At 46.5% G+C, this 71,555-nt stretch overlaps 1 protein-coding gene across 1 annotated transcript; it reads right to left on the bottom strand.

Moving 5' to 3' along the window:
• Positions 1-28,032: 28,032 nt before the first annotated feature.
• Positions 28,033-45,715, bottom strand: Xkr5 (XK related 5). Its single transcript, XM_057752718.1, has 7 exons — positions 45,636-45,715; positions 43,350-43,533; positions 37,265-37,449; positions 35,974-36,183; positions 34,443-34,612; positions 33,177-33,288; positions 28,033-29,694 (listed from the first exon to the last, which is right to left on the bottom strand). The coding sequence occupies exons 1-7, from the start codon at positions 45,691-45,693 to the stop codon at positions 28,580-28,582; spliced, it is 2,034 nt and encodes a 677-aa protein (XP_057608701.1). The 5' UTR covers positions 45,694-45,715; the 3' UTR covers positions 28,033-28,579.
• Between the last annotated feature and the right edge of the window lie 25,840 nt (positions 45,716-71,555).

Here is a 71,555-nt window from a genome sequence, read left to right as displayed (position 1 = left end):
GATGGTTTTCTAGGTGCTTCCAGACTCTAAGCTGCCGAAGTTGAGAAGTCTCAGCTTTGGGAGTTGAGAGGGATTCTGAGCCATGTCTGGGGAGTGGGTAGCTGGCTCCTATGGGATAGTGATGGGCAGCTGCTGAGGCGCAATCCCTAAGGCACTAACATTTTTACACTTAAAATACCTAATGCCCTCTGTCTGGAAAGACAATTCAGTGCCCAAGTTCAATTCCCGGCACCCACATGGCAGCTCACAGCTGTCTGTAGCGCTAGTTCCAGTGGTGTAAATATATATATGCAGGCAACACGTACTTAAAATGAGATTAAATTTAAAAATCTATCTACTGCAGTTCATCCACATTACAAACACAGCACAAGGTAAAGATCAGAAAAAGGTGCAGGGCACAGTGCCATGTGGGGACTGTGACTGGGAGCCAGGTGTCCACAGGCCACCCTCTGTAGGCAGTGTTTAGAAGGTCAGAGGAACCAAGAAAAAATTCCTACTTTGTGTTTCCGGGAGAGGATGCCCTGCTAGCACCTTGACTTGGTACTTCTAGTCTCTAGAACTATGAGACACTAAACACTATGTCTGAAGCCGTTCGTGATACGATGTTTGGGCAGCCCAAGGGAATGCACATAGATTTTTGGAAAGAATTCTTAATTTAGCAAAGTGTTAAAAACTCTTTCAAGAACAAAATTAAGGGAAGTTAAAAGTAAACCTAAGAGGTTAGGTCTAATGAACAATATCACTCATAGCAAACTTATTGGGCCAAAATGAAACCTACTGCCTGCCAAATACCATTTATTGGATTTCCAGGTGAAATTCTAAAAACAGTTAAGCACAGGAAAGCTGTTGTTGCAGACCTCAATTGTTAAAGTGATAATAGTGTTTGCACACACTTTTCTGGATAGACTGGGAAAGTATTGTTTGCTTTCTAAATAGGAGCCATTCCTCTTTAAAATACCCAGGATGCCTTTAAACAGTAAAAGAAGGTTGATGATTGAAGATTATTACAAATAATAGTGGGTTGATATAGATGCATCTATTGACTGCTTACTTCATCTAGAGAAAGAGAAAAGTGGGGAGATCTGGTCATTTGAATTCTAATGTCTTTCTCTGTTGGTCAGTTAAGGTCTTTCTAAGTGTCAGTCTCAGGGAGAAATATTAGTTATTAAGGATACCAAAGGCTGAGGTGGGTGGTGGTGGCACACACCTTTAATCCCGGTACTTGGGAGGCAGAGGCAGGTGGATCTCTGTGAGTTCAAGGCCAGCCTGGTCTACAAGAGCTATTTCCAGGACAGGCTTCAAAAGCTACAGAGAAACCCTGTCTCGAAAAAACAGGAAAAAAAAAAGTAGAGCCAGACTTTGATGCCTTTACTCCCAGTACCAGGAAGGCAGAGGCAGGTAGATCTCTGAGTTCTGGGCTAACCCGGTCTACATGGTGCTGACCGGCTTTCTTCCTTTCTCTGTTTTATTGTCTGTATCCCCAGCCTATGGAACAGTGCCACCCCTACTCAGAGTGGGTCTTCTCTTTTCTAGACACACCCACAGGTGTGCTCTCCTCATGGTCTCTCAGGAGTTCCTCGAGCTAATCAAGCAAACGATGAAGACGGACCCTCACAAATAGTTACTGAACTTTGAACTCCCAACTTGTGTATAGCATATGACAGAGAACAGAACACTTCATGCTCAGGTATGGATTTTCCTCTGAAAAGTCCCTTTGTGACCAGCACAATCTCTCCAAGGCGCACCCATGTTGTGGCATACTCCTCCCTCCCTAGGCTCCTCCTGCCTCAGCTTCCTGGAGCCGAGACTGTTGAGAGCAGGCCTTCAGCCTCCTGGTTTTTGTTAAGCTCAGTGGGGCTCCATTGCATGGACAGACCTGTGAAGCTTAAGCCTCCTCTCCCCGTTGGGCCTTCATTTGCATACACAGCACCTGTTGAGTGTTGTTTGTTTTCAAGGTCTGATCATTTATTTGTTATTCTTAAGGCTTATTTTTGATCTGACTCAGATTTGAAGTTGAAGCTTACAGGCACAGGAGAGCCTATGCCTCTTGGCAATCTGTTTCTGGTGGTTTTCTTTGTCTTCTTTCATTTTCTTGACCAAATAATTAGCATCTTCTGCAACCCCCTTTGCTTTTCTTAGTGCCTTGGTTCCTTAGTCAATTGTTGTGTTGCAGGACACGGGGAGTAACAAGACAGCTGGCTCTTGGGTGCTTTGGTTCTGAGCTTCCTACCTTCTTTTCTTAATGGCTTTCTGGTAACTTATTGGTGGACATCATCTACTTTATAGAGATTGAAAAGCTTTCCGGTTCTGCTAGCTCTTTTGGGGCTCAGCCAATGAGATGCAGTAATATTTGTCAGTCCAGGAATATCATTTTCTCAATTTTTTCTTTTCTTTTTCTACAATAATCAAGTTGAGAACACTAAGATTGGCACCCACAATGCATCTTTGAAAAGACTTGTGCTTCCTCGCCCCAGTTCTCCTTGGTCTATAACCAAGGAGATTAGCCAAGAATGCCCCTCACCGAACAGCAGGAGTATTCTGCCAGGGTCAAGACATCTTACTGCGTGTGAAAACCTTGTCATTCCCGCCACTGATTTAACCACATAACCCGTCCACTCTTCACCCAGAGCGTCAGCAGCTACTTCTGAGCCATGTGCATCTAGTGGAAAGTGTGAAGCTTGTGGTCACCGCCCACTCCGGTGAGTTTCTGGCAGCTGATGGCTTAGAGGGAGCTGCTCAGCTTCGTCTTAACACAGCCAATGGCCTTAGAGGTGCCATGAAATTGCTGCGATGTGTTCCTGAAACCCTGAGCTCCAAGGGCACCTGGGATATTTCACTCATAGTTCTGCAGCAAGTTCTGTTCTGTTCTGATTTCAACATAGGGTTTCTCTGTGTAACAGTCCTGACTGTCCTGGAACTTGCTTTGTAGACCAGGCTGGCCTCGAACTCACAGAGATCTGCCTGCCTCTGCCTCCCAAGTGCTGGGATTAAAGATGTGTACCACCGCCGCCTGACTGTACAGCAAGTTCTTACTCTAAAGTTGCCATTTAGATGTGATGCCTTCAGCTGGGGGTGGTGGCACACAGCTTTAATCCCAGAGCTTTGGAGGAAGAGGCAGGGCCATCTCTTGAGTGCAAGGCCATGTTGGTCTACAGAGCAAGCTCTAGGACAGCTAGGGCAAGAAACCCTGTCTTGAAGAACAAATAAATAGCCGCCCTCCTCTACAGCCATACCACCCTGAAAATGCCTGATCTAAAAATAAATAAATAAATAAACAAACAAATAAATAGATGAAATACCTTCATCCCTAAGAATTATTTTATCGGGGCTGGAGAGATGGCTCAGTGGTTAAGAGCTTTGCCTGCTCTTCCAAAGGTCCTGAGTTCAATTCCCAGCAACCACATGGTGGCTCACAACCATCTGTAATGAGGTCTGGTGCCCTCTTCTGGCCTGCAGACATACACACAGACAGAATACTGAATACATAATAAATATTTAAAAAAAAAAAAAAAAAAGAATTATTTTATCTTATGCAGCTAAAAAGAGAAGTCAACGGAGTGCTAAACACTGTTAAAGCTTGAGATCTTTCAGGTGGATGTGGTGAGGGTGGAGGCAGGGGGTGGGAGGGCACAGAGTAACTAGCCTAGCCTAACCATTTGCTGCATTATATCATTGTCCTTTGTGTATCAAATGGGACAGAATGGGGTCTTAAGACCCCCATGGAGGGAGGCTCAGATGTTCAGACACGGGTCATTGGATTCCTGGTTACCCTGTTAGGAGCTGGCCCAGGTTTTTCCCTTCCAGGGAAAGAGCCTTGCTGGCCAGCACAGGTTATAGCAGGATGACGGTATTTTGGCTGCATTTGACTCTCCTGCAAGTGCTTGCCTCTCCAGGCCAGCCAGCCGAACTTCAGCACAGCACAGAGTAGGTGAAAGTCACTGCTCCCCCACAGTCAGGTCCAGATATGGGGCTGGACTTGTAGTGGCCTCCAGGTCCCCCATTCTTTATGCTTGGCCTGGGATCGGGGTACAGCAGACACCTACCCGTGGGCTGAGATTCTCAGGACGCTTACTGGACAATGCAGCTTGCATTTCCCTTTCCTTAATTGCCCCATTCCTCCTGCACGACACTCCTGTGCCAGGCACAACTGCCCTTCCTGCTGTTTATGCCTTTCCCATATTTGTGCTCTAAGTGCCCCTCCTACACAGAGCGTGGGAGGTGTGGAATTTCATAAGGTGCACTACCGCCTCTCCACCCTTCTACTCCACTAGACCAACTCTGGCAGTTACACACATACAAATACACATATACACACAGTCAAACATGGTCACACTCAGATGTACACCTAGACACAAATCTACACACTCAAACACCCTCAAACACACACCCCCCCACACAAATGCAGTAATACTGTCAGATTGAATACACCCAAATATTCAGACACATAGACATATCCCTACATATGCACACATCCGTGTATTGAAAAAAAAAAAACCCATTCACTCAAATATAATCACATATTACCACAGTCACGCCCTCATATACACCCATATCCGGACACTTCAAGCATGTTCACACATCTGTGCAAGCATACATTCACGCACTCAGACGTGCCCTCCACTCTCATACATTCACACACATGCATAACACCAAACATATGTAAACACACTCTCTGATACATGCGCACACACAGTCGCTTGTACACACACTCAGATACAGAGCACAGCAATAACTTGTGTCACCAGCTGTGGTAAACCCTCAGGCCAGGCACATAAATCGACCTTCTCATTGTAGCAATCCAAAGGGAGCCTTTACCCGTCCGTCACTTACACTCCCCTTTGTGCCTGTTCCTCAGCCTCTGCCCTTGTGGAGACCCAGCCTAGGCTCTTCACCCATGTGCCTGCACTCACGACTGCTCAGCAGTCTGCTTCTGCTTTACCCAGAGCTCCTCTGAGGGAGCCCCCCCCATCATAGAAGTGCCCCTATCAATGCCACCGCCTTCCTCCCATTCTAGAGAGGGCTCGGAGTTGGTCACCTCCAGACGCTCTGGCCAGAGCACCTTGCGGAGATCATCAGTGGCGTTGTGTGGTTAGACTGGACAACCTTCCCAGTCCACATAGGCCTTGGCTCACCTGCCGCGTTTGGTGCTGCTGCTCCCTTGTACTTCATGACGCTTCAGGGAGCCACTCAAATCTGGTGTAGCCACTCCTGTTTCGTGTGTGGCTTTTCCTCTTCTCCCCAAAGTCATTAGGGGCTTGGCCTGTCCCTTGTTCCTCAAAGACCTCTGGGCAAGTGAACCCCAGATTTGAATCTCCAGATCCAATTTACCCCCGGAGGATGCCGTTGACCCAATCTGATGCCACAGTTTCACCCCACTCCAGTAGGTATCCCACAAGGAATGCAGTGGATACATGAGAGGTGTTGCTAGTGAATTCTTGTGGGTTACACCTCCCAAGTCTTTCTGGATATGGGTGAAGTAATGTGTGGATTCACTAGGGATGCCTCGTGTGGTGCTTTGTTAATCCCAAGTCGTCTGTGAAAAGGCCAAGTGTACTAAATCATGTATCTATCTGTTATCCCTTTTATCTCAGGGATCCTCTTCCGTAGACACTGTCTTTCCACCTCCGTGCCTACTCCAGAACCCGAGATACAGCAGGCTTGGGATATGTCTGCTGAGTGAGTGTAGAGCTGTGTGTCTAGAGCTGATCTGAGTCCCAGCACTCTGGCTCTCTGTCTCCTGGGAGACAATAGCATCCTCTGTATCTCGAGGGTATAAGCAGAGAGATGAAGTGGAGCTGTGACCGTTGGCTACAGCTTAGAGTTTCCTTTATAGTCTTTGTCAACGGTGTGGCCTGGTAGCATTTTCACTTATGCTTTCCTGTTGAGGAGCGAGCCATATTCGTGGCTGTAACTGCATTGCACTTAGGATCACCAGATGTTTCAGCTTGGGTAGGCAGATTCCTTGATGAGTTGCAAAGGACCAGTGAAACATGATAGGTACCAAGAGAAGGTGCGGGTATCTGTGGAGAAGAGCGTAGTTATGGGAACTGAACGGTAGACAAATCTCTGGAGAAGTGAGTCACCAAGTCTTGGTGGTAGGAGTGGAGTGGGGCTTGATTTCCAGAGGAAAGCAGGAGCCTGTAGTTAGGAGGAGATGCATTTGCATGCCTGATGATAGCAGCCTTCAGTTTAGGATGGTGTGTGAATCCCACGGGGATCTAAAGAAAATGTTCTCTGTGAACTGAAGATATTAAGACCGAGTGCGGATTCCCTCAAGACAGTGCTTTGGCTTTTATCTCTCATATTTTGTTTCATTATATACTCCAAGATGACCTCAAATACACATCCTCCTGCCTTAGCCTTCCAACAGTTGGAACAACAGAAGTGTACCAGCATGCCCAAATGAGAAATGTGTCTGGGCGAGCAAGCTTGCTCACTGAGCTATTCTTTCAATGATAGCTCAATCAATAACAACCAGAGTGATTAGGCCTTTGATTGGGAGCCAAGACTTAAGCCCCAGGCAGCTACATTTAGTAATTTAACTGTCTTTCCCCCAAACCCATAACCTACCAAAGCAGTAATTGTCCCTATCTCCTCTTTCCTTCCCCCAAGGGGACTGATGAACTCTCTACTTGGCTCCAACCCACAGCCACCCACATCTTGACCCTGTAAGGTTTTTCCTTGTATACCATCCCAGGCACGAAACTTGACCACGTGGTGTATTTTCACGGCTCCAATTTTCCATTTTCTCCGCCAAGATGAACTAACAAAGCTTCCAAAACACTTCGCAGAGGCAGCAGCCACACAATGCTGCACCTACAGGCTTCTTGGGGAGACAGGATGCAGATTGAGGTGTTGTTAAGGGGGAGGGGGCTGGAAACCTGAGTGTCTGCAGCAGTATTAACACCTCCTTGAGATGCCGCCCCTGCGGAATCAGCTCCTAGTGATTGCTTCCTGTTCCCCGCTGGCACGGAGCACGACTCCAGCGCAGCAATACCTCCCCTCGGAGTTTTTCCAGTTGATGTCACATTTCCTAAGATCGGCCATCGTGTCCGCACCCCCCCTCCCCCCCCGCCTACCAGTGCTCCCATTCTCAAGTTCCATGAGGCAGAGATTTTATTTGGTTTTGTTAGAAAAATTAAAGGCCTGGGTATGAATTGCTGGCAAAACTCCCAGAAACCTGAGGTCTTTGGAGGCTTTTTTTTAAAAAAAAAAAAAAAAAAAAAATGAAGGCATGTTGGAAAATTAAGTGCCGTAGGTAGAGTATGGGCAACTGACATGAGAACTAAATGTTCAGACCCTTAGAAAGGATCGAGTCATATTTGCATCTACTCTTCGTGTGTGTGTGTGTGTTCACGTGAGTGCAGGTGTATATATGCATGTGCATACTTGTGCATGTGGAGGCCAGGGGGCAACATCACTTGTCATTTCTCGGGTGCCATTCATTGCTACTTTTTGAGACAGAGTCTCTCATTAGCTTGGACCTGACCAAGCTGGCTAAGCTGTCTGGCCAGTGAGCAGGCAGGATCTGTGTCCACCTCTCAGTGCTGAGGATACAAGCATATGCCACCATTCTCTGCCTTAAAACCAAAGTTCTGGAGGGGGAACTCGGCTTCCTTGACCACCCAAGGAAGGGGTAGATTGGATAGCACTGGAAAATTCTTCTAGCTCAAGGTCAGCGCTTTCCTGACGGTTGTCTCCCCAGCCGTGTCCTGGGCTCCTCATTAGTTAAGAGTGGCTGTGAAGATTAGGGGATACCATGCACAGATGTATGTGTTCTGTTTTGCATAGAGCATCTGGCAGAAGGGACAGACAAAGATAAACTTTCCTGGGTCAGGGCAGCCATTTTTGTGGCCTCTACCTGTGTGGCTGGAAGCTGAGCAGTGGCTGTACACTGAGTGATAGGGACCCCAGACTAGTTCTGCCCTGGAGGAATCAGCTACCTAAAGGGAACGGGAAGAGTAACACAGAGCATGCTCTCTGTGCTAGTGATCCCACAAGCTCAATCTTGCTTGATTTTTGAAGCTAAAAATTCACTGAGAGTTTAATACAGCAAACATCATTTTAGATGTTTATGTAATCTCAAAACGACTCTCATGTACTGGCTTCCGGCCTATTCCGGAAGACAGAACCAGGGGAACATCACCAGGAGTGGGTAAACTAGCAGGAGGGTGTTTTGATTCCACCCCATTCTTCTGGGAGGTCAAGTGACTCCAGTGACTTTTTATTTCCCATACTGAGTTTCTAAGTATTATATAGTTTCTTTTCAAATGGGAACAGTGTCTTCTGGGACATGGCAAGTAGAGATGAGGAAATGTCTCGAACATTGAAAGGTATTGCAAAGATGGCATTGTGATAGCATTGCTGCGTGGCCTGGCCCTGTGTGAGCGCCACCTGTCATTTGGGCGCAGTGTGCCCTAGAATTGCTTTCCTTGTTTGTTCTCAGACAGACATGGTTATTGATTGAAAGAAAAAAGATTTATTTGGTGAGTCCCCAAGTAAAGGAGACTCTAGTGTACTTGGTGAGTGTCTATGCTCAGCTAGCGCTTTCTTTTATAAAGGATGCTGTTCAGCTGTTGATGGACATCTAGGCTGATCCCAACGCCATGTGATAAGCATGGATGCCCATGTACCTCTTTAGAAGGTTGTAGAGTTCTTCTGGTAGATGCCCAGGAATAGTATCGCTGGGTTATATGGTAGCTGTATATTTAGTTTTCTTGAGAAGCCTCCATACTTACTTCCACTGAGGCTGTACCAGTTTACATCGTCATAATATCGAAGAATTTCTCTTTCCTACACCCTTTGTCATTTGTCTTCTTGACTGTAACCATTCTGGCTGCAATGGTATATACATGCCAGAATTTTCTTCAGCTGTAAAGGGAAATGCGACTGTGAACTGTGCAGAAAAATGTACAGAACGGAAAAACATTTTATTAACTGAGGTGCCCAGATGAGACACATTCCATATCTCCTATGAGGATGCTGCCTCATTAACGATGCGTGGGAGGAAATTTGGGTAAAGGCTAGGAAACTGGAAGGGGGCCAATGAGACTAGAAAAAAGAGGCTTTAAGGGAGGGGTAAGGAAGACAACAAAACAATGTACAAGTGGGGAGAAGGGGGCGGGGCAAAGGCGTGTAGCAGAGAATGGGAGGACAGGAGATGAGGGAGGAACAGGGGGAAGGGGAAAATCAACCAAGATAAATAGGTACAAGAGTCCCATATGGAAATTTGTCACCTTTTAATTTTAATTTTTTAATTCAACAAATGTCAAAAGGAAAACAAAACAAAGAAGTGCCACTGACAAGGGGTTTGAGAGTCTCGATCTTCAGTGTCAAGTAGACATTACTGCATCTGGCATGTCTTCTACAGGACAGAAATCTCCAGAGAGTGGGGATAGCCTTGGATTTCGGACTGTAGGAGGAAAGACTCTGATGTGGCTGCTGACTGCTGCTCTCTCGAAAGGGAGCTAGGTACTGTTAAAGAAATCGGTGGAAATCTTGAGCTGTAATAAATAATCAATGCTAACATATTTTTATTTATTTTATTTATTTATTTTTCTAACATATTTTTAAATGTCTGTCGCTTGGTCCTTTCCTCACTTGGTTGGGGAGCAATGGGTCTCTCTATGCATCCTGCTTTTGCAGTCATCACAGAGAGAAAATAAGATTGGAGACTCATCTGTGTTTTGGAGCACCCAGGGTGCACTGTTGGAAGTGAGCAGCAGAGGATCCATACCTTGAGTTTTAGGAGCTCAATGGCTGATTAGCAGCCACCAGGGGTTGTGAGGAGCGAGGAGCTAGTGGACAACGGCAGCATCTTGTGTGGCTTCATGGACAGTTCACAGATAGTAGAACAAGAAAAATGTGGGGGAGGAAGTTGTTCAACCTGAACTGTAGAGTAAGGCTGGGCCACTGCCAGGCTGGCATGGAGGAAGGAGGAATAGGGAAGTCGTGTGGGGGAAGTGAGCATTTTTAATGGGACGGAAGAGATCAGGATTTGGACTCCAGATCCATTATAACTGAGGTGACAATGACATGTGTATTGCCTTCATTGTCTTTGGCTTCCGCCACCTTCAAGGGAGGGGGTGGATGGGGTGACATCTGAGAGTTCCAGGTCAGGAGCCAGGACTTTGTAAGTGAAGGGTGGGAGAAGAGAGGATGAAGGAGAGCTTGAATTCTTCTATGGATGAAACACCAAGGGGTCCCACGCATGTGAGTCTCATCTTCCCTGCAAAGCAGGGATTCAGTGAAAGCACAGGGTGAGTGTTTGGGGGTAAGGAGGCAATGGTGGGCATTTCCATAAAGGCACACAGAACCTTCTTAGAATTCAGAGCATGAGTTTGTAATGAAATTAGTGTTCTGCTTGGATGTGTGAAGCGGTTATTTTGCTCTAGTCTGATTTAATGTTGCCATCACAGCTCACATTTGTGGGTCAGGTCTGGGTGCTGTGGCTGATACAGGGTTCTGACCTCATCACAGTGACCCCTGTTTGCTCTTCTTGTGAGGTATGCCTATCTGTCTAGCATGTGGCCTGCTATATTCATCTTGAGGAGCTTCTAATAGCTTCATTTTCCTGGACTGTATTCTAACATGCTGGGAATGTCCCTTAATTTGGACTCAGCATTATTTAAGACAAACATCGGAGGTCATGTGACTGCGGACCTACAGGATGGTATGGTGTGAAATTTTTTGACTTGACAATGTGAGAAAGCCACCCTGGTTTTGACTGAACAAGTTACTCCAGTGCTTTATTTCTATCCACTGCCTTATTACACAGTAGGTTAGAGTGACATGATTTGGCCCATCTCTAGGCCAATGCATTTTGAGTCCATTAAGGCATGCTGGGCTTAGCTGTGATGGTTAGCAAGTTAGGCACTCTAAAAGCATCTCAACTTGCAATGTCTGAAACTTACAGTGGACTTCTAGGACCGTAACCACACCACAGTTTGAGGAGACCTGGTGCTTTTCTGCAGAAACATGAAGAGATTACTGATGGTGACACAGACACTGTTCTGCAGGGGTGGAGGTGTCATATTTAGTCAGAGGGTGACAGTGGAGAGAAGTGAGGTCTTGAGGAAGTGATTAGGCCAGGAGGGAGCTCCCTGGTCAGTGGTATAAAGGCTCTTATTAAAGACCCTTCCATCAGGAGAAACGGAGACACATGGGCGAGACTGGAGCGAAAGGATTAAGTGGGGAGGAGGATGCAAGAGAGGAGTAAGGGAGAGAATGTGGGGAGGGACAATTCACCATAAAAGACATTCGAGGGGCCATAGGGAAACCTGCCACTGTAGAAGCTTCTTTAAATATATGTGAAAGGAATTTAAATGGAATATTCAAATAATGGGGGAGACAATGCCCCAACTAGACATTATGCCACCAACGGAAAACTCCAGTGCCAGGAATGGGTTCTATCCTGTTGAGCTGCTGGCCAAAGGGACTCCACAGAAATCCCGAAATATCTCAGGATATTGCCAAGACTATGGTTGTTCTCCACAAATTGACAGTAAGGCCCTATTTCTGAAGATAACTAATATCCCATTGAACATGGAGAAGTTGAGTTGGTGCCTATCTCAAGCCTTCACCCTAGTGTTCATGATGATACCAGAAGGTACTCTACACGCTACCAGAGGAGAAAGGTGATCATCAACTCCACTACAAAGCCTGGGACGGGACCTACAACAGTGACCTGCCTATGAGAGATGCTGTTTGCCATAGTGGTACCCATGCTGGGGAAGTAACCAACCACTCTCTGATTGGCTTCAAGCCCAGTCTGCAAGACGCAACCCATGCCTGATGCCGCTGTTGTGGTCAAGAACCTGAGACTGGGTAGGCCATGGTCTTGGGGGAAACCAAACACTATTGTTCTAAAGCAGCAGTGCTTAGCCTGTGGGTCATAACCTCCTTGTGGGGGGTCACATTCAGATGTTTACATTATGATTCATAACAGTAGCAAAATTACAGCTACGAAGCAACAAGGAAATCATTTTACGGTTGTGGGGTCACCATAGCACAAGGAATTGTACTAAAGGCTTACAGTATTAGGATGGCTAAGAACCACTGTGATCTAAAGGGGCACAGTAGAATGACTACCAGTGATATTATGTCGTACCCCTAGACCAGCGCCTCACTCATCCATCACCAGATTAAGAAGTACACGGGAACTATCACACAGACCCACAACTGGACAGGGTGTAGAGTGAGAGATGGAGCACTCAGTTCTGAATGGGACGCGCTCATCAGACCCCTCCCCTCAGGACTCAGGGATCTAAGAGGAAGAGGAGGTGGAAAGATGCACGAGCCTGCGGTGTGATGGATGACTCCGAGGAAACATTGTCTTCCAAACACAGTCAGGTTCACGTGAACTCACAGAGACCATGGCAGATGCACAGGGCCTGCACAGGTCCAAGCCAGGCTGGGTCCCAGCGCTGAGCGGGAAAAGTGGACAAAGGCTCTCACCCTTAATCTAAAAGCTATCTGCGGCTGATAGCTACTGGAAAAGGAAAACTGAGCTTTCCCCAGTGGAGTCTCACCCACCAGGGGTATCAACCACACCTCAGGGCAGGCCAGTGACTAGGAGTAGCTGGCCAGCGAAAATAATCTCAATGGTATTTTTGTGGACTTCTTGTCTCATAATGCTTTCTTTGTTTCGGCAATTTTTGTGGTGGTCTTTCACTAGTATATTTTGGTTTCCACTTTTGTGGTTTTGTGTGTGTGTGTGTGTGTCTTTGCTTCTTGTTTTTATATCTATTTCTTTTTGTTTTTTTAAGAAAGTAAGAGTGTAGAGTGGGTGGGTGGGGACTTGAGGGCCTGGGAGGAGTTGGGGGAGGGGGAAAGCATGGTCAGAATATATTGACGAGAACAATTTTTCAAATAAAAAACATTGCTATAAAAAATTAAATAAAACTTCTCTCACCTTGGGCCGCCTCTGCTTTGTGAAGACAGCACTCATCCCCTCCGGAGTGGAACTGTCCTGGCAGGAATAAAGATATTCTAAACAGACACTTGGGTCTCTTCCGTGATCACACTATTAAAGCAATAGACATGAGGGATGGGAGTTTTCTCAGGGCTCTCACGCTGGGAGAAGAAAAGTGTGGGGCCCCGGTGCCAGCCAGAGGGGAGCTTGTCTCCCAGAAGATTTCATTTGGTTCAGGAGGAGAGACAGGGTGGAGAGAGCCGCCGGTTACTGACGGGAGGGGCCACACTTTCACTTAGCTGGTCTCTAGCCTTCTATTTAAACCCAAATGTCACATCAGGAACCCTAAGATGACCTGCGGGGGGCGGGCAGACTGTGCCACTGGAGCGCTGTGTCCTCTCTCAGTGTGGTCACACTGAATAAATCTCCTTTCTCTGTTCCTCGCTGTTGCTTGTTTCCTTAATTGGTCTATTGAGGATGAATGGCTGAGCCCAGCTTGTTAGGGCTGCCAGGGTCCAGGCTCTGACCCTAACAACTTCAGTAACAAGATGACCCAGTCCTCATCAGACACTGTATCTACTGGCATCTTGACCTTAACCTTTCCAGCTTCCAGAACCCTGTGAGAGAAACGCTCTGTTCTTTGTCCGCCTCCCAGTCTGTGGCCATCTCTGATAGCAGCCCAAAGGACTGGGTTATGAGGACAGGGGTAAGGCAGTTGCGGCCCCGGTTCCCAAGAGCTCACGTTTCAGTGATTCGCTCTCCCCCTGCCATAAGTGGTCAAACACCAGCACGTTTGGAGCAGGAACATCTTTAAAAAGATAGGTTCGCTTTCAGCGTGGAGAGCTCGGCTAGCCAGCTGGACTCTGGCCGCTTCTCTGCTCTAACTCAAAGGCGAAGTTGGTTTCTATTTTGATCATGTTCAGAGATTCCAGGCACGTTGACTCTGACCTGTGCCTCCCACATTCTGGGCAATGTTCTCAAGTGAAGTCCTGGCAGAGACTGGGAGGGGGGTTCACAGAGGTCTAGAATATCCGGGTCATCTGAGGACAGTGATGCCGGGTTCTGTCTGAGTCATCAGTTTTCTTGAAGAAGCCGATAAAGGCTCATCCCCTTGTCTCTTACCCTGCAGAGACTATCTAAAGGTTTCAGAGTTCTTTATCTAGAAACAAGAGCGTGTACTTAGTGCAGCATTCAACAAGCTAAGCCCCAAATAGGACAGTTGATTAAAAGCACAAGAGAGTGTGTCTTGGTCCATCTGGGTGCTGTGACAGAGGATCATAGATCCGGAAGCTTGTAAACAACAGGGAAACAGGGTCAAGGTCATTTAGATCCAGCCACAGTCTGCTGAGGAACTGCATCATGGTACTGTATTCTCATATGATGGAAGAGCCAAGAAGAGCCAAGGTAGTTCTCCATAGCCTTTTTTTAAGGGTCCTAAGCCCACTCTTAGAATGTAATCACCCCGCAAGGCCTGCCAAGGACGGCACCCTGGGAATTTCAATAGAAGGATTTTTTGGAGGATCACAAAATTCAGTCCAATACATATGAGGGAATGAGTCAGGCTTATTAAACTCAGAGGTTACCTTCCCAGTGTGGATTATTTGTGACAGGGTTATGGGGACTGGTAGGCTGTATGGCGACCCCGTGGGCGCCTGTTTGGAACATCGTCTGTGATGAGGAAATTTCTTCTTTTCCCTTAGGGTCGGTGCCATCCACCCAACTGGGAATTGTGATGCCGCGAGGCATATGAGCTAAGCCTGAGTCTCCCAGCTATGTTTACCCTAGGGCATCCCTACTCTGGGACTTCCTGCCTCAACCAGCGAGGGTGCTGCCCTCTGGGGCTTGTCCCGGGGGACTGAGGTTTTTTTCCCAGGCCTGTGTGTGGTGGCTGGAAATGTTCCAGGGCTGAAGGAGACCCTGCCAGACCTGCCTCTTGTTTCCAATAGCCCGGGGGAGACTGAACTAATTGGCACTGTGGAATGCTGAAATCTACCACTCAGTTCCCTGCCACCACAAGGAAGGCACTGGGGGGCTGCTTGAGTGGGTGCTCGCTGGGGACGTGGATTTGGGCTGGTTTTCATTCGGTGCCTACATGCTTTCCTTGGCCTGCCATCAAAACACAGAGGTGGAAAAAACCAATTTGTTAACTTCTCGGGGACAGGAGGCCAGCTGCACGAAGACTCCAGAGGCAAAAATCCCAGGCTAAGGACCTGAATTGTAGGCAGCTGCTATAGTCTCATTATAGCCGCTATAGTCTCCTGGTGGCAGGAGCCAGACACAGAGACACTTGAACCCTTTAAGTCCTGGTCAAGCCTCCTCCTCCAGGAAGTTCTCCTTATTGTCCTCAATTTTATTAGCAATATGCTTTCCTCTTTGGGGTGGAGTGTGTGCTCAGTACCAATGAGAGGATTTGATTGATTTGCCTTTATGCTTTTAATAAAGACTATCCCCTGCAGCAGAGTTCCTTACTCCAGAGGACATGGGACTCCTGTTTCCTAAGTCCAGGTTGTCTCTTATGGTCATTGTTCAGGATTCTTATCCTTTAAAAGACTGTAAACAGTAGTTTCAGTGTCCCAGCAAAATTGTGCAGAAAACACAAATTTTACAGATACCCCATGTGTCCCCCTCCTGCTCCTCAACCCTTTTTGCTTTCGGCCTGTCACACCAGAGGAGTGTATTTGTCTTAGTCCTGTAGCTACATTAACATCATCGTCCAGAACCCATGATTTAGACTGGCCCATTCATGGTGCCGCATGCGCTTCCTCTGCATGTGGACAAATGTGTGATGACATCACCCACCATGGTACCGTAGAGAGGAGTGCCTGCCCCCCAATTCTCTGGGATCCACCTGCTCACCCACGTCCCCATCAGCCACTGGCTTTTCACTATGTCCATAGTTTCACATGTTCAGTGTTAGGTGCTTGAGATCACCCAGTCCATACACAGCCTCTTTCATCTAGCAATCTGTTTCAAGTCCTCTCCCTCCTCCCCCTCTGTTGGTGGGTGCTAGGAATTTCAAGCCAGGGCTGTGCTATGTGAGGCACACCCTTCACCATTGAGCTAGACCTCCATCCCTCTGTGTGGGTTTTCATGTGGACAGAAGTTTTCAGTTCCTTGGGGTAAAAGTTCAGAATCAGGTAGGTAGTGCAGGCCCTGATGGTGGCAGCAAGCGTCATTGTACATGAGCCTGTCAACCTGTCTTCCCACATATCTTTATCACTTGCTTTCCCGCTAGCATTGTTGCTCCATGTCCGTGCCAGCGTGATCCAGCGCTGTCAGTGTTCTGTCAGGCTTCAGTCTTTCCGAGAGGCACACCTCGTCACCTGCACCCCATTTTTCCTGCTGTCCTGTGGTGAGGGGTGTTGTCTTCTTGTAGGCTTAGTTGCCACTCAAATCATTTCTCCAGCACAATGGCAGTGCTCTGTGGGGCGGTCCCGAAAGCCCAGCCCCTGGGACTCCTTCTTGCATGCTTCCCTTGGGAATATTGTATTATGTTCTTTCTTCATTGCTGTGACAAGATAATCTGGCGAGAAGCAATTTAGGGGTGGAGGGGCTTGTTTTGACTCACAGTGGGGGTTCAGGCCACCATGATGGGAAAGCGCAGCAGGGAGTAGGCTAGTCACTGGCATCTGCCATCAAGAAGCAGAGATTTGAAGGATGATACTCAACTCAGTTGCTCAGTTTCTCCTTCATTCTTTTGGGGACCTCATGGGATGGTGGCACCACCTTTAGACTGGGCCCTCTCAGTGTGGACACTCTCTCAGCACCTGTCCAGAGACTTGTGTTCTAGGTGATTCTAGATTCTAGATCCTGTCATGTCGACAATGTTAACCATAGGTGTGTGTGTGTGTGTGTGTGTGTGTGGTATTCTTTTCAAAAATCTCTGTCTAGGCGCTTTGGAACCCTGGCTAGAAGATATTAAAATACTCCATCCAGGTCATTGTAGCAACTTTAATAGACAAAGAATCTGGCTGGAAAAACACAGTCATAGCCAAATAATTAAATATAGAGACTGGGAAATAACACCTCTGGTGGGCATGATACCCAGGAATCAGGTGCAAACAACGACCAGGGGTCAGCTAGTTAATAGAGGGCTGGTTCCTGTATCATTCACCCACACTTCTAGACTCCAGCCAAGGCCACTCCGGCCTGGCGTCGTCCCTCACACCATTAACAGGGAGGTCTCGGAACCACTGGAACAGGCCCAGAGCAGAAACGTGTTGGGACATTTCCTCTGCACTTCAGCGGGACAAACATCTATTCTGGGTTTGGGCTGTGTCCAAGTTGGGTTACACGATGGTAAACAATAGGGACTTTAGAGGGGAGGGGAGTAAGTGCGATTTTCGAACTGGGTACTTTGCAAAACACAATTAAAATGGTCCTTGAAGCAACAATTGAATGGAGTGAGTTACAGAGGTGAAGAATTGTCTGTGGTTGTCAAAATGCTTCCCACCACGATCCCGGTTCGTCCCTCGGATGTTTGGGAAGGCCTGCCGAGGCCATGTTTTTGTCTAGTCATCTGTATTTCCCAGAGACTCTGAGGACTTTCTTTTATAGACTATCGATAATTATGCATCTGACTCAGAGGGTAAAAATGGAAAGTAGAAGTTCAAGAATCAATTAGCTGACTTAAATTTGCTGAGAAATTCAAGGCAGTGGTCCTCAAGACTAAAATGTATAAAGTAAATCAACATAAGACGAAGAAGTAAATTAACCCGCATGACAAAATGAAAGGGACAGCTCCCAAGCAGCCTCATAAATTTCCTGCTTGATGCAGTTCAAGTCTCCAATTTCTAATAAAATTCTCATGAGAACAGAGTGCTGCTTCATAAAAGCCCATGAACTCGCCCCATGAGAACCGGCTGGTTTATAAGGGCAATGGGTTCAAGGCTGTGGTTTATTTATTAAAAATTTCTCAGTAAATATATCATAGTTGACTGGATACTGCCCTGAGACCATGGGGAGGCCATGTTTCATTCCTCCTGTCCCTAGTGAGAAAGGAAAACAAGAAAAATCCCGTTAGGAACTCTCTGACCCAAAAGAAACCGTACCCCCTTCGCCTTTTTACTGAAGGAAGTTCTAGGCTCTTCTTGTTTCCCCTTAGTCTAGAGACCTCAACCTCATGTGAGCTTCTCATCTGTCTGAGGAGAGTTTGGGTATTTTGGCCAAAGTGACGGGCAAGGAGGCCTTCCTGAGGCTGAATAAAGCTCGGTTTGTCCTTGTCCTCGTCAGGGCACAGGGCAGAAAGGGGGTGCTGTGTGGGTACTACAAGTGTGTCTGGTAGAACAGGTTCCCTCCCTCTCCTCCTTTCCCCCCTCCCCTCCTACATCCACCTCCTACTTCCCTTTCTCCCTCCCTCCCCTCCCCTGATAGGGTCTCATACAGTCCAAGCTGACCTAGAACTTGCTATATAGCAGATGATGACCTTTAAATTCTGACCCCCCCCCCATCTCCACCCAAATGCTAGGATTACATACATAGTCCCAAGGATCGAACCTACCATTAGCGCATGCTCGGCAAGGACTGAGCCAGCTGAACCGCATCTCCAGCCCTGGATGTGTGTTTGTCGTGAAGCCAATGAACTCACAGCTCACACGCTCCCCCCGGCCCCCCCAGCAGGCCTTCGCACCACGTCGGAGAACAGTGCTTACTTGCACTGTACTTTCCAACTGGCCAAATGCTTCACTGAACTGAGTCCTTTATGGTCCTATGACAGGGCTTGTTAATACCGCCCCAGGTTAGAGGAAGGGAAGTTTCACACTGTAAGGTTACAACTCTTGCTGAAGTTCCAGAGCTTGGCAGGGTCAGAGCAGGGTGAAGCCAGGCCAGCCAACCTCACTGCAACACGTGGGACCACAGGTCTAGATCTAGGATGGTGACCTGCGTGACAACTCAGGAACCTTTCTCATTCTGACCCCACGTACCCTGACTCTTTCCCAGATAACACCATGTTTGTTTGGAGGGGCCTGACTGAGACCAAAGGGAGAAAGATGCCTTCTGTGAGGACAACGAGGCCCTTCCATGTGTGCACCACCACGGTCTCTAACCTGTGTCAGGTGCATGACCTGTGTTAGCTCCAAACGCATGGGTTTGTCTGGAGCTAAGTCTGAGTGGGCTGGCTATGCATTCAGATATCTCCCCAAGTCTGTTCTTGGGGTTCCATCCATTACAATGGAGTTCACTGACCTGGGTTCCACACCCCGCACAGTCTCTGATTAGGTGTGTACCCCAACTTTTCTGTGAGAAGTTCCCTCCCTGAATGGTGGTTAGTAAGAATGGCCTGTGTCTGGCTTGGGAGCTGATGACATTCCCAGCACTACCACACTGCAGTGATGACAGCAGGTTGTGGCCCATAGCAGAGAAAGCATAATTATGAAGTTGTAAAAAAAAAAAAAAAAAAAAAAAAAAAGTTTTGTTGTTTAATAATAGTTTCAGATTCACGGAAAAATTGAACCAAGTGCGAAGGACACACATATCCTCTGACTTCCCATACATACCCTCCTTGGATATCAGCACCTCTACCTGAGGGTGCTCTGTCACAGTCTGTGGGCCTGTCTGGTACACCATTATCTCAGAGTCACTGTGTTACTTACCCTCGGCATTGTACGCCCATGGCTCTGCACAGGTGCCACATGAAATGCTTGCCCTATCTTGTGACCACACGCCTCTGCCTAGACCTGCGGACACTGAACCAATCAATCCCTGTTGTTCTCATGGCGTCTAATGAAGGGAGGCAGATTACTATTGGAAGTAGAAGCCCTTCACATTCGTCTTATGTAAAATGGATGTTAGCATTTGAACATGTAATTATCTTCATGAACCAGACACTAACAAGAGAGGGTGGGTAATTTGCTAGGAAAACGCTATCGGTCCTGTATATGCTTAGCTTTTAGCAAGACTCATGTGCCATCCACGCGGGTGTTTCTGAGCTTGACTGAAAGTTAACAGGATACATATCAGCAACTCAAACTTGCACTTCAGGGGCCCAGGTCAGATGGAGCATCCCTTGGTAAGAGGATCTGCGTCAGGGGAGGTGTGCGAGCGCCACCTTGTGGCCGATGGCGCCAGGCCAGTTCTTGGTTCAGACTCCCGATCACCCTACAAACACTTGGGAGTGGGGGGGGTGTTGGAAGGGTGTGAGTAGCTTTGGTTCCTAAATCAATACGGGGACGACTGAAACACATCCAAAGCCGACTTCACCAGTTCACCGCAGAAAATGTCTTAATTAGGGCTATCAACAAGACCCTGGAGTGTCAGCTACTTCCTTCTCCACAAGGAAGGAATGGTTTATTTGCAGCCTAGACTCGGGGTTCAGGGTTACCGTGAATTACACAGGAGACGGAGGCAGCTGGCTGCTTATTTCAAACCCAAGTCGAACTAAATTGGATAAACTTTCAGTTATCAATTACTGGGAATATACAACTACAATCCTGAGTGTGTTCTTGGGCGCACAACGTTCAACTGCACCCATTTACTTCCGTTTAGTTGGGTCGATCATCAATCTCCATGTTTACCCAGTGTCCTCTGAGGGATAGAGAACCAAGCAAACACATTAAACTTCCAAATTCTTGCAACTGCGAATGGAAGCTTGGACCCGAATAGCGGAGGGAGACATTGCCAACCTCTTTGCAGTGGCGGTGACCAAGCAGAGAAACGACACACAAACCCCTTCTCCCCATGTGCCCAGAAGGCCTCCGGCAGAAGGCAGGCCCTCCCATCCTGTTGGAAAGCTCGGTTACTTGCTTTATGGGGGCTTTTTATTGCTCTCCCTGAGAACCTGTGTATGCTGAGAAGGGGCTGTACCTTCATTTCTCAGGACTGTGAGCTAAGCATCCATCTTTGTGCCAGGCGTGGTCCCATCAAGGCTGGAGAGCTGTCTGTAAGCGTCCTTACCGCACCAGGGCGAAGACTGTTAAGGGATGTTGAAGGAACGGAGGGGGACCTCGGTGGGGTGCAGACACTCTGGCCCTGAGCGCTGAAGCAGTGACTTGGGCGCCTTTCCTGTGTTGCTCACAAGACCAAGTAACAGAGAACCCTGAGCTTATATCTTCACTAGTTAGCCAAGGAGTAAGAAAAAAAAAAAAGGGGGGGGGGAATCTCCTTATTTTATCCAATGCTACTTAAAAAGAAAGCCGGGCGGTGGTGGCGCACGCCTTTAATCCCAGCACTTGGGAGGCAGAGGCAGGCGGATCTCTGTGAGTTCGAGACCAGCCTGGTCTACAAGAGCTAGTTCCAGGACAGGCTCCAAAACCACAGAGAAACCCTGTCTCGAAAAACCAAAAAAAAAAAAAAAAGAAGTGTCAATTAAAAGACACACATTTGTGGGCTGGTGACAATGGCATTGCCGTGTTTTCCCTGGTTCAGTTTGGAGGGGGCCATGGTAGGAAGAGACCCAGCTGCTTATTCTGCTCCCATCCTCCTCCCCATCTCTCCCCTCCCCCACCCTAGTCGTGCCAATGTGTAAACAATCCAGAAGACCTGTCTCTGTCACAGCGGCTGGAAAGATTGAGTTCCACCAGGACCCGAATTCCATGCGTCCTGGAAACCCTGACCGGGATGCGGTCATGAGTTTATATCCTTGTGGACTTTTCCACGGCGGCTTTCCATGGGCGGTTTCCTCTTCTGAGCTCCTAGCTCAGAGTCTGGACCTGGGCTGTCACTTCAGAGCAGGCCAGGTCATCACTGATTTCAGTTGCCACTGATGGTGTGGGCAGGGTGCAGGGGCTGGCCCCAGAGAACGTGTTTCGTCTACTGCTTTAAAAAATATTTTGTTATTTTCAAATTATGCGTATGTGCATGCTTGTATGTGATTGTGTAGGGGCTCTCAGAGGCCAGAACAAGGTGTGGGATCCACCTTGGAAGGGCGTAACAGGTAACTGTGAGCCCTGTGAAAAGGATGCTCAGGATGTAGACCCTTTGAAAGATCAGTGTGGGATCTTAACTGCCATCTTTAGAGCCTCTCTCTCTCTCTCTCTCTCTCTCTCTCTCTCTCTCTCTGTCTATATATATATATATATATACATACATACACACATAATACATATATACATGCACACACGTATTGGACAGGGTTCACTATGAATTATAACCTGGCTCTGATTTATAGTCCTCCTGCCTCAGACTCTAGTATGTTGGAATTGCAGGCATTCCCTTATCAAACCTGATTTTGTTTCCTCCGCATTTTAAGTCAGAAGCATTTTCTTTCTCTTCTGACTTGATGGTTGTATTAAGGTAAAAGACAAGCTCAGCAGAATTAACTTTCTGGCGAGTTCCCAGCCCTTTTGGTCTTTTTAGCATGAAAATCCTCCATCCCAGGAGACCCCAGAAAGCTGGGAAGATCAGCTATCCATAAGTAGAATGGAAATCAGGATGAAAGTCAGGCAGCTGACAGTCCAGTGGGTAGGCTGGGGATGAAGCTCAGCTGACACCATGCTTGTCTAGAATCAAGAAGGCCCAGTTTGTTCCCCTGCACCGCATAAACGGGATATGAAACTGAGAAGGTGGACACAGGAGGTCAGAAGTTACAAGACCATTGCTGGCTATATAGAGAATACCAAGTCAGCCTGACCACACGAGACCCTATCTAAAAGCAAGCAATGAGGAAAGCAAATGGACTGAAGCCATGGCTCAGTGGTTAAGAGCTCTGGCTGCTCTTCCCAAGGATCCGGGTTCAATTCCCAGCACCCATGTGGCAATTTATAACCACCCCTAACTTCAGTTCCAGGGGATCCTACACCCACTTCTGGCTTCCGTGGGCCCTGCATACACATGGTGTACAGATATGTATGTAGGCAAAATACCCATACATACAAAATAATAAAACAATAAAAAATGTTAGTATAAAATTCTCTGTGGTGCTTAGCTCACCCCAGTGTGGTCAGTGGACGAGGTTTTTAGCCTGAAAAGCAGCTCAGGAGAGAGCTCAAAAGGGGTCTTGCAGTCCTCTGCTTGATAGGGTGCGGAGGACCACAAAAATCTGCGTCCTGCTTGATGTTGTTACACACTAGTGTTGGACTGCTGTGTGTGCCTGGCTGTGTGTTGTCTAAGGTGTGGCTTTCCTGCGCCCCCCTGAGCTGTGTAATGAAAGAATTGAAGGAAAAGGGTGCAGAGCAATATCCGAGGAGCTGATGAGTTCTCTCTGGGGCTGACAAATCCCGTAAGCTTGTCTGTTTGCCCTTCCAAGGGCTGTGAACAGCCCTGACTTTGGGCAGTGGGCAGGCAGAGCACAGCTAAGCAGAAGCAGCGTATAGAATCAGCGAAAGTTAAAAGCTGACAGCATACACCCCACATGTATTGGTGGGTGGCCCCTCTGCCTAATCTCATGAGCAGCAAGAGAAAACGTGTATTGAATTTTTAAAAAATATTTATAAAAACAGGTTCTTTAGGGGCACGGAAAGCCTGTTATTTCTGGATTTCTGGATTCTGAGCCTTTGGTAACTCTGCATTAGCTCTTCCCTCTTATCGACATTTTCTCGTGGTGACTGCAGAGTCATTGGCAAGAAGAATGGCGTGTGGGTGAAGTTCGGTCATAGGCCTCTTGTGGTAATGGGGGTCTGTCCACACCTCCACTGAAGAAGTGGGGCTTCTCCTTATGGAAGTTGGACATCCCATGATGCCCAGTCTCTCTAGGGCACGCCTAGCCTGGGGATGGTCTCGGATGGTGAGTGGACATTCAGGCTATGGAAGAGCCTGTGAATGACCCATGGCCCCTAGCGATGTGTCATGCTGACTGAGCAAGCATTGCTTGCACTGCAGCCAAAACTGACGCGCCCATCTTAGAGGAGCATGGCCAGCCAGCGTCAGGACCACGTGTTCAGGTGAGCCTTTCTGTATGTGCTGCAAGAGCTTAAGGAGGACTCCCCAGATAGCTTCCTTTTAACCCGTCTTCTCGCAGAAGATGTAAAGTCCCGTTCTTAGTGCGCTTGTAACCTCGGCTTCTTTGGAGGCCGCAGCAGGAGGATGGCAAATTCAAGACTGCCATGGGCAACTTATTGAGAATCTGTCTAAAAACAGACAGTACAAAGAGGGCTTGGGCTAAAGTCACCTGGAAAGTCCAAGTTTGAACTTCAATAAGAATAAAAGCTCTTTGCTTTCACATACGGGACTCAGTCTCCTGGTTGGTTTTGGGGGGCCTCTGAGGATCTGGGCATAACACATCTCCAGTCTTCCTCTATCTGGAACCTGCACTGGTGGTGGGAGCTGACCTTACAGGGTATGTGGGATCTTGGTACCTTACAACTTTTGTGTGGGTTGGGCTACTGTGGTCCTTTGATGAGAAGGAACAGGGTAGTCATTTTTAATTTTTTTTAATTCATTTTACATACCAACTACAATCCTCCGTCCCTTCTCTCCTCCCCCTTCCCTATCCCTCCCATGCCCATCCGCTCCTCAGAGAAGGTAAGAGTACCCACAGGGAGTCAACAAAATCTGACACGTCAAGTTGAGGCAGGACCAAGCCCCTCCCTGCTGCATCAAGACTGAACAAGGCATCCACCATAAGCAATGGGCTCCAAAAAGCCAGTACATGCACCAGAGATAAATCCTGGTTTCACTGCCAAGGGCCCCACAAAAAGACCAAGCCACACAATTGTCACCTACATTCAGAGGTCCTAGTTTGGTCCCATACAGGTTCCCTAGCTGTCAGTCCAGAGTCCATGAGTTCCCACAAACTCGGGTCAGCTGTCTCTGTGGGTTTCCCCATCATGATCTTGACTCTGCCCCACCTTGGGGGCAGGGCGGTCATGTCTATGGTTCCTTCCTTCCAGGTCCCTATGTGTTGGCAATGGTCTGCAACAGAGGCTTGCCACAAGAGGCGCCGGAGCAGGGACAATTGTCTGAACCAAAACCTAGAAGTTATGTTCCTGGAGGTGTGCAGGGAACTTCCAAGTTGAATTCTACATAGGAAGTGGCTGCCGGGCGCCAGACACAGATATTCATCAGGCCAGGGATCATGAGGGGCAGACCACAGAGAAAAAAAAAGCCGTCCTAGGGAGCTAGTTACACTAACATTTACAGAACCAACTCTGATTCCCTGCAAGCCTGGGAGCTCTAGGTTCTCCTGCGTTTTGATAGGCAGGGCATCAGAGATGTTTGTTTGTTCAGTATAGTCTGCTGTCTTCAGACACATGAGGTGTCTCTCTCCTAGAGACTTGGAAGACTAGAGATCAGGCAATTGCAACAGCAGATGTAAATCCCCCCCGGGCCATTTTGGACTTGGGTTAATGGGCGCCTTTGCTGGAGTCTGCTGATCAGGTGCAGGGACTGCTCCCAGATGCAGCAGGGGACTGTGGGGGAGGCACTGAATCTGAGTGTGGGGAGCGGTAGGGAAGGATAAGTCACGAGGTGCATAGAGATGAGGAGAGAATCCACGAGAGGCCTCAGCTCCAGTCCTCGCTGGTCCTCCATGCAGCTGGTGTGTAGAAGGAAGAGAAGGCACTAGAGGGGTGCTCGCCATCAGGAGTAATGATGCTTGTGCCGAGCGGGGCTGTACCCGCTCCTTTCTCCGAGTCTGATGATGGGCACAGGCAAGAGGGTGCAGGCTTGATCCTGCTTTTCCTAGCTCTGTTGCTATGACATTGACATTGGGTTTCTAGGGGATTCCATGGCCAATCCTATCTCTTTTCCCAGACAGGAGTGAAACCTGCCTAGCTCAGATCAGCTCTAGCCTACTAAAGACCAGGCAGCGTGAAGCTCACACTGTGGTATAGATGTGGGGCAAATGAGCAATGTCTGTTCTCTGGAGGGGAAGTGGGAACCTGACGGTCATCCAGCCACCACGAATGTTCTGAGGGAAGAGGGCAGCCTGAGTCACTAGGACCTGACCTGAAGCTTTCAGGATGGCCGTGGTGCTCTCTGGCTGGGCAACGCCATTTTACAGAGCACAAGGCAAGGCCACTTGGAGACCTTGTCAAACAAGGCAAAAGCAAGACCATGTGATTTGTAAGACACCGAGGTCTCATGGAGTATACAGTGGTTTTGCTTCTTTGCCAACCACAGCTTCTCTTCCCTGAGCTGTCCTCCACAAAGGAGACACGTACAGAATAGCATTTCCCAGAGAGTCCCCCAAACTGCTGCCCTCTGCCCACCAAACCCAATCACTCAAAAATGCCAATGAGCCATGTTTTCTAACCCTTATTGATGCTTCTATAACTTTCTGCCTAAGGGATTTATTTGCAGTGCAATGCACTGATACTACCTTGCCTACTGTGGGCTTACTCCACTAAAGGTCCTAAATTCACTCCTGGAGAGTGTCTTGATGGTTTACGTTATCCCTGAAAGAGGGAAATCGAGTCTGTCTTTCCTAGATCAGCCTTTCGGTCCTATAGACGGCAGCCTGTCTCAGAGGGGATGGGGGGGGGGTCACTTGCTTCACCCGAGTACCATGGCCACAAACTGAATTACTTCCTTGTGTAACAGCGTGGCCCTGCTGACCAGCATTCGGTGGGCAGCAGAATAAGCATTTAAAGTCGGTGTGGGCTCACTGGTGTTCTATGGTAAGTATATGCCTGTTTTCTCATCATTTTGGCTTCCTGAGGACTTGACTTGCCGCCTGATAAGAGGTCATTTGTGAAGGTCATGCTGGGCTGAAGTCCTGGGGCAGAAAGGATGAATCTTATTTAGTGCCCCTTCATCAGGATTCCTTAAATGAAAGGGAAAATGGTTATGGGAAAAGATCCAGCTTTCCAGCTTGTCAGAGAAGTGAGAAGTTTGTAAAGAAAGGATAACTCCTCTTTCCTCCTGCTTCTTCTCCTCTCCTCCCTGCCTTCCTGGTAACAAGTGCCTGTTCACTAGGAGTCACACGGAAACTGCAGTTTGTAATGACATTTATGAGGGATGGGTAGCTTGTCCTTCCTGTGTTGCCCCAGGGACCACCTGTGGTGGGCTTTGGTGTTAGAGCTCAAAGATGAGATGGCACCTTGATGTGTGATCTTTGTGTGTGTGTGTGTGTATGTGTGTTGGTGGTGGTGTTGGTGACAATGGGAACAAAGTGTAGGAAGATCCCCTGCAGGAGGGAAAGTGAGATGTAGATGAACTTTAGCCAGGACAGGCTTGGGAAGAGAGGCAAAGGCAGCACTAAAGTGGATGTGATAGGAGACATGGAGGATGTCTGTTAGGAAGCAGGAAGAGGCCCACGTTGTTCTCATCTGGTTCGGGGTGAGCCTAGAGAGAACAGGAGCCTGACCCCACGGAAGCACAATGACTGTAGTGCACCGGTGTCACTGTTAACAAACTCCCTTACTTCCTGCCTTGCTAACTCATGTACCGTAGCATCCTTCTTTCATCCCCAATTGGGGATGCTGAGCTAGGCAGCACCATTGTCTTATTCAGGCCCTGTGATGGCCTCAGGACCTAGAGGTGTCTGGAGAGGGCAAACCACGCACCCCCCACACATGCTTTGCTCTTTGATGGTTTATGATTTGGCTTCCTTAACCAGTTGGGAAGGAGAACTCTGGGAAATAACAGGAATAACGTGTCAGCAAAGAATGCCTTCAGGAGAAGAGTTAGAAAGGAATTGAGTATCTGGGCAAGGATGTTTCTTTCCCTTGATGATGCTTTTGTATATTGAATGGGAAAGGGAACACAGTGTAGACATGAAGGAAATAGCTTAAAAAGCAAACAGAGACCCAATGGTTGGTTTGAAGGAAGTATGGATGGTGGAGGAGAAAGGACCAGGAGTTCAGTGCCATCCTTGGCTACATAGTAAGACTGAGGTTCTGTCTTAAAACAACCGGACTGGGGGCTGGAGAGATAGCCCAGAGGTAAGAGCACTGACTACTCTTGCAGAGGATCCGGGCTCAATTCCCAGCACCCACATGGCAGCTCTGACACCCTCACACAGACATATCTGCAGGTAAAACACTAATGCACATAAAAACAAACAAACAAACAAACAAAACCCAGCTAGTTCAGTCAAAAGACACCAAACAACCTCTGTGCCTAGCTGTTACTTCCGTCCTGTCAAAGGGATCTGAACTCAAAATGGTGCTCAGTTATGTTGGTTATGAGCATAGTTCTCATTTATATCCAGAAAGAATGTGTTCTGTAGCAATAAGAGACTAAAAATAACGTATCTAGGAAGCACATTGTTTTTATTCTTAAAAATTGTATGTGAATGGGTGTTTTGCCTGCATGTGTGTCTGTGTACCATGTGTGTGTAGTGTCCACAGAGGCCAGAAGAGCGTATCGTCTCTGCTGAGACTGAAGTTACAGGTGATCATGAGTTTCCATGGAATTGAACCAGGGTCCTCTGGAATAGCATAACTTAACTGCTGAGCCATATCTCCATCCCCCAAAGCATTTTTTAACAAGTGATTAATAAGCGTCCCACGTGAAGAACAGCTAATTACAAAGAGTCCGGGATGAAACTGGAATCCAGGTTTTCCTTTTGCATTTCCAGGAAGTCGCAGACAAGAGAGATGCGCTGGGGCTCAAGTACTTCATAAAAGGAGCCGGAAACCCTTTTGCCTGTTGCCACGGCACTTGACTCTCTGCTGCGCATACGTCGGGCGAGGGGAGATTTTAGGCATCATCCTATCCTGTTCCTTCATCTTTTCAGGTGTGCAGGTAGAGATCAGAAGCAGGACACAGACATCAGGTGTGGGCTTTCTCTTCCCATGATGCTGAACTGCCAGTCTGATGTTTCAACCCGTTCCACCCCGGCTAAGATCAGATGAAGAAACTCACTTCCTGTTTCCTCCTGTCTCTGCAGCTGTGGTCCCTCTGGGTAGACTCAGACTTAGGGGTCGATGTGAATTGTGGCTCTTCAGTGGGTCTCAGGCTCGTCCCTGGCAATGACCTTTGTGCACATAGGTCCTTGGCAGGCTCCCTCCACTCCTCACTCTCTGAGCTATCTGGGGCTCGCCCAGGGAGGCCTGCACTGGGGCAGAAGTTTCTGCCAGGAATGGGACTAATGTTGGCCATGGTAACAGGAAAGGGCTTAGTGGATGCCTGGGGCGAAGCAGGCTGCACAGGCCCGCTCTCTTTCAGTATCCCCGAGTGGGATGCCTGCAGGGCCGCTGGGCTGCCTCTTTGGTAGGAGGGCGTGGTCCTTTCCATGGTGGCACTGAAGTACAGTGTTGTGCTTGCCTGTCCTTCCTCCCCTTTCAGAGGCCCATCCGCATCCTTCCCCTGGGCTTCCAGGTCAGCCTCGGTCCCATCCTTCAGGTTGTCTACCTCCTGTGGAGCTGGTGGCTTCTGGGTGGTTGAGTTGTCCTCATGCTCGCTGGCAAAGGAGACAAAACTTGAAGTTTCCAGTGACTCCATCTCTGCTTTCGGAGCACCTGCGAACTCAGAGCCTTTCTCCAAGGTCAAAGGGTCACAAGGAGAGGATGGGAGATCTTTCTGGGAAAACAGGGGCTTCCTCTGCAGATTACAGTGTTGACTCAACCCCAACATGGGGGAACAGGAGTAGCCACAGCTGTCACCTCCAAGGACTGCGTTGATCTTAGATACACTTCCTGTCTTGAGAGCAAGTTTCACCAACAGCCAGTGGTGGTGGCTAAAGAAGGAATACTCCCCGGATCTCCGATCCCCCAGCCCCACCTCTGCCGTACTCTGCTCTGGGCTGGAGGCCTTATCTAGACTGGTTAGCTCATAGCTTTCCTCTTGGCACCAGCCTGAGCTCTCTGACCTCTCTCCTGCTGGAACCACGGCCCTGGGAGAAGCCTCTGATTCAGCTTTGTCATTCTCTATGGGGCCACAGCATCTCCTCTGGAAGCTCTGCTGGATGTCTGCAGCTTTTGGATGTAGCAAGGTATAATAAAGAACCAGCGAGACACTGCCTGAGAAGAAAACAGTACAAAGGAGAACATGAGGTTACATTCTGGGACACCCGATATCCTCCCGTGAGTGGCAGTCTCGGTGGCTACTTTGAGCAGCATAATTTTGACCTACAGTAGGGAGACTCAGAACTGGATATTGTTCAGGAGGAGTTTTAAACAGGCCCCAGCATCTAACCGCTATAAATGTGTCTGAACCTAAAAGAATGTACAGCCGTGGCTTCGTTCCTGTTGAGCCTCAGCCTGGAGGGCGTCTGGCATTGACCCCTCAAGTTATGGGCAAATGTGTGCCTGCATGCGGGCACCAGAGGCATAGTAGTAATTTCATAACTTCCAGAATCCCACCACCGGCATGGTGTGGACAGATGCCAAAGCCGGGGGAGGCAGGAGGTAAGAAAGCAACCTCGAAAACAAGAGTCTGAAGCAGAGGTCAGTCCCGCTCCTCAAAAGCCCCTATCAAGGCATTTCCACGAACAACAACACTTCCTCTGTGCACAAACATCTTAATCACGCTGTTGTCAGTTTCGTTTATGTCGATCAGAAGTGTTGACTGCTGCAATAATCTCTTTAGCAGAGCATTCCAGTAAGCCACCCACGCTGTTTCCAGTTTCCTGTCACACTGGAGAAAGTGCCTGGGTTAAGGGTGCTCGTTAGATTCAGGAGACGTGAGCTAAGTGTGAGGAGGAGGCTGAAGGCGCCGGGAGATGGCAGCGTGACAGACCCTAGGAGGGAACCCAAAGGACGTTGCCCTTAGACCCTCAGTGTCTCTGGGGACAAAGACAGGGCACTGGTGTGCGGTAGGTTTGGAAGTGGGGACAAGGACCAGCATTCCTGTTCTCTGTATTGGACACAGCTGACGTGCTAGTTTCTATACAATGCCGTGGATGCATACTAAGCCCAAACACTCACCGTTTGTAGTAAGTTCTACCAAGGCAGAGAAGAGCAGCAAACCAGCTGACCTTTGCTACCCTCCCTACGCACCCCGGATGCTGGGTAGGCAGCAGGGTCTGCTGCAGTCAGAGGCACTGAGAGCGCTGATTTTCTACCAACTGCTGGACTCTTGGCTGAGCTCAAGGCTAGCATGCAGTAGGCACTGAATACATGTTTGTCCAGGGAAAGAAGGAAATGGGGAGCTGAGATTCGGGCAGGAACTATTTCAAGCCTGTATTCTTGGAACTATAACTCTTTGAGAAATATTTTATGTATATGTGTTTTGCCTGCATGTATGTCGGTGTACCACATGCCTGCCTGGTGCTCCAAAGAGCCTTATAAGACTCCACGTGTGGAAACTCATGTTCTCTGGAAGAGGTGCCGGTGTTCTTTACTGCCGAGCCATCTTTCCAGCTTCTATAATTTTCTTCCTCCTTCCTTTCTTTTTCTTTCCTCTCTCTCTTTAAATCTTTCTCCTCCTCCTCCTCCTCCCTTCCTCCTCCTCCTCCTCCTCCTCCTCCTCCTCCTCCTCCTCCTCCTCCTCCTTCTTTGAGACACAGGATGTCTGTGTAGCCCTGCCTGTCCTGACATACTGTAGACCAGGCTGGCCTCAAACTCACAGAGATCCACCTGCCTCTGCTTCCTAAGTGCTGGGATTAAAGGTGTGCACCACCATCACCTGGCTTATAATTTTTCTTTTAAAAAATTACTTGTTTTCTTGGGACAAAGCCTTGATACATGGCCTTTGCTGGTCTCAAACTTATGTCAATCCTGCGTGAGCTAAATGTTAGGATTGCAGGCATGAAACATCATATATGGCTTATATAGTTAGCTCTTTTTTTCTCTCCCTTTCTTTCTCAAGACAGGGTTTCTCTGTGTAGCTTTGGCGGTCCTGGAACTCACTCCATAGATCAGGCTGGCTTTGAACTCACAGAGGTCCTCCTACCTCTGTCTTCTAAGCGATGGGATTAAAGGCATAAAGGCATGTACCACTGCCTGCCTACAGTTCATGTATAGTAGTATTGGGCATTGAACTCAGGGCTTCTTGAATGCTAAATAGTCACTTTACCTGTGAGTGTTGCTTTTCGTTTTTTTTTGTTTTTTGTTTTTTAAATAAACAGGGGTTTTCTGCTTAGCCCAGGCTTGCCTCAGATTCACTATGTACGCCATGATGGCTTGGAATTCACGTCAATGCTCTTGCCTCCAGCTGCCAAGCCCTGGATTTACAGAAATGAGCCATCACGTCTGGCAATAACATAATTTGGTGTGATTTTAAACACGTATCAGATATACTATTCTCTAACGCCTGGGTTTAAGGACTGACTCACAGTTGCGTTGTTTCCGCTCTTTCTTTTGGCACACTCTTCCTTTCCTAGTGGGGATTCCCAGAGGGCCAAAGGAAAGCCAGAGGTGTGTCCAGCGCCACCTGCTGGTGGGCAAGGGAAAAGCATTACACAGATCAGTCCCTTCTGCAGAAGGGGACAGTTTTACTCCCAGTCTACTGGGCTTACTGGAAGTGTTCATACCTCCTGTGAACTAGAAAATCCCAAATGAATGGTTAAGCCTCTCAGCTGTGAGGACCGTCCCATCATATCTCAAGGGAGTCCCTCTTCACAGGGAGATGACTGGGCACAGGCTAAGAGCAATAGGCTGACTTGTAGGTGGCGGACTCTCTTCTGGACACGGGCTCTCCTAGGCTTTCAACTGGCCACTCACACGCACACATGCAGCTTAGAGATCAGCATCTTCTACTCAATTTACGGGCAGCATTTTGGACAGATGTGGCTGCTCCCACCTTTGTTTGAGGCTCTTAGCAGTCTAGCCAGTTAGACAAAGCTAAGTTCCGAGTCTCAGGCTGCAGGCAGCAGCCTCCTTACCCACAGCCTGGGTCCCATCTTCTACTCACGGCTCTTAAACTATTCCCTGTCTTTCCAGCTCATAAAAAAATATACAAGTTGTAGCCAGGCCGTGGTGGAACACCTTTAAACCCAGCACTCAAGGGGCAGAGGCAGGCGGAGCTCTGAGTTCTGAGTTCAAGGCCAGCCTGGTCTACAGAGTTCTGCATTCCAAGAAAGCCAGGGTTACACAGAGAAAACCGTGTCTTGAAAAACCAACTAATTAACCAAACAAACAAAACGACAGGTTTTGGTGGAGGAGACCACTCGGTGGACTGAAGACCTGTTGCAGAAGTGTGAATGCTTGGGAACCTATGTAAAAGCTGGGGAGGGATGGGCAGCTGCCTGTAATCCCAGCACTTGGGAAGCAGAGACAGGGGAAGGTCCAGGGCAAGCTGGCTAGCTAGACTATTAGGAATCAGGAAGCCCTAGGTTCAGTGAGAGGCTACGACTCAATAAATGGTTAAGGAAGACATCCGGAATCAACTTCAGGACCTCACATGCGGCATCTGCACACACATCATGCGAACATGTGCACAAACATGCATACATACCACACGTGCAAACTCATGAAAATAAACAGAATAAATATAAAATAAAATACAAATACAAGTGTGTGGGGGGGAGGAATCGTGGCTAAGAAGGCTCAGTAAGTCTTACCAATCAGAAATCCAGATGATACTCCTGCCACAGTCCATAGGCTGGTCCGTGGTGCCCCCTGCAGAAAGTCAGTGGCCAATAGCAAGAGGATGGAGTTCTCCAGCAGCATGACCTGTGGGGTCAAGATAGCCACCATGTCCTGCTATCTGAAGCTCCTCCCTTCTGTCCTCAGTACCTTCTAGGGTTCATAAACCAGGGTGCTGCCTCTAGGCAGGACTAAGGTCCCATTGGGAATGTTTCTACAAGGGGAGGTTTGCTGGCATGGTTCATAATGACAGCCACAGAATCACAGACACAAAGGGGGTATGGTGAGAATGACAGGTGTTTGGTAGAAGGGATTCTATCCATCCCACACTAAGACCGCTGACAGATGCCGGCAGGTACTACCAGCTCAACCACATCCTCAAAGCTGCCAGGAGGAGTTGCTGTGCATTTATAGCTAGAAAGCTCTGGTTTTTTGACACACCAGCCTCGAGGTCATTGCTAACATGTTTTAGGCTGTGTGTCTGCTGAGGTAAGTCCTTCATGAGTGAAGCCACAATTTCCAGAGCTGTTCCACCTCTGAGAAAGGAGAAAGTGAGCGCAGGCATGCAGCTTCCAAAGGAGGTGGACTAGCAATGCTGCCCAAAGCGATCTCCAAAACAAGAATTCTCAGGCCTCATGGGGACGGGACTGGGAATCTCTACTTTGGAAAAGGTCCCCAAGCGCATCTGTTAACGAAGTCTGTTGAGTTGGCTGCACCTGATGAGATAGTAACAGTTGGATGTCAGGCTATTGTCAAGGTGTGTAATCACTGTAATTTCTGCTTATGCTAGGCTATTCCTGTGTGTGTGTGTGTATGTGTGTGCATTGTGGTGCATCCACAGCACACACACACACACAGTGCACAGGCATATGGAAAGCAGAGGAGGAGCTCTAGTGTCTTCCATTATCACTCTACCTTATTGCCTGAGACGGGGTCTTTCACAAAACTGGAAGCGTGACATTTAGGCAAGGTTGTCTAGTAAGGTCTTGGGGTTTGCCTGTGTCTCCTCCCCCGCGGCCCCCTTACTGCCAAGTGCTGAGGTCACAGGCATTTGGTTGCTGCGGATTTGAACTCAGGTCTGTATGCATGCACAGTAAGTACTCTTACCCATGGAGCCGATTCCAGCCCCTGGTATTCCTTCTTTAATAGATAGACAGGCACATACCTGCGTATGTGCACCTGCCCCACCTAACAAGGTAATGTAAAAACCAGGCTTAAAGAAAACCTCCATTGCCACTTGCCAAGTAGAAGCTGGCCATCCTGCTCCTGGAAGGGCTGTCCCAGAAGTTGACATAGCAGAAGATGTACACGGCCCCCACCAGCAGGTTGAAGAGCCTCCAGTGGCAGGTGCTCTCCACAATGTTGCTCTGCTGGGCTACGAGCCAGAAGGACATCACCAGCCAGTGAGCACCTGGAGAGGGGGAGGGGCGGAAGTCCACTTTCAGTGGGAAGATGGGAAGGGGGTGAGGCTGAACTTGAGCATCCCACAGGAGATCCCCCAAAGCCAGAAGAGAACTGAGGGGGCACAGGCAAGCTACTCATTCTATCTTTGCGTGTCTGTCTCTTGGAGCCTCCCAGGAGGCATTTGACGACTGAATTCAGTGACATGCATCAGACCTTACCTATGGATACCCTTTGCTTCCCGAAAGCATTTAAAGATGCAGTTATAAAGCCCTCTACTCTCTTTACACGGTTGCTCTACAAACCCCACCCTCCAGACCCAAAGAGAACTCCATGTGGACCAGTTACAAGTTTTCTTATATTTTAAGATGAATAGCCTCATTCTGGAGCACAAGCTGAATTTTAAAATGAGGGATAAAATGTAGTTAATTTCTCTGTAGGAACACAACTTTTTTTTTTCCTTTTCCAAAAAAATGTTCTTTTCTGCCAATAACTGTATTAAATGTTTGCTCTGGGTACATGGGCCAGCTATTTCTCAATGTTCTCGGTTCTCTTAAAACAAGAGTACACTGTTCCCTCTTGCAGAGTGTATTCACTGATGACCAGAGGACACTGCTGTCCTTGGCAAGGACACACAGGCCCCATTCAGGAGTCTGAAGGGCTAGACAGACTCTTGGTCATCACATTCATATCTGCGCTGCTGGTGAAGAGAAGGCTGGGGTTCAGTGGGGACTTCCTGTTTTAGACAAAGTGTCCAAAAAAAAAAAAAAAACAAAACCCAGAGGAAACAGGGTGCTTATGGAGGCTCTAAGAAGCAGCATGTACATAATACAGTTTTGTGCAGGATCAGGTGGAACCTGGACCTCCTGTGTGAGCAGCAACATTCTACAGGATGGTCTACCCTAGTCTTCTGAGAACTGGGTTTCCAGCTTTAGCTGGAACTTTTGAGTCTGGGATTTCTATGGTGGTGTAACCAAAGAGTCAGCGTGCACCACCACCTCTTGCATTGGAGGCACACTCTTGGGAGCTAGGGTCTGGACCTCCGCGTTCATGGGTCTGCGCTACCAAGGATGGTTTGACTGGCAGGGCATAGCAGAAGCCATGCTGTGGGTGTTCTAGGTTGAAGAGGACTGGACGTCTACAATTCCTGTCTCTTGGAATTGCCAGTACCAAGGGTGAGCCCAGGTTACATTGCTGAAGAGGGAGGCCACACCTGTGCCTCCAGTCTGCCGAGGTCCCCTAGGAACACAGAGGCCTGCATTTCTGCTTTCCTAAGGTCCTCTGTTGAGCCCAGTAGCCATAGATCTAGGACAGAGGACCGTGAACCATTACTGTTAAGGCTTTAACGAACAGAACAGAAGGCCCACTTACCTCCAACCACTAAAACCCAAACACGGTAAACCCTGCAGAACAGAACCAGGCTCAGCACACGGGCTCCCAACATGCCCATCCTCCAGAAGTGCTGGCACAAGAGGGCAGCCCATAGCATCGTGCGGTGGCCTGGCTTCATGACACTCAGGAAATGGCTGTATGACACAAGGGCCCAGGACAGTGACAACCAGGAAAGTAAGGCGCTGACCCCTGGAGGATTGAACAGACAGAGATCCCTAGAGACTCTGAAATACATGTGCAGTTGCCCTCCGTCATCCCAACAACAAATTTCTTGTAAAAAACTAGCCCGATGGTGATGCACTATTGACCATATGTAATATAACGATGTACCATTAGGTGGATAACCTAATAATGCTATACAAACATGATTTTACACAGAAGCAAGGGAAGGCAGAAAATGGCTCCACTGCTCAGTGGCCTAGATGCTCTTCTTCTTGATGTCCTTTTAAAATATCCCTGTCAGGGGGCTGGAGAGATGGCTCAGTGGTTAAGAGCATTGCCTGCTCTTCCAAAGGTCCTGAGTTCAATTCCCAGCAACCACATGGTGGCTCACAACCATCTGTAATGAGGTCTGGTGCCCTCTTCTGGCCTGCAGGCACACACACAGAAAGAATATTGTATACATAATAAATAAATAAATATTAAAAAATGTCCCTGTCCCTGGGCTTCTGAGGCCTCCAGCCTAAACAATGATTAAAAGGATGTGGGTCCTACAGGATGCATACAGACATGGTTCATGACAAGTATTTGCCACACATAAAGGGGTTTTGATGAATGGTGGAATGAGAAGTGTTCAGACCTTCTGTTTTAAGCTTGGGTACTTAAATAGAAGAGAGAGGAAGGGGGAGGGAAAGGAGGAAGAAGCAACGAGGTGCTCTGGCTGGATGAAAGCTGGGAACACATCTGTAGGATATGAGCAGATGTGGGGTGTCAGGCATCAGCTACTGACAGGGTAGCCCCGGGAGAGATGAACATGTAGACTCCCCAAGAAGCAGACTTCCCAAGGAAGTTTTCAAGGTTATCTCCTCTCTGCACAACTTTTGTCTTAAGGATTGACTTTAGATGCTTTACCCCAAGAAACCAGCTCTCTGTGACCTCACGACCCCGAACAAAAGCCATCTGTAACTATCATTTGTGTTAGTGATCATGGGGTTTCCCTGCTCTCCCAAATAGGAGAAATCCTAGAGAGGACATGGGGTCCTACAAGGTCAGGCACATCTTCCCGTCATCTGGGAAGCAATGGGTGTGAGTCGTGGTGAAAGGTACCCACCTGGCACAACATCTGTGAAGTCAGAGGCTAGGAACACATAGACCTGGAGCAGCAGATGGGGCCCTGTCTGGAGCAGAGCCTCCAGGAGCCGGAGTGCCGACAGGTCAGCCTCCTGCAGGCGCAGCTGTCCAGAGCAGGGAGCCTCCCTTCCCTGCCACAGAGCGGCTGCCACAGAGTCCCAGTGCCTACAGAGAGCAAAGACATCATGACATAGACCATGAAGCCAGCTGTGAGGGCTGCCACAGACACCAACCTTTCACACGGACATATGAGGCGTTCTCGGGAGTGCCCTACTGATGCCTCTTACGGCCTCCAGTCAGGCGGTTGCTGAGTTCTGAGTTCAAGCTGCCTATTTCAGTTCATGTGCTCAGCAGGGCGTCACTGTAGGTGACTATCCCCAAGGTTAGAAGGGCTAGGGGTAGGTGGGTAGGCTGAAGTTAATGCCAGGTTAAAGAGCCAAGACTGGGTCTGGTAAGGCCTGTAGAGAATCTTGGTCAATGTCTTCACCTCAGGTCTTCCAGGGAGGGCTAAGGATCCCTTCAATAGAGATCTGATGCAAGGCACTGTGGGTAATCACCCCTTTGGAGCATAGCGATGAAGGAGCCCTCATCTTCCTCCAAGGAGTGCAGATCTCTCAGTGCCTGAGAAAGGAATGGTGTAAAAGCAGCTGGGGAAAGTGGGTCTGGGGTCCTCACTGGAGGCTGGCAAGAGAGGTGGGGCTAGATGGGGAAGCTAAGGACTGATAGGATCCTATTTAACTATATCAGAATTCAGTTCAGCCCATGGACGCTGGCTTTCTCTCTGGAAAACTGATTGAAAGAGGTATGTAAGCTGTGTTTGAGATATGGGATAGATCTGTACATTTGTAGGCGTGTTTGTAAATGAGTGCATATATGTATAAATGTATGTGCACACATGAAAGTTCAGTGTATAAGCATATGCCTGCATACAGCATGTGCAAACACACACAGTGCATATGCACACATATGTGTACATATGTCCGCACATGTGCAAGTGCACATGCACACAGAACATACACACAGTACATATCACACATGAATGTCCACATGTATCTCATAAATACATGTATATGTGTGTATATGTGTGCGTATGTAGGCGTGTGCACAGCAGCTGTGGAAGCTGATACAGCACTCAAGCAGGAATGACCGAAGGTTTGGTGTTGGTAATGGAAGCGAAGGAGCAAATGCAGGGAATGTTGGAGCATGCAGATGAGGACTTGGCGGAGCAGGATGGAGAAGGGCTTACCGGTGGCTCTAAGACACCTATAAGTTCAAACTCTTGGAACTGGTGGCATTAACATGCAGCAGAAAGGAGCCTGCTTGATTGACAGGGGTAAACAGAAGGATCTGGGGATTTTAGTTGTAATTTCAGACTCATGGACAGAGGCAACGGGCATGGTCGAGTGGACAGGAAGTGGCCAGAGGAGGTGGTGTGCAGGTATTGGGGACCCAAGGCAGAACCTTAGCAACTGGTCACCTTGAGGACAGAAAGGTCACCGAAAAGAGTAGCAAGTTTGAAAAAAGCATGGAGCATTCTCAAAGTCAAGGACATAAGACAGAGTCACATGACACACAATAGCTTGCTGGGGTGTAAGAGGGACCAGGGGCCTGTCTCAAAAGTCCGCAGGATTGGGCTGAGCAGGGCCGCAGGGCCACGGCAGCTTAGGCACGACTGGGCGACCTTCCTAGTGTGCAGCGGGAATCAAGACTTAGAAAGAAGAGAGAGCACATCCTTGTCTGTGTCTCCGCAAACATTCAGTAGGCACTCTGTGCTGATAGGGTCCCCTTGTGAAAGGGCCACGGCCCACACAGCCTGGATAACCATACCAGCTGCCCTTGGGTGACTGGGCTTTGAGGGCCTACCAGGGGTAGGGTCTACTCTTGCTTACTAACATCCTCCCTGGGTCTAAATTGTGCGCCAAGGGGGCAGAATGCCACTGCCTACAGTGTGGATAGCAGTACCCAATGGCTCCACCTGCGAGTTGAACCTCTGAGGTCACCTAGGAAAGCCAGCAAAGCAGCTTGCTAAGGTTCTGAAGATGACAAGCCAACATTCCCACCTCCCGGCCCAAGGTTCGAGGCTGACTTTGAAACGACTTCATTCCTGATGTGGAGGGTCCAGGGAAGATGTTTAGGACAAATAAGTTGTCTTTTCCATCTTTTGACTCCTGCTGAGAATTGATTTCCTCGGAGTGTCTGGGACCATTGTTCCTGACACAGACTAATGTTAGGAGAAGCATGCACTAAAACCACACACCACAGTCTTCCTTTCCTTCCCAGATCATCTCCCCATGGGATGGGCTAGTTTCCTCTTCCTGCCTGCTCTCCAGTCCCCACCAAAGGGTTTTAGTTTAGCAAACCCCCCTCTGCCCTGTGGTGCTAGGGGCGGCACCCAGGGGCCTTGTGCTGGCTGGATCAGTGTTCTTCCATTGAGTCACATCCTCAACCCCTCCAACCGGAAGTTTTATTAGGCTTTGAAGGAATAAGGCAAATGAAAGATGTTCTTTAGAGAAGTGAGTTGTGAGTTTTAGTTGTGCAAAGCACACACACACACACACAATGCTTAGAACAGGAAGAAAATGTACCGGCTGAGTGCCTGGCCTGTAGGTCCTCGCTAGGAGGTGAAGGTGGTCCATGAGTGCCTTCTGGAGAGGACACCACAACGGCGGACATGAAGCCGAGCTGGGTGTAGGGCATATGAGACATCAGTGGGACCAGACAGAGGCTTTTGGAATGGGGCCCGTGGCTGGGGACAGCAAAAGAGCAGAGAGGGCTTTGCCAGGCTGGGGTCAGGCAGAGAGATGGAGGAATTCGGGCTGAGCTGGGGGGCAGATGCTGGGGGAGTTCCCTAGGGAGTTGGAACGAGATGGGGGCAGTGGGAGTTTTTTCTGAGGTCCTGAAATGCACCCTGACTTCTCTTCTGGATGCTGTGTCTCAGTTCCCCCGCCCCCATCCTGGGTTTTTGGAGGCTTGTGCCAACTGTTCCCGGTGCCATCTCTCTAAGGCCTGACTCCCTCCTTCGCTCCAGGCCCTTCCCTTGGTCTTGATGGTACGCCAGAGCTTTCAGCTGTTCCCAAGTTAGTCTCAGACATCGGAATTAGTTACATGTGTCTGCAATCCAGCAGGGCACACGCAAGTTACTCCATGTGAGCCATATTGCCGATGGCCCAAGACTCCTAGTTGCATTAAAAACAACATGTACCATAAAGAGAACCTTGGACGTGCAATTACTTTACCCGACAGGTCTTTGGAGTTAAGTTTCTCAGCTCTTAATAACACTGACTTCCATCACAACTAGAATGGTCTATCCTGGGCTCACAGCTTGGGGAATAAGTGATTCTTCTGTCCGTGGTAATGTTTTTGGTGGCGACAGAGCTGAGGCTGTCAACAGTGAAAGGTTGGAGTATAGCTATGCTTCATATGCTCATTTAGTGTGTGTACGTGTGTGTGTGCGTGTGCACGCACACACACAATAGTACACATGTGACAGTCAGAGGGCAACTTTTGGAAGTTGACTCTTTCTTCCGAGTGGGTCCCTGAGATTGAATTCAGGTAGTCAGTCTTGGTGGCAAGTACCTTACCTGTGTTTGAACACCGAATCTGCACCTATCCATGTCAAGCTGGTCTTACATGCCCCTAAAATTTGTCTTAACTTTCTCTTTGCTGTAGAAAAATTGCTATGCTAAGACGCACGCTGAGGAAGCGCGTATTTAGCTAGTCTTGCATCCTCCTGGGATGCATTTCTAAGTACACATGCGGGCTTTTTAAACAAGGTGAAGGAGACACAAGCACACACAGTATCAGAGTGTAAACAAAATGTTCAGATAGAGAAATGACTGCCCTTGTGTAAAATGAGTTGTCACTAAGGTCAGGTTCTCTTGAACAGTAGACTTAACATTAAAGATTGTGTTGTTTGGAATTAAAACCAGAATTCATTTGCGTCTTCTCTAAGCAGTTTTACCTCAAGGGATTTTGTTGACTCGATTTCTCTGTTCTTAGTTCATTCGTCTGCATTTCATTATGGAGTCAGTTAAGGGACGGGGCTTCATTTTCTAAAGTTTGAGATTGTGCAAAACACAGCTGTTCTGGCTCCCCCTACAGGTTCCTTTGCCAAACTGCAATGAAAACCAAACCAAACCAAACCAAACCTGATCTGCATGGCTTATCTCCTGTTTTGTTTTTGAGCAGCTGTATCAGAGCCAGAGATTCGCCACTTTCAACTTTCAGTGCCTTCTGCTGAGAAGGTAGCTGGCCTCATCTGTAATCTCTGGGACACTGTGGAGGGGGCGTCCCTGATGCTTCTCTGGCTGCTGCGAAAGTGAGAGTCAAATCTGTGGTCCAGTTCTAAAAACGGCATATTCTGGCTTTACCGCCAGATATATTACTTTATCTCTTCCTGGAAATCAGTATTTATTTTCCCCTCAATTTTATCATGAGATTCATTTTTATTTATGTGCTATTAGTCTCTGTCTGTCTGTCTGTCTCTGTGTGTGTGCCTATGGAGGCCAGAAGAGGGCACCAGATCCCCTGGAGTTGGAGTTAGTCATAAATCACCTTATATGAGTTCTGGGGGCTTAAAGAGTTGCCTGTGTTCTCTACTCCTGTCATCTCTCCACCTCCTATATCATCATAATTTCTGTTATTATTATTACTTTGAAATAGGGTCTCACTTTGAAACCCAGGCTGTCTTGGAACTCACTATGTAGCCCAGGCTAGCCTCTACCTCAGAGATCCGACTGACTTTCGTCATGAAACCTGGGCTTACAAGCTTGCGTCGCCACACCAGGCTCTATTCATGCCTTTGTAATCACCTGAATGGCTTTTGTAAATTAGCTTTCCATGGCTGTTGTTTCTGGCAGTTTTCTATTTGAACTTGTCTTTTCGTTTATCCAAGCGAATTTTAAAGTATGGACCGAAGCCATGCCATCACTTAGTGGTGATGCTGAGAGCCTCAGGGGAGTTCACTGTCACACGCCACAGATCTGGACCAGCCTCCGACCTCTGGCCTCACCTCTCTAAAGTTTTATAAGGGTCCCCAGGGTCACTACGGAGCCCTAGAAGGCAGATCCACCGAAGGATAGTCAATGCTCCTTTCCTAAGACCACTCTGAATTCTGTTTCTGAGCTGTCAAATTCCTGTCCCTGTTGAAGCCACACACTTGTTTGATAAGTTATTCATTGTTTTTGAGATCTCACCCCTCACTAGCGACAGCTCTGCTGTTTCAGGAGAACACAGAGCTCAGACAGGAAGGCCCAGCTTGGGAGAAACCGCTGTGGCACATGCGTGTTCTCGATGCCTCTATATGACAAGGGTCTGCTGGGGAGGAACACAGAGAGGAGGCAGTCACTGGATGTCTTTCTAGAAGCCCCTTCTCCTCTGACCCCAGTCCAGCCTGGATGCAGGCAGACGGCACAAGCTCCCAGGCAGAGAGCAGCACTTGGCAGTGGTTCCTTGGAGGCACTTGAGCTGCAGGATCCCCCTGTCTGGTTCCTGGTCTCTTCCCCTTTTATGAATGTCCCTCAACTCTATGGGGTTATGAGGCAGATGAGAGCAGAAACACGCTGTGTCTGAAAATGCACAACTTCCCATCTCCTCTAGAGACACCTGCGGGCACAGGGAAGCCAGATCCATGCCTGGTAGCCATTCATACAAAGAAAAGAAAAAAATGAAAAACCCTGGCCCTGTCTCCCAGGTCACTTCTTCCTGCCACAAAAGCATAAAGCAAATGGCATTGTGTGGGCCTTACCATCTAGTTTGTGGTCAGTTAATTCTGTGCCACTGTCGTGGACTAAGGTCGTTGGGGTCAGATGGAGCACTTTAAGTAAACTGACTTATGTAGCGCTAGAGGTGATTAAGGGGTGATAGAGAATCTGGCTAAAGACAAGAAGAAGCATTTGAAAGGTCACTGGCGCCATCAGGAGAAGCCCCCTGATGTCAGAGATGTTTCAGGATGCCAACGCCAAGCAGAGGTACAACCCTGAGCTTCCATGGCTTTAAGGTGGGAGTGCGTATGGACAGGGGAATTTTCCCATTACATCAGATGGAAGAAAGAGAGCTGCTCTTACCGCTTCCAGACGCCAAGCTGCAGGAGATGCAGCGACACCAGCCACCAGTGACACTGATGCCCATCTGCGCGGAACCACAGATAGCTCAGGGCTTGGACCAGGATGCCGGGCAGGAGAAGAGAAAGGGCCAGCCACCCCCAGAGGAGGTGACCTGTGGAGAAGTGGTAAACAATGGTGCAGAGACCTGGGGTGAGAGACGATATATGGGTGTTAAAAGGACCATTAGGCGACTGCTTTATAAACACTAGATCTCTCTTGTTACAGTGCTTGCCCTCAAAATCTTTCTGCCGCAGACAGCTGTGTTCTTCCAAGAATGCACCCAGGATAAGTACGCTAGCCAGCCCATAGCTCATCTTACGCCCATGCACCATGGGACTTCTCTGCCTTAGCCAGTCTAGGGCCAAGAGAATAGGGACCTCCCTTAAGGCCAAAGCCCACAGAAACTACCCACAGAGACCAAGTCCTCCGAATCTGTTCACCCTGTCTTGTTTGAGGAAGCCCTGCCAAAGTTTCTGGCTCCTGGTCAAATGAGTATTTCCATATGGCATGCCCTGCCTCTATAACCCGGGGACCTGTGAGCGTTCCTAGGCCTGTCCCGACTCCTTGTCCACTAGGCCATTTAACAACAAACAAAACAACCCAGGTTCCAAACCAACCCTACACAGCATCTTTACTATTAACAAAGAGTCAGCAGGACCTGCTAGAAATAAGACAGGCACAAGGGTAGTGGCCATGTGTGGGGTTGTCTGTGGGCTTACACAGAACATGTGCCAAGGACCTGATGGCTAGTATGGGGAGCCCCAGGGATGTGGGAGCCGACAGCATGGAGTGATCTCATCCTCACCACGCTGTTGCTGCCTACCCAAGCCGCTTGTACTAGAATTGAGTCACATTCTGTGTAAGGCTGACTTTGTCTTCTCTTTTGAGTTGTGGTCCTATGACTTGAACTCAGGGCTGTGCCTATGCTAGGTAAGGTCTCCACCACTGATCTCCCCCAGGCCGCTTTTCCATCTTGTTTTGAGACAATGTTCTGCTAAGTTGCTCAGACCAGCTTTGACCTTTCTGTAGCCTAGCTGGCTCTAGAGCTGTCCATCCAGCCCACCCTCTCCAGTGGCCTGGTTTAGTTTACAAGCCTGGGCTATCCAGCGGGGATCTGGCCATGTAACATTGGACATCAGCAAGGAACTGTGTTGGTACTGCCTGCTGATTACTGAGGATGGCAGTGGAGGGCACCCAGCCATCCTTTTACAGGACTCTTGCTGGCGTTTTCCAGTATTCACAAAGAATGCGCATCTGCAGGCACAAGCCCAAGGCTCCGAGGCACAGTTGGGAACCAGGCAGCTACCGGCAGAGGGATTGCCGTCATTCCTTTCTTGGCCTGAGGTTCTGTCGAGTGCTCTAACTCCATGAGCTCCCTGCTAAGCACTCAACCCTTCCTTGTTAGAAAGCTAGGGTATCTAGGTCACTTTGGGCATCCCTGAGTATCCTGGTTTCTCCAGGTGCAGTCTAGTGCCCTTTGGAATTCTGAGCGGGTGACGAGGCAGGAATCTGCAGGGACTACGTTGCAAATTAAAAGTAAATTTCAGAGGTATCGCGTCCAAGAGGGCACTCGGAACCTTGGAGGTTCAGGATGGTGGAGAAACCTTAGAGATTCAGGATGGTGGAGTCTCTTCAGGGGCAAGGCCTTGTAGGAGAGTGGCGGAAGTGGGCGGAGGCACTAGACGCCAGCACCGAAAGGGTTACGAGTTCAAACGTGAAAGGCGCGAAAAGTATGGCCATCTTGCTTCACCTCCACTGCCCACAGGACCCGTGTGCCCAGCAGTCAGCGTTCTGCCCTGTCCCAAACCCCAAAGGGAAATCAGTGCCCTTTGGGATACCAACCCTCCACTCTCCCAGCCCTCGGCTCGCAGCCGGCAACCCCAGCCAGGAGCCAGGAGCCCGAGTGACCAGGGAGCCAGGGCACCTCACCAAGCGCTGGAGCTCCACGCAGCCTCCTCACGCAGCGTGGGCTGGAGCAAGTAGCGGACAGGGATTCGGGACCCGGATTTGGGGTGTGGAGAGGATCCATACCATGCATTGAGGGGTGTTTGCATGGGTGGAGGGACTCATGCATCAGTGAGGGGATCGCACCGGGAGTGCTCTGCAGGCTGGGAGGGGAGCTACGGTGTGTGCACCGGGCGGGCAGAGTTTACCGCCTGCTGGGACAGCAGTGGCAGACGTGCCCCGCACACTGGGATGGAGTGGGGTGTTGGAGGGGTGAGCACTCTCGGGCTGCGCTGCACTCACGCGCACTTTGCTCGGCCGCTTGCAGCAGGGCAGAGAGTCCCAGGAGCCCCGCGTACATCTTCAGTACCGCTGCCGCCTGCGCCCGCCCCTTCCCCTGCCCGCCACCGCTCAGGGGAGGCTTCCGGCCTGGGGCCCCAAGGCGAGAGGCTTTTGGTCCAAGCCTTTTGCCAAGTTGCTAGCGGAGTGGGGGTGAGGGCGGGGACGTCGAGATGGGGGCGGACAGGTTCTTAGGCGGCAGTCTCACTAGATCTGTGCCAAATTTGTATGCTGCTCCCTTCTCCTCCCCCCCCCCCCCCGCAACATCCTAACGGTTTGAGGGCACAGTGGGTTTGTTGTGAGGTGCAATAATTTAGTCACTGGGTGATTACAGTGGTCACAGTCAGAGGATTTGCTCTGATTGGTTAACCACAAATCAGGGTACAGTGGAGTGTGTGTGTGTGTGTGCGCGCGCGCGCCCGTGCAGCTCGCATACGTGCGTATGTGTGTGTGCCCGTGCGTGCGTGCGTGCGTGCGTGTGTGTGTGTCTTGGAAAAGTGGGATTTGAATAGCTGTTTGACTCTTTTGAAATCTTTTAGTTATGTGGTCCGAAAAGGGAAAGGCAGGCTACATTCCCGCCTCTAACAGCCGTTTTGCTAACAGACCTTTCCCCAGGAATCCTTGCCAGTTAATCCAGTTCCCTCAAAGCCAGAAATAAACCTACCCAAGGAAAGTCTTCTGGGAGATGGAAAAGCATCACCCTTGCATGTGTTACAAGGCAGCGGTTATGTAGAACGTGAACTCCTGATGTCCGAGTGGGGGTGGGGTGGGGTGAAGTGGGGGGATGGTTTATAACCACCGAGCAAAGAGGACTTGGTAGAAAAGTTACTAAGACGAGACCAGGTCTACAGAGATTCTGCCCAACAGGACCTAGCAGAATTCCTGACAAGGAACAATTAAGACTGGGAAGAAGCACTGTTCATGATTAGTGTGAGACAGGGAACATTGCAGTATGCTTACAGCCTTAAAACATTGTCCTCAATTTCTAGGTGTATGGTTTGAGAAATAGCTACATATCCCATATTTTATATGTTAAAACCAGTCCAAGGAGGGCAAAGTGAGCATCAGGACATGGGCTGCCTCTCTGCTCTGCCTTGTGTGCTGTGCGCAGTGTGGAGGGTCACCTCCCTCAGACTCTGCATGTTATAAATACAGAACACAGAAGGATCTGCTGGAAGACACAGCGGGGAATTCCAGCTGGGATATTCTATCTGATTTGAGGGTTGTGTGGTAAAGGAGGATGATCATGGACAGCCCCCTGTGCCTTTAACCTCCCCTTTCTCTGCCTTCTTTTTCTTCAAACCACTTAGATCACCTAACTACCCCCCCATGGGGTAATGTGTCTCTTTTCACTAGTATGTTATGACAGGAGGGAGGGCCTTCACCTGACTGTTGACATTTTGTCCCTAGGCCTGAGTTAGGGGAGACTGTTGTGAGAGACTTTTTCTGAGGAGATATAACATAAGTGACAACAATAATGGCCGCACCAATGTCCAACTCGGTGAAACAATTAGTTCTTACTGGGGTTCCTCACAGGAGTTTGAGGGAGGGGTTACTTACAGGAGCAGGAATGACTCAGAAGCTACTGTATCATCAGAAAGCTCACTTTGAGGTGAGCTTAGGTTCCTTCTGCAGGGTCCAAATGGCTTTAGCCCAGAGATGTTGGTATTGTTACCCCTCATGATGACTGGGGAAGAAGATTCATGAGGAGAAAAAAGCTCAATTGAGAGATTCCTTGTAGTCTCAAGACTCTCTACACTCACAGGGTGGTGGGAGAGCAGGGCTTTAATTCCAGTACTTGGGAGACAGAGGCAGAGGCAGGTTGATCTCTGTGAGTTCTAGTACAGCCAGGGTAGTTACACAGAAAAACTCTGTCTCAGAAAAAACAAAACTGAACATTAATAAAAACAAAACAAAACAATCCAAAAAAACTCTCCACACTCTTGGTGAGTTCCAGGCCCCACCCAGCTGATATGGCCTGGTTGGATTGTTGGTGGCCTCTCTCTGGATGAAAATCTGGCTTCTCAGTCTGAGGAGTTCTCCTCAAGGCAGGTGGAATTCCTTCCACACAGGGTATGTCTAAGCCCAGGATATGTCATATCCCAGAAGGTGATATGTGCAGTCTGTGAGTAGCCAGGCATCTCTATGAAATTTGTCTTTCTTTCCAGGGGGCTCCTTGTAGACTCTGGAGGTTGCTGATTCAGGCCTCTCAACCAGGGTATGTGTTCCTGCTTACCCATCAGGCGTAGGACTGGATTTTTTGTCCCATTTACATCCTGTATCCCCCAACTTTTCTGGGTGTTCCTATTGGTGCTGAGACTTACCTGCCATACTGCAGGGCAGAGGAAGGAAGGCATCAGTAAGAGAAGGTAGTGGATCCTCATGGTTCCCATTGAGTCCAGAGCAGAGAGGACGGACTGCCATGATGCTCAGGGGATGCGACAACTCAAGACCTGAGTGTGGCCTTGTTTTAATGGGGATGGGATTTCCTATGCTCATAGATACCCTTAAGGGAGGAGCTGCATCTCAGAGTGAAGCCCCGGGGTCTAGACCTCCTGCAATTTGTCTGGAGGCTTCTGCAATTCTGAGAATGTATTTCTGGATGTGATTTGAATTAGTTCTCATCTTTGGAACCCTGGGTCAGTGCCTGTTGTCAGGCATCCCCATGTATGAGTCAGTGAGGTAGGGCGAGGGAGCCTAGCATTCCAAGCATGTGGCTTATGATGCCAGGGGAGATCTTAACCAACAGAATAAGGTCAGATGTTCCAGGGACATGAAAGCTTCCTTGTACTGTCCACACGGACACTGAGTGAGTCTCTGGCCCTAACTCATTACAGGAGCACCTTGTCTGATGGAGTATATTCAGAGAGCACTAGTCCATAACCCCAGTGACTATGGGGACCAGAATTGAATCTCTCACTGGGTGCAAATGTGACCTTTCTGTGGGAAGACCTTACAGGCTAAGAACACTTTCCGCACAAGGCATGCCCTTTGTATACAGCTAAAACATGGGAAGAAGGTGAGTGTCTGCTGGTGAGTAAGCCTGCATCCATACCCAGGACAGTCTCATCCCTGTGTTTCTCAGGGGACAGCTCATAGATTTTGAAGCTTGTCACTTTATGTCTTCCAACTAGGGTGAGTGCTCTTGGTGTTCTCTCCTGCCTGTGACTATTGTCCCCCATTATCCTGTGCCCTTGCATCCCTGGATTTGCCAATGCTTCAAGGTCTGCTAGGCTCACCTGGGTGGTCTGGGAGAAGAAGCTGAGCATCAGAATGAGACAGCAAAGGATCTTCATCATTTTCACCTTGTATAGAATGCAGAAAGGAAGAGAGACTCACCCCTGAGATACCCATTGGACAGCAATGTCCCTAAGCCCAGTTGTGGCTGTATTTATAAGGAGCAGGATTGCACAGCTCTTGTTCCGGAGCACGACATTGCTATCGAGAGTGAAGCTCCAATAAGCAGCTCCCCTGCCCCTCCTCGAGCCTACAGTCCTGTGTGCAACATGTCTTTGGAGTTAGATTTTGGCTTTTATCCTGGATACCCCAAGTCAGTGCCTCCTTCGAGACCTGTTACGTTTCCCGGTGTGGGGTGCTTGGGTAATTCTGGCAAGGATTTCCACACTAGGGACCCTACTGCAGAAGGGACTCCAAGAACCTGTCTGAGGAGGCTCAACACTCAAAGCAGCTTTCTCTTGTGCTGATTCAGACCAGTGCTGTGTGGTGCTGTATAATTAATTGTCTTCCAGTAGGGGTCTCAGCAGCTTCATTTTTGCAAATGGATTTATAGTCCCACAATGGGACTCAGAACGTCAACTCCCAGCATGACCAGCAGAGGGCAGCAGTGCATGCCACTATGAACCATAACTACAGTTTTAAATTCTGTTAAGTAGTTCCTAAAGTCTCCTGAAGATTCCATCGACTCCCCCGATTTTAAAATAATATTTTAAATTTATTGCTTGAGAAATTCATGGTGTGTGTCGTGTGCTTTCTCTACATCGACCCCCATTCCTTCTTGTAACCATTTTATCAACAAGAAGGCATGCTTCAAAGAATGATTGACTTTATTAAGAGGGTGATTATAAAGAATTCCACGTGGCCTTTTGAACCTTTTAGCTTTCATCTAAACAAGCTGCACCAGCTTGTTCCACTAAGACAGGTGCTCCTTTGCTTTTGAAGTGAATAACATGGACTGGGGTAACATTTTCCTCCAGTGTTCTGACAGTCTTTAGAGACAGGGCAGCAACAGTGCCCTTCACCTCCTTTGCAGCAGCTGCAGCGATAAGAAGAGAAAAGAAATGTAGGAGGTCGCTTGTGGAAAAAAAAAAAAAGGCGAAGTCAGAGAGATGCCATGTAACCCCGCCCAGAGACAGATGTTGGGGATAAAACTTTACCTGGTAAGCCACAGCCACATGGCAATACAGAGATTAATGGAGATGGGCTAGTTTAGGATGTAAGACCTAGCCAATAAGAGGCTAGAGCTAATAGGCCAAACAGAGATTTAATTAATGCAGTTTCTGTGTAGTTATTTTGGTTTTGGGCAGCCAGGAACAAACAAGCAGCCTCCCCAACAGAGAATCCCTTCACCCCCTTTGAAGCAACTGCAGTGATTTTTTTTTAAAGGACATTTAACAAAGGCAGGAGAGACAGTCTACAAAGCACACAGAGAACTTTTTTTTTATAAGGAAATTTTGAGTAATGAAAAATTTGAAAGTGCTTTGCTATCACATAGTTTTCCATTGCTTATCTTGTTTCTTTGCCCCAACAACCTAATTGATCTAAGTTGTGTGTTTGTATGTTCCTCCTTCTCTTTGTGTAGGCTAAGCATAATACTTTGAAGTACATAGTTTTATAGATCCAAAAACATTTTCAGAGTTTTTCTAATTCAGCATCTCTCTGATCGTCATTCAGATGATAAATGAGAAGTTCCTTAGAGCTGATAGGGCATACAATCCTCAAAGGCAGAATCGGGATCACAGAGCCATCTCCTGTCCCCATCTGAGATCTCAGTGATGGTTGGCCATGTGTCATGTTACTAAACTTTAATTTTTGACCTTATGTCTCAATTGGTTAGATGATGATATGAGGACAAAGCGCACATTTAGAAAGCAAATGTGTTGCCTGCAGAGTACATAGCACTGAGGGTCTCCCTGGGGTAAGGAGACAGAAGACTCAAGCCAGAGGAAGGCTTGAAGTATACAGCAGGGCATAGTTTGTTTGGGGAGGGGCCAGATTGGGTGGTTTCTGTGGCCTTTAGGGTGCTGGTTAGCTCCTGCTTGCTTGGCCCTTGGGAGCGGAGGATGCCACACTATTGTATGATATCTTGAACTTGTAGGGTGATGGAGAACACACCACATTGCCTAGTCCTTGGGTCACAGGACCCTGGTGGGGTCCCATGCTCTCCCTAAGAACTGAATGAGTCTAGAAGTACTTTATCCTCTGCCAGAAAGGCCTTATGATTTCTTAGAGTTTCTCGGAAAAATCATGCTATGTGTGAGGAATATTCTAAAATTCAGCGATTAAGGTAGTGAAGGCTCAGAAATGAGTTATTCTTTGTAGTGCTGACAGCCCCGTACAATCTGGCTGGGACGTGGAGAGAAAGAAGCTGGGGAAAGGAACGAACAATAGGATCCCTCATCAGAATGTCCTTGGGGCTAAAGCACAGGTCTTCCCTGGGGATCCACTTGCCTGCCTCTCCCATTGCACTCAGAGTTCACAGACTCCACAGCCACAGGAGCCTTGGCCTGAAACTGGCCTATTAGTGGATCTACATTTTTTTTCTCAATTAAACTCTTAATGTTACAGAATTTGTAAACCAAATTTCAGGAGTTCCAGAGTTCTGAAATTTTGAAGTTTTTTTTTTTTTTTTTTTTTTTTGAGACAGGGTTCTTTTGTATTGCTTTGGAACCTATCCTGGAATTAGCTCTTGTAGACCAGGCTGGCCTCAAACTCACAGAGATCCCCCTGCCTCTGCCTCCCGAGTGCTGGGATTAGAGGTGTGCGCCACCACTGCCTGACAAATTTGAAAGATTTCTGCAAGTTGCCCTAACCTGGAGAATCCATAGAGACGAATGATATTTATAGTATGAAAGGGAAGGCTGATGTGGCTTTAGAGACATGCAATAGACTGGTGAATCCTAGCCAACGGCAGTAGGAGGCAAGTGCCTGCCTGGGTGATTAGGTATCAATAAGTCAATATTATAGCATGGTGGGTGCACTGTTGGGTATATATATATATATACACACACACACACACACACACACACACACATATATATATGTGTGTGTGTGTGTGTTTCTCTCACAGCAGCCTATGTGGAACTTTCTATAATTTCTTGATTGATAATTAATGTGGGAGGGCCCGCCTCCCTGTGGGTGGTGCCGTCCCTGGGTTGGAGGTCCTGACTGCTGTAAGAAAGCAGGTTTGCTGTGCATTGATGGCGCACGCCTTTAATCCCAGCACTCAGGAGGCAGAGGCAGGTGGATCTCTTTGAGTTTGAGGCCAGCCTGGCCTACAGAGCAAGTTCCAAAACAGGCTTCAAAGCTATACAGAAATATCCCGTCTCAAAAACACCAAAGGGGGAAAAAAAGCAGGTTGAGCAAGCAATGAGGAGCAAGACAGTAAGCAGCACCCTTAGGGGCTCTGCACCAATCACTGCCTCACGATTCCTGCCCTGCTTGGGTTTTTGCCCTAATTCCTTCCACGATGGACTGGGTCGTGGAAGTGTGTGTGAAATCAACCCTCTCCTAGCCGAGTCACTCAAGACCACAGTGCTTTATCACAGCAACAGAAACCCTAACGAAGACCAGGAGATAACTGAGAGAGAAGCTCGTCACAGGCCGAAAAGATCCCCATAACCTGACTCCCTTTTCTAGTCATCTGAAATTTCTGTCTTGAAAAGAAAGGAGCGATTCTAAATTTGGACTCTTTATAAAATTAAGTGCTTTATAAAATTTTGCTCCATCCTTGGCCATCCCTCTTGACCAGGCGGATTTGTGCCCTGTCCAGTTCCTCATTTTAAATGCCATCGAAAAATATTCCTCATCTTACTTGAAATTCACAGGGGATTGACTTTATTCTGTTGATGATATTCTTCAAAATATGATTTCCTTTATTAAAAAAGATGCTTCAAGTCCTTTATGTGATTTTTGGCGTCTGACATTCACTGTGTTACAGGATCTCTGCAGCACGTGCCTATATTATTGTAACAGCTGCCGATTTGATCAGAGAAGGGGGGGCAATCATCGTAGAAGCACTGGCCTCCATTTTTAAAGCAATTTACATTGTCATCCATAAAGGTCGAATCTGTGAACATGCCGGTTCCTGCAGGAAGGAACAGAAATACCTGAATATTCTGGCTGTAGATACAGTGGTTTTAGTAAAATTGAAAACAGCAAGACACGGTTTTCCAAAACAGGTACAGACTTTTCTGCTTTAAGGATGTTTTGAATAATTGATCACTGGGGGCATTAATATAAGCAGAACGTTGTGGAATTCACTCACCAGGGAGAGTATCAGGGATCAATCTTCATATATGATTTGCGATCATTACATTGGAAAGGACATACGTACAATATTTTTTTTCCTATGTGAAGCCCGTGAAGAGGAGCAGTAGAAGCAGCGGTACGGTGGATACAGAATGCAGGGGTCTAGAGGCATTTGTCTTATTCAAAAGGTGCAAAATAGGCCCAGAGCAGTAGAAATAACATGGAATCTTCAGTAAAAGGCTGAAGGGGCTTGAGGAGATAGAAATGTCTGCCTCGGTAGGTTGGGTTAATGTTTTATGGTCCAGAACTGGTGGTTATGGGACTGGCACAGGTGGAGGAGGCATGGCTTTGCTCATGGAAGGAGGTCTGTTGACCACTGTGACCACTTGGTCACTTCCAGCTGGCTTCTAATTAACCCTTATACAAACCTCTCAGTGTATAGACAAGACACTCTTTTTAAAAACAATCACTTCCTCTTCAATTTTTTCTTATTCACTTGAATTAATGTGGGTTCCTCATCTATAAAGGTATATCCTACCCAGAGAGGCCTCACTTGGTTCGGCCTCAGGACTTCCCTAAACTTAATCTTGATATTCAAATCCTATATTAAGCTGTCTCCTTTCGGTGCCGCATCGTAACTTGAACTTTAAGTATCTCCGTTGTTCTCCATGGGAGCCCATGGCCAAGACGGATCCCTTGAGCTGCCAACCCCCAATCATGTGATGGGGGACATGCTATTTATTCTTGCTGTTCCTCACAGGAACACCACGAGGAGTAAAAGAATGTCCGATTGCTCTCATTCTTCCACCCTTCCTATAGGTCACAGATTTCCTTAAGGCAGAGCTGCACATCCAGTGTGATGCTTTAGTTTCAAGTGTTGACTTGCCACAGCATAGAGCAACCTGAGTGGAGAGTCTTAATTGAGGAATTGCCTACATCAGATTGGTCCATGGAGCACATCTTTCATGGATTTTCTTGTTTGTTCATTAATGTAGAAGGACCCAGCCCACTGTGGGTGGCCCCATCCCCTGGGCAGGTATCCTTGAACTGTAGGAGCAAAGGTATCTAAATATCAGCCCACTGCCGACCAGCAAGCACGGTGGGTCCTACTATACTTTTGCTGTGAGGTGAGCTCTTTGGTTGGAGGGGATACTGTGTAGACTAGGAGGTAGACATGCCTGCATTCAAGTTCCTGCCTTGATTTCCCTTCATGACCTGGAATCGTACACTGAACAAACACTTCCTTTCGTATGTAGCTTCCTTCCAGTCAGAGTATTTTATCACAGAAATAAAAAGAATGTAAGATCAGATACTAGTGTAAGCCGTCCATCCTCTGGGATGCCAGTGTATGGAAAGGGGCTCCCTACAGCATTCGGGGTGATGACTCCAGTGTAAGCTGTACATCCGCCGGGATGCAGGTGGTATGAAAAGGGGCTCCTTACAGCATTTGGGGTGACGACTCTGAGTGGAGAAGCACACCCTGGCCAACTGCAGCTCACTGTGACCAGGTAGGAATATTGCCACAGCTTCTGTGTTTTCACAAAAAGGAAAATAAGTTTCATGTGCTATGTATCGATGATTGATGTAGACCAAGAGTTAACATATTTATGTACCATATACCCCTCACTGCAAATGCCATCTCTCCTTACACATCACCCTTTCCTGACATGCAAAGCTAGGTTAGCTTCTTGCTACAAGTTCTCTTGGCAGCTGAGCACAATAGATGTCCCAATGTAGCTGTCGGGAGATTATCAGGGACTGTGACTTTTTATGGGCTTCTTGAATGGGGGGGTCCTAAGCTCGAGGGTCTCTGCCTTCCTGGCTTTCCCCCGATCCAGGTTGTTGCTCATTAAGTAGTTTCTCAATCAGCTCATCAGCAGCCACATTTCATGTCAATTTGTAAATTGTCCACTGAGTGACTTTTCATGTGGACTTCACCCTGTGTCCACAGAACGACCTAGTGTGGGAGGCCGCAGTGGGAAAGCCATGACATTATTTTAAAGAGATAAAAAGCTGAACAACTTGAAGTGTCGTCCTGGAGTTCAGTTGTTATAAGGTCCTTTGGGCTGTTTTCCATGTGAAATACCCAAATTGGATCTGCATGATCTAAGGACCCTCTTGGAAATAGAATGTACGACTGCCTGTGATGGCTCAGGGTTGTTATGGTGCTGGAATAGTTTGCATCACCTTCAGTATTTATTACCTAGCGAGTGCATCCTACATCGCTGCTGGGCAGGGAGTGCTGGCCTACAGGAAGCAGAGATGGAGTGCTAATGACAAAACTATACAGACTTCTTACTTGAACTATTGAACCATATCAGAGCCTACATATACCAAAACTCATGCCGTGCATACCTAGTGCTTATTTCTCTCTGCAGCCTACACTTTAGTAGGAAATCAAACTAGAAATAACCCAACAAGTGTTGAGAAATGAAAGCGATTGCATGCCTACATAGTGGTCCTTGAGACTCAGTGGGAACCTTTACATTTAATTCAGAAGACAACGCGGATGCTCATTCCTACATCTTGTCCTGATCAGTACATGAGGCCAAGTAGATGCTATTTTTACTCAGCAATGCCATTTCCTGAGGTCAACCTGCAACATTTCAGACAGCAGTGGACCCTGAGTCTTTTGGGCCCCCAGAGCCTTGCTGCATCTCGTTGGAGACGAATGTTATTTCTAGAAGGTGGGTAAGGAATATGGTAGTGACAAGTGATGCAGATGTGATGTCTATTGCCTAGGTTATGGATGAGTTGGTCTGATGATTAGGACTAATGGCACTTTGCCTGCAGCAGGCTGCTGTCTGAGCCACTGCTCCATAACCCTGTCACTGTGGGTAGCTTGCTTTGGATAGGAAGCTGGCCTCTTAGTGTGAGGAGCCTTCTTATAGACTGAACAGAATCACTTCCATATAGAAAATTTGTCTTTCACATTCAAAACAAAGATGAGGGGCTAAAAGATGCCAAGAACTTTCTGAGGCTAACCTCACAACTCTATCAGCTTCATTTCTGTCTTTCCTAGACATGTATAGACATAGAAACACAGATTGAGAAAGATAGATACCTGGGAATGTAGGGAGGCAGATTCATTTAGACAGACCGAGCAGATACACAGAGGGAAAGACTGAAGACCATTGAAGGATGCTGATTCAGACCACCCCATCAAAGGATTCTTTCTTGATATTTTGCTTCCTCATGTTTGGGACTAGTTAATCTCAGCTATGCTCAGCCCCTGTATCCCCAGCCTTGACATATTTTTCAAGTTCTGTTGAAGCATACCTGGTAAGATCTTGGAGCAGAAGAAGAAAGGAATCAGCAAGTAGGACTACATAATTTCCTCATGGGCCAAAGAACAGAGGGAACGAGAATTCTAGGCTGGTGAGGAGATGGTGCCGCCCAAGGCCTCTTCGTGGCTCTATTTATAAGCATTGGGATTGCACGTCAGCAGAGATTAGCTCAGGGGAGATACTGGAGTCTAGGGTAGATCTCCAAAGACCAAACTTCCTCTCCATTGTTTTGAGTTGTTTACACTCTTTTTTTTTAAAATATTTATTTATTTTCTTATGTATGCAATATTCTGTCTGTATCTATGCCTGCAGGCCAGAAGAGGGCACTAGACCCCATTACAGATGGTTGTGAGCCACCATGTGGTTGCTGGGAATTGAACTCAGGACCTTTGGTAGAGCAGGCAATGCTCTTAACCTCTGAGCCATCTCTCCAGCCCCGAGTTGTTTACACTCTTATGGGGATATATGTCTCTGAATACAGATGGATTTTGGTGTCATTTTGGATACCCCAAGTTGGTGTTGCATGATAGGCTTACTTTGTTTTCACAGCTTGGGAGTGCTGAGAGTTTTCTGGCAAGGAAGCTCGCAATATATGATCCTTACTGTTAAAAGGACCAAGAGCGATGGTGAAGTTCTTTCTCAGGCTTGCCTATTTTTTGTGCCTCTCCTTTCCAAGATCATTCTCCTTCATGGGTCAGAAACATCTTTGCTTTCTTGACTGCATGTGTGCTCCAAGGAAGTTTCTAAAGTCAAATATGGAGAGAGAGCGTGGGAAATAGGACAGCTGTGTGTCTCCATGAATAGGCCTGTCTCTAGTTCTTTATTTTCTAAGGATTTAGAAATCCCCCAGTTTGTTGATTCAAAGGTAAAAAGACTGTGATTCTTTAAGCAGCATTTTTAGGTTATCAGTCACAAGCAGTAATTCTGGGTTATGGGCAACGAACAGGAGAGAGCTTGTAAAGGCCATTCAGCAGCTCCCCGAGGTATCAAGAGATCACAAACTGCTTGAGCCAGTTGCCAGGAACGAGGTCCAACTGGAGCCATAGAACTGGTTTGGTGAGGAAGTCTGAGCAGCCCCATTGCCTGAGAAACCAGAACAGTTACTACAGCAGCTACTACCACCACCACCTTCATTCCACTCTGGACTAAGGCATGCATCGTCCAGATATTTTGGTAAATTCACTATACCAGTACCAGAGGGAGGACGAGAGAGGAAAAGAGAGGGAAAGAGAAAGGGAGAAAGAGAGGGATAGAGAATGAGCATACAGAAGGGGAAAAAGATGAGGAATTAAAAGTTGAAGAGGCATGTATAGAAAGAGAGATGAACTGAAAAAGATGGATACCTAGAATTGTAGAAAGATGGGTTCACCAAGATAACAGCGAAGCACACATAGAGGAGCAAAGACAGATCCATGGAAACAGAATCCTTCACTCCCTCCCTGCCTTCCTTCCTCTCCATTTCTCCTTTTTCTCCTTTCTCTCCTTCTTTCCTTCCTTCCTTTTTTCCTCCCTTCATTTTTCTTCCTTTCTTTTTCTTTGTTTTTTTCTTGTATAATATACTTAGGAGTACCAGTGGCCATGTCCCATGGTGTAGGTATGGAGGTCAGAGACCATTTTGGAAATGGGTTCTCTCCTTTCACTGTTGGTTCCATGGATCAAAGTCTGGTTGTTTTATACGGCAAGTCTACTGAACCATCCCCCAGGTTCTGTCCTTTGTTGTTGTTAGTGTTGATTTTAACCCTATCATTTGGCCTCATGCTCTGCCTACACTCAGGACATGCACTTGCCGTAGAGGAGAGACGTGTTTCAGTCACAAGTTTACAGGATAGACTGGGAGAGAAAGAACTTTGGTGTTCATTCAGCACCTAGAAGGTTGTGTGTGGATGCTGGAAAGTGAAAGATCCACAAGTTAGGGGATTGCATTGAATCTATAGATTGCCTTTGGTAGGATTGCCATTTTTACTATGTTGATCCTACCAATCTAAGAGCATGGGAAATCTTTCAATTTTCTGGTATCCTCTTTAATTTCTTTCTTCAAAGACTTAAAGTTCTTGTCAAATAGATCTTTCACTTCCTTGGTTAGTGTTACCCCAAGATGCTATTTGTGGCTATCATGAAAGGTGATGTTTCTCTGATTTCCCTCAACTTCTTTATCCTTTGTGTATAGGAGGGCTACTGATTTTTTGGAGTTGATCTTGTGTCCTGTCACATCACTGAAGGTATTTATCAGCTGTAGGAGTTCTCTGGTAGAGTTTTTGGCGTCACTTATGTACACTATCATATCATCTTCTGTAAATAACTAAAGTTTGACTTCTTCTTTTCCAATTTGAATCCCCTTGATCTCCTTATGTTGTCTTATTGCTATTGCTAGAACTTCAAGCACTATGTTGAAGAGATATGAAGAAAGTGGAGGGCCTTGTCTTGTTTTTGATTTTAATGGAATGGCTTTGAGTTTCTCTCCATTTAATTTGATGTTAGCTGTCGTATTGCTGTATATAGCTTTTATTATATTTAGATATGATCATTGTATCCCTAATCTCTCCAAGACCTTTATCATAAAGGGGTGTTGAATTTTGTCAAAAGTTTTTTTCAGCATCTAATGAAATGATCATATGGCTTTTTCTTTCAGTTTATTTATATGATGGATTACATTGATAGGTTTCTGTATGTTGAACCAGCTCTGCATCTCTGGGATGAAGCCTACTTGATGATAATATATGATTTTTTGATGTGTTCTTAGCTTTGATTTACCAGTATTTTATTGAGAATTTTTTCATCGATGTTCATGAGTGAGATTGGTCTGTAATTCTCTTTTTTGTTGAGTCTTTTTGTGGTTTTGGTATCAGGGTAACTGTGGCTCCATAAAAATAGTTTGGCAATGACTCTTCTGTTTCTATTATGTGGAACACATTAAGGAGTATAGGTATTAGCTCTTCTTGGAAGTTCTGGTAGAATTCTGCACTAAAATCATCTGGCCCTGAGTTTTTTCAGTTTGGGAGGTTTTTGATGACAGCTTCTATTTCATTGCAACTTATAGGTCTATTTAAATTGTTCACCTGGTCTTGATTTAATTTTGGTATATGGTATTTATCTAATAAATGTCCATTTCTTTTACATTATCCTATTTTGTGGAGTACAGGCTTTTGTAGTAAGACCTAATGATTCTCTAAATTTCCTCAGTGTCTATTGTTAGGTCCCCTTTTCATTTCTCATCTTGTTAATTTGAGTGTTCTATCTCTGCCTTTTGATTAATTTGGATAGGGGTTTGTCAATCTTGTTGATTTTCTCAAAGAACCAGCTCTTTGTTTCATTGATTCTTTAGATTGTTTTCTCCGTTTCTATTTTGTTGATTTCAGCCCCCAGTTTGATTATTTCCAGTCTTCTACTCCTCCTGGGTGAGTCTGCTTCTTTTTATTCTACAGCTTTCAGGTGTGCTGTTAAGTCTGCAATGTGAGCTTTCTCTGTTTTCTTTTTGTAGGCATTTAGTGCTATGCACTTTCCTCTTAGCACTGCTTTCATAGTGTCCCATAGGTTTGGGTATGCTATGTCTTTGTTTTTGTTGAATTCTAGGAAGATTTTAATTCCTTTTTTATTTCTTTCTTGACCCAGGGGTGGTTCAGTAGTTGACTGTTGAGTTTGTAGGCTTTCTGGGGGGTGGTATTGTTGTTAAATTCTAACTTTACTCCATGGTCCATGGTGACCTGATAAGACACAGGTGGTTACTCCAATTTTTTTTTTTATCTGTGGATGTTCGCGTTGTTACCGAGTATTTGATCAGTTTTCAAGAAGGTTTCATGAGGTGCTGAGAAGAAGGTTTATTCTTTCCTGTTTGGGTGGAATGTTCTATAGATGTCTGTTAAGTCCATTTGATTCATTACATCTGTTAGTTCTCTTATTTCTCTGTTAAGTTTCTGTCTGGTTGACCTGTCCATTGGTGAGAGAGGAGTGTTGAAATCTCCTACTATTAGTGTGTGGGGTTTGATGTGTGATTTGAATTCTAGTAAAGTTTCTTTTACATATTTGGATGCTTTTATATTAGGGGCATAGATATTCAGGATTGAGGCTTCATCTTGATGAATTGTTCCTGTTATGAGTATAAAGTATCCTTCTCCATCTCTTCTGATTGATTTTAGTTTGAAATCAATTTTGTTAGATATTAGAATAGCCACACCTGCTTGTTTCTTAGGTCCATTTGATTGGAAAACCTTTTCCCATTCCTTTACTCTGAGGTAGTGTCTTTCTTTGAGGTTGAGGTGTGTTTCTTTTAAAAAGCAGAATGTTGGATCCTGTTTTCCTATCCATTCTCTTAACTTGTGCCTTTTTATAGGTGAATTGAGTCCATTGATATTAAGCAATATTAATGACCAGTGGTTAACTCCGGTTATTTTTTGGTGGTGGTGTTTGTGTGTTTCTCTTCTTTGAGTTGTGTTGGTGGAGGGTTATCAGATGTCTGTGCTATTGTGGGTGTTGCTGGCTTCCTTGGTTTCAGGTTTTTCTTCTAGTACTTTCTGTAAGGCTGGGTTTGTGGATACATATTGTTTAAACCTTTTTTTTGTCATGGGATATTAGTCTTCTCCATCGATGGTGAATGAAATCTTTGCTGAGTATAGTAGTCTGGGCTTGCATCTGTGATCTTGTACTGTCTGCAGCACATCTGACCATGACCTCTTCACTTTCAGAGTTTTCATTGAGAAGTCAGGTGTAATTCCAACAGGTCTGCCTTTATATGTTACTTGGCCTTTTCCTTTGCAGCACTTAATATTCTTTATTCTGCATGTTTAGTGTTTTTGATTATTATTTGTCGAGGGGGACTTTCTTTTCTGGTCCAGTCTATTTTGTGTTCAGTAAACTTCTTGTACCATCATAGGCATATCCTTCTTAAGGTTGGGATAATTTTCTTCTATGATTTTGTTGAATACATTTTCTGTACCTATGAGTTGGATTTCTTCTCCTTCATCTATCCTGATTATTCTCCTCAGTGAATCCCATTCTCAAGTCCTGGATTGTCATTATTTCCTTCAGTCTTACATTTGTGTCTTCTCTGGTGTCACTGAGGAATTTATCCCTTTTAAGATTTTTCTCCTTAATTTCATTGAGTTGCTTCTTTGCATGAAGAAGTTACTTAAACTTCTTGAGTTCTTTGAAAAAGTTTATAATTGTGTTTTTAAATTCTGTACCTGGGGTTCATCTTATTGGCAAACATTTCTGAAGGGCTGGTATGTTTCAGAGTGAAGATGCTGGCTTGACTATTCATATTGTTTATATTTTTTTGCAATGAGATCTGGGCATGTGAACTTCTTTTGTTAGTTCTAGGACAGATATAAATAGATAAAGTTGGGAAATAAGAGAGAATGTGTGGGCAGGTCGTGCCTAGATATTGGAAATGTCTTTCATGGCATGAATTCTAGTGGATAGAAGGGTCTGGAACCATATACAGAATGTGCCTCTTGTTGTAAGCCTGAGTATGGATTAGATCTGACTGGGAAGAAAATTTGTATGTGACATTGGAGGGGATCTGTGTATGAAGGATAGAGAGGGAAGGTCCTGGTAGATTTCTAGAGGTTGATTGTAGCACAGATAAGGGTAATCAGAGTAAACCAAGGTCTTAGGCTGGATCTGGTGGGTTGGGGAGGGTTTGAGGTTAGAGAGGGTCAGGGAAACTCACTGGTCTAGACCCTGGAGAAGGATGTGGATGGTCTGGCTGGGTGAGGAGTTGGAAATGGTGCAGAATTCTAGTTTGCACTTTTAATTGAAATGCAAAATAATAAATTCATCATGCCATTTTCATGCACACTTTTTGATTGATCTTTTCCCTCTTTCTCTCTTCATACCCTTTCACCATTAATACGTCCCTTTCCACTTTCATTGTGTTTAACTTTGATCAATCTTCTTCCTTCTTTAAAGCTTTTTAACTCTCTTCGTCCTCTTTATCCTTCTCCAGCCTACCCGAAACACGTAGCTCTACGTATACAGATGAACTCTTCTACAGTTGTGGGCTTCTACCTGAGTTCTCTAAAACAACCTTTATCTTTCTCCATGTCCTTTCTCTACAGTACCCTACATTTTCTAACTAATTTAAGCCTTCCCGTTCCATTAGTCTCTTTTAATCGTTACAGATGAGTTTTTTATTGTCTGAAAAATTTTGGAATTAGCCATATTTGAAGAATTCATAGATGCCAATGGCTCTAGAGAAGAATGTTGTAGCTGTAGAGATGGCAGAGCTTTGACCAATGTTAATCCCTTAAGGAGGCAAGTCTGTGGTGACCAAGTATCTCATACTTCGGAATGCTTTTCAAACTGACAAAAGTCACAATACTGGAAGGTTATTACTAGTATCACTTGGCAAAATAGAGGGCTTAATATAGGACTTCAGGAAACCCATTTTCCAGTTGATTATCCGTGTTACTGAATGGAAACCTTCAACATCTCCGATAGAGAGACTCACCTCAAGAAGCGTAAGGCTCAGACTTGGGGCATAAAGTTAGAAGGGGAGGATGGGGGTAGATGTGATCATATTTCATTATACACATGTGTTCAACTCTAAAATATAAAGAAAAAATTGAAAAAGTTTTCTAAAAAGAAAAGTGACAACTCAGAATTGCGTACTTAATTGGAAGAATGAAATGTTTTAATATAAATTCATGGTACAGGATTAGTAAGACAGTCTCATTGTCTCCATTGTCTGTGGTATGACAGGTGAGATTCACTATCCCAACTGTCTTATATATGATCACTGGATATAATCATGCAGCTGCATCATATTCTGAGATATTCCTCCTGTTTAATTGAAAGTTTATATTCTATGGTCACCATCCTCTTATTCCTATATGCCCCTTCACCATTAAGACATTTTTAATTTTTAATTTAATTTATTGTTTCCTGGGTGTGACATTTTCACATCTTCCTGTGGTCGTGTGTATTTTTTGGCAAATTTTATTGACTATTGTGAATAATGATCCTAGTGAATGAGTGCAGATATAATTTGGGATATTTTCTTTCAATTCTTTTGGGTACTAAGCTTGACCCATCAGTTCAAGGCAACTACAGTTGTTCTGCCCCGGAAGTTGATCTGAAGAACAAACACATAATAGCTGATGTTTATATAATTATAGTATTGATGTCGCTGCCTGTAGCAGTGGGGAGATGGTCACCCATCTGTGCATCTTCATGCACTCTCATTCTACTTTTCTGATGGTGCTTATTTTAATAAGAGTGAAGTGGCCAACTTCCTGTACCATGTTTTGTTCAAGTCCCTGGGAGGCCTGACCCTTTCTGAATGGAGATGGAGGAGGAGTGGATGGGGAGGGGGGTAGATGTAAGTTTTCGGGGAAGAGCTGGGAGGAGTGGAGGGAGGGTTAACTGTGTTCAATATGTTAAAATAAATAAAAAAGTTAAATAAAATTTAAAAATAGAAAATGAAATATCTATTAGAATAGAATAAGAGTGAGGTGGCATCTCATTTGGGTTTTAATTTCTCTAGTGATAGTGATGTCAGCATTGTTTCACTGACATTGTCATTTTCATATGTGTCTATGAATAAATATGTTCAGGCTCTCAGCACTGTTTGAACTGAGGTCCTTCCTGTGTTCCTATTGAATTGTCTTATTTCCTACTATAATTTGGATGATTCACACTTTTTGGATATATGATTTGCTCACACCTCTACTAGTTCACGGTGTTCTTGCATTGTTGTTGCCTTTTCTCCTGCAAAACCTTATTTTAGTTTGATCTTCCCTCAGTTGCTTATTTATGCTCTAAATGCTTCTCCTTTTTGGATCATAGTCACAGAACTGTCTTTCTGAGCACTGTTGTAGAGATTTTATACTATAGTTCATTCTTGTTTTATCGTCTGAGGTTTCACAATCTATTATTTGTTGATTTAGTATAGCATATGAGGTAACAGACAGAAACTGAAACCTAGGATTCCATCCCAGGAATATCTGAATTAAAGAGTAGAATTTATAGTGAGGGTATTAACTGGAAAGCAATGGCTTTCTGCTGTTATATTTGGGGTAGGTGGAGTTATTCTGTATCTACCTTTCAAAGTCCCTAGATGAGATTACAAAGGCTTGCTTAAGGTTCCTTGCTTTGTGTCTTCAGAAAGACCTGCCTTTTACATGGCCCTTTCTGCACCTGGAAACTCTGATCACCTAAATTTATTCCCCAAGAATCAATCTCTCACCACTTCTCAGGAAATCTACCTTTCTTCGGCAAAGGAAATGGCAATGGCTCCTTCTAGTTAAAGGCCTTGCTTGTATCAATCTTTTCTTAGTTTGTGCTTCTGTATATGTAGTGGGCCTTGATTTCTAAATAGTATGTCAAGATTGATCACACAGTGGTACTCATAAGGATGCACATTGTTTTCCAAAGCACTATTTTCATTTCCTGATTTATAGAAGCTAACTTGGATATAATGTGTGAGAACTCATATTAAGGGTGAAGGATACTGCAACCTGTCCCCTCAAATTTGGATGAGGTCAAATTTAATAATATAGTTTTATCTAGCAGAGATTTTACATCTATTGCTGTACCACAGTGATGTAGAAAGAACTCAAATTCTATGTGTAGTTGCTGGGATGATGCTGAAGTCCAAAGTGCTCACTATTAAAAAAGTAGCAGTGTCTGTTTTTCCCTCCATTTGAACAGACAGAATTATTCTTATTCTCTGCTCACCAACTCCTAAGTATATAGCCTTTTCCAAGTCTTGTGAGAAATACGTTAGTATATTAACGGTGTAAAGCTATTCTTATCTTTGAAGAGTGTCACAGTAGTCTTTCTGTTGACCATAACTTGGTGTGGGAATGGTGGCCACTGGATTCAGAAACCTGGAGGCAATGAATGTAATTGGATCCAATGGTGGCAGGTGCCTGTGGCAGCATGGAAACTATCCAGATAAGAGGGAGGTGGGAGGATGGTTTTGTTGGTTGGATGTGAATAAGTCCTTAAGACATAAAGTATTTTTAAGTAGAAGTGACTCCATGCCCCTGTTCCCTCTTCTTGACACCTGAGATGACTCCCTACTCGAAGAAAGGTGGTCTTTAATAGTACAGTTCTTCAGAAATCAAGTACAATCATGTATGCTTAAAAATGGCCATATTTCCCCTTGTACAGACATGGATTTTAGATCGGCCTGTCCTTCACTACAAGTGCCTTGAAGTAACCCATATGTTCTTAACGCAATACAAATTTTCAGAAGACTCATTTTGGTATGTAGAAGATACACCTCAATGGATGTTTTCCTTTATTAAAGCAATGGCTACACATTGTTCATGTGAGTATTAGTCTAGTTATATTTTCTTTTTTTTCGCAGCAGAAACCTCTTCCTTCAAAGCAGGTGCCAACTTGAGCATAAAAATACATTAGACATTCATGGACGCTACACTTTCTTTGTTTCATGAGACAAATTTGTGTGTCTAAAAGAAAAGAACAAGAAAACTTTAGACTGGACACTACAGCTTCAGTGGCTTTTAAATACTTGTTTGACAAAGGCCTGAGAGTTCTACACAAAGTGCACAGAGAATTTTATCAATTAAAGAAAAACTTCCACAACTGATGCCCAGGACTTCTGATAAAATCAGATCCTTCTTGATCTCATTTACCATGGAGAACCCCAGGGCTCAATAGCCGCATAGCTTGTGGCTATTATATTAGAGTTGGCACATGGAGAGAAGTCCTTTCTGTTCATTTGGAGGCAGGACCACACTGTATAGGACTTACTAACCCTGGAGTTTATTATGCAGCTATGGCTGTCTTTGAATCACAGAAACGCTCTTTCTCTACCTTCTTAGATGCTGGAATTAAGCAAGAACTATGATCGCTAGCTGTGGAAAATTCTTATCAGTGCCAACAACCCAGTGGGCCAGTGGTGCTATGGAGGTGGGGGGGGGATGGGCTGGTATCCTGATTTTGCCATCCCAGAAGATTCACCACCTAAGTCACACAGTTGCTCATACTAAATCCATTTGTCCTGAGTCTGGTCTCTATCCTTTCTCTATACTATATGGGCTCTGGCCTCTGTTGCTTCTGTTTCTTTTAAGGGTAATGACATCAACCTACTGTTGGCCTTACACATGACCATACTCAGTCAGATTCTCTAGAGGTGAACATCTTCAGATTTTGTGTCCTTTTGTGGCTCTGTCTATGGTGGCATGATTCTAAGAGGATGCTTTGTGTATTCCACTTTCTCTGGTAAAATACTAACAGCTGATTGTTACTAGGCAGAGCATTAGGAACAAAGTGTTGAAAGCACTTTGATAGAGGTCCACAGGGCTTTTTCTTGTTTATTTTTTCAATAAATTTTTCAATGCAATTATTCATATATATGTTTCTTCTCTTTATTCTTGGTCAGTTTTGTGGCTATTTTAAATTGTCAGCTTGACAGAATGTACAGTCACTTGTGAGATGGGCCTCTGGTATGCCTGTGGGAGATGACCTTGATTCATGCACTGATGTGGGAAAGGCCGTTCAGCTGTGGAGGGGACTATTCCTTGGGCAGGCATCATTGGATCTATAAAATGGAGAACCTGAGCAAGGATACACTCATTCATCGCTCTCTGAAATTGGACTGTAGATTGCAGTAGTTTCCTTTTCAATTGTTTTGACAAAATAGTCTGACAAAAACAGTTTATGGGAGAAAGGGTTTAGCTCATAATTACAAGTTATAGTCCATCATTGCAAGGAACTTATAGCAGTTAGTAGTGTCATCCACAATCAGAAGCTGAGAGAGAGACAGAGAGAGAGAGAAGGAGGGAAAGAGAGAGAGAAAGAGAAAGGGAGAGAGGGAGGGAGGGAGGGAGGGAGGGAGGGAGAGAGAGAGAGAGAGAGAGAGAGAGAGAGAGAGAGAGAGAGAGAGAAGGAGTGAATGCATACATGACGGTGCTCAGTTCACCTTCTGTGCTCTTTTACAATGCAAGTCCTAGACCCAGAAAATGGTGACGTTTTCAACAGGCAGACTTTAAACCATGGTTTACTCAAAAAAGGCAATCACCTTCAGATATGTGCTCAGAAAAACCTCGTCTAAACACACTCCCAGCACTCGGGAGGCAGAGGCTGAGGCAGGCAGATCTTTGTGAGTTCGAGGCCAGCCTGGTCTACAAGAGCTAGTAGTTCCAGGACAGGCTCCATAGCTACAGATAAACCCTGTCTCGAAAAACAAAACAAAACAAAAACCCAACATATTTCCCATAAGCCAAGCATATTGAAATCATGTGTTAAACACCGAGTTATGAAATAAAGGCAGGCTTTCTCCCCGTTCTTTCTGTTAGAGTATTAAATCACAACATCGGAAAAAGAAACCAAGGCAATTGTTAAGCAGAGAGGGTTAAATACAGTTGGACTGTTTCAGAGCCAAGAAGGGATTCAGTACCCAGTTAATTCAACGTCTCTCTGGCCTATCAGACGACAAGTGTGATTCCCATTGCTCTTCACAGAGCAGAAAGCCCACAAAGACAGAACCCGGCCCAGGATGGATTCTCTTGGCCCCATTTTGTGTCTCATTTTTCCTAACCATGCCCTCTGGCTGATTACTGCATCCTGCTTCTACATAAGAATGAATTTCTGGCTTTTCTTTTGCTGAATTATTAGAAAAGCTACCTGCTTTCTGTCAAGTGATTCAATCACATTCTCAGTTTGAGACCTCCTTATGCAAAGATGCTGATGAACCACACAGCCTGCCTCTCAAATTCACCAAGGAAGAGATCTCAGCCATTTCTCATATTCTAAAGCTGATCATTTTATCTTGGTGCACAACTAGACCATTTTTTTTTTGCTGTCGTTTGTCTTTTAGGAATTCCCTTTTTCCTTATCTTCTGAGTGTCAGAGAGAGTGAATACTTTTCAATTATTGCATGAAGGCAAAGCCATATTTTGTCGGGTTTTTGATCCTACTGCACGTACTGGCTTTGTGGGAGCCTAGGCAGTTTGGATGCTCACCTTACTAGACCTGGATGGAGCTGGGTGGTCCTTGGACTTCCCACAGGGCAGGGAACCCGGATTACTCTTAGGGATGATGAGGGAGGGGGACTTGATGGGGGAGGGGGAGGGAAATGGGAGGTGGTGGCGGGGAGAAGGCAGAAATCTCAAATAAATAAATAAATAAATAAATAAATAAATAAATAAATAAATAAAATGCAGTTTCCTGGGGGGAAAAATCACTGGGAGATGTACTTGCTCCTTGGAGAGTTTCCGATGAGTTATTGGGTATCCGATGTCTTTATATGTTTCTATGTTCAACCCAGCACTTTTTAGTCCAGGGGAAAGGCCTGTCTTCCTATTATGAAGCTTGTCTCACTTAAGTGCCATTATTCTCCTGGGTCTGTTTTTTCTCCACTCCCAACCGGGAGAATCAAATATGTGTAGAAGAAGGGCCATTGCTGTTAACCAGCTGGAAATCAAGTCATAATGGGAGATCAGCACCTGTGGCTCCCCTTGTCCTGCTAGCCAGCTGCCCTGTGCACACTGCTGTGAGGGTTGCAGCGCTCTTGTCTTAGGGAGTGGGCATATGGTTGGTCTCTGGATGGACACGGGATGCCTCTGGGTGATATTCCTGGGGATATCTCAGAGGTCAGTGTTGGGAGCCAGGTTGCTCCAAGGCTTTCTTAGAGGCCCTGATAAAAGGGAACGCTAGTTCTGGGTCCTTTTACCACAGTCCAACCTGGCATGGTTTGATCTGGGCCTGGGGCCAGATCTTCAAAGAAATCAAAGTTTTGATCAGTCAGTCCTGAGACTACTGTGTGCTCAGTCTGCGCCACACTTGAGATATTCGGTGTTCTCTTTCCACAACACTGATCAATTGGCTTCTTGATAACTTTATCTCATTATATAAACAGTCTTGTACTGACTGACCCATTCCCCCTACAAACAATGTGTTAAAAGTGCTGTATTGCTTAGTATAAACCAAGAGCTTATGCAAGACCTCCCTGATCCCAATTTTTCTAACTTTTTTCTTTCTTTCTTTCTTTCTTTCTTTCTTTCTTTCTTTCTTTCTTTCTTTCTTTCTTTCTTTCTTTCTTTTTTTTTGTCTTCTGTTCTTCCCCTTAGGAGCCTGTCACTGAAGAATGGCATGATGGTCCAGGCCAGGTCAGAGAGGTTAAAGAAGTTAGGCTATCCTGTCATGGGGAAATTCCTTAGTGAGACACAGTATAGACATAGAGATGGGGATTAGAGCCATCGAATTCTATAGCATGGAATTCTTGTCTTTACCTCATTTTGAAGGCAGCAAACGAACCCAACTTAGATAAAACGTGTGTTCAGCCTTTAGGGGAAGGAAGAGAGATGTTGCAGAACTATAAATGCCTATGTAGGGGACTGGGCTAATTTATCTGATTTCCTGTGGTGGACAATTAATGACACAGGGGCGAGCACTCTAGAAGGACGGAGCGTTGGTAGCAGGATTGCCTAGTGAAGTACCTTTTCCGTCCTTTCTCATTCCTTATTGGCCTGTAATCCTCCCCCAAACCAGTCAATTTCTGAAAAAGCCATTTTCCATTTTGTCTTTGTACTGTTTAGAAACCTTTAGGGTTCTTCTAACCCTACATGTGTGGCCTATGGATCCCACCTCAGGCCATTCCTGAACTTAGTCTTGGGATTTGTGACCCTTCCCATGGCCTCCTTTTCAGCACTGTGCTATACTGCAAGCCCCGAAGGTCCCCATAAGGCCACATGACAACTGGGGCCTTGGATTGGTGTCTTGACCTACTGGACACTAGTCACGGGATTGGGGTAAACTATCCAAGAAATGGGGATAGTGACTCCTTTTTATGAATAGAGACATTGAGAGGAATGAGTTAAAATGAGAGCCGTGGGTTTTAGTCTGTGTTCCCACACGCTGTCTGTGTTCCCACACGCTGCTTTTCGAGACCCACATCACTTATCTGTCACAAATTTAGCCAATCTAGAAATCTCATGTTCATATTCTACATAAACCAGCTGGGCGGTGGTGGCGCACGCCTTTAATCCCAGCACTCGGGGGCAGAGGCAGGTGGATCTCTGTGAGTTCGAGGTCAGCCTGGTCTACCAGAGCTAGTAGTTCCAGGACAGGCTCCAAAGCTACAGAGAAACCCTGTCTCGAACAACAAAACAAAACAAACAAACAAACAAAAAACCCCAACACATTCCCCATAAGCCAAGCATATTGAAATCACGTGTTAGATGGTCCCATGAAAGGCAGTAAAAAAGTGGGTACCTGTCTCCCAACAGGGATCTATCCTCTCAGTGATAGGCCATCCCACAGGTAAGAGAGAATGCTTTCTACAAAGAATATGTCCTAGATGACCATGACAAAACGGGGTAAAGATCTGGGGAAAGCTCTATTACTAGCTCTTCATTCCTGCTCTTCATTCATACCCAGGGCACAGGTATGATTGGAGACCCTGATGACTGTTGGCTGTTGACCCCAGGAATGTTCTTCTGTCAATTGTTTCTCAGACCCAGACACATTGATCACCTGTTCTTAGAGCCCATGCTCCCAGGCCTGATCAGGGCTTTTGCAGGTCTTGGTACTTACCTATGTAGGTCTGGCAGAAGCACAGGGAAAACATCAGCAACAAAAAGCAGAAGATCTTCATGGTCCTGCACACTGAGCTGCTTAAAGACAAGCCCAGAGCTGGAAAGCTGAGCTCAAAGAAGAACCCAGAGTACAGAGTACATCCGTATTAATTGGGAGTCGGGTTTATATGACCTCAAAGATGAATCATGAGGAGGAGCAGCAATCTAGAGATAAGCATCACATCATTATCCTGAGGCATCTCAAATCGTAAGGTCATTCTGTCTCTGTTTGCTTGGTTCTAGATTTTGTTTTTAATCCTGGAGATATTATTTGCCTCTTGTCTAAACAGGGCACATAGGAAACTTAAACAATTTTTTTTTCAAAATATGTTTACTTCCAAGGTTTATTATTATTTTTTTAAAAAAAAACTTATACTAATTGCACATTGGTTAGTTTCATTTATTGTTTGTACCCATTTGTTTCATAGTACAGGGCATGTATAGAAGGTAGAGGGAGTTATTTTCCCCAGACTTTCATGTTATTGTGATTTAAATGGCACCATTTAAAAAAATACTGTGTATATAGAATAGACTTTCAGAGGAAAGTAACGATGAAAATGTGTATC

This window comes from Chionomys nivalis, chromosome 20 (genome assembly GCF_950005125.1).
Source record: "Chionomys nivalis chromosome 20, mChiNiv1.1, whole genome shotgun sequence".
Classification (NCBI taxonomy): Eukaryota; Metazoa; Chordata; class Mammalia; order Rodentia; family Cricetidae; genus Chionomys; species Chionomys nivalis.
This window is presented reverse-complemented; position numbering and strand designations above follow the sequence as displayed.

Bases quoted from the DNA above. Each gene is read 5' to 3' on its own strand.
- Xkr5 (XM_057752718.1), bottom strand. From the start codon at position 45,693: ATGTACGCGGGGCTCCTGGGACTCTCTGCCCTGCTGCAAGCGGCCGAG. The intron at 43,534-45,635 runs GTGAGTGCAGCG...CTCTCACCCCAG, and splicing joins AGCGGCCGAGCAAAGTGCGC to GTCTCTGCACCATTGTTTAC. The intron at 36,184-37,264 runs GTGGGTACCTTT...TCAATCCTCCAG, and splicing joins CTTCACAGATGTTGTGCCAG to GGGTCAGCGCCTTACTTTCC.